Here is a 55,093-nt window from a genome sequence, read left to right as displayed (position 1 = left end):
CCCTGTCCCCTTCGATTTGGGGGAGCCTCTGGGACAATCACAAGTCCCTACTGAAATCCCCCTTTTCACTGGGGATCTTGCAGTCTCCCCTTCCATCCCCCCTGGACATAAAGGCTTCGGGGTTTGAATCTCCCTGAATACTGGGAGAGGCTGCCCATGTCTAGGGGACCTGCATGCCCCCCCTCTGCCCCCAGAGGTAGGGGCCTGGAGCCAGGTGGCTGCAATGCGGTGGGTGTATCGCTAGGACCCAGGAGGAGCTGGGGATGGAGCCATGGCTGGGGTCATGCAGCTCTGGCAGCAGGAAGTGAATTGCACTGGCTGTGTGAATGAATTTCAGGTTCCTGGCACTGTCCCTATTGCAAGATCCCCGAGCTTTGGGGGGGCTGCAGCTGGGGACCCCAGAGCCCTGGCTGCACCTGGAAGAGGGGAGTAACATTCCTGCTGCTCCCCCAGGAGACTCTCCCCGTGCAGAGACCCCAGCCTGGCCAGGCCACCCTATAAAGGGAAGACAGACCTTCCACCTCAAAACAAAGAGCAGGCGACCCCAAACCTGGGCGGGAAGACCACCCCCAATGAGCAGCCTCTGCTCTCAGTGAGGGCACCGCTTGGAGGGCAGGTAAGGGGGTGAGCGCTCCAGTTATACTATCTCAGCCCCAGGGTCGGTGCAACCATTTAGGCGAACTAGGCGGTTGCCTAGGGCGCCGAGATTTGGGGGCGCCAAAAAGCACTCCCAAATTTTTTTTAAATGGTTGAGCGGCCACTGCTACTAGGGAGCCTGCAGCCCAGGGTGTCCCCTGGGTCAGGGCGCCGCCGTGGCAGCCGGCAGCCCAGGGTGTCCTCTGGGTCAGGGCACTGCCGGAGGGGGCGGCAGGCAGCTCCCGTGGAGCTGCTGCAATGGTGCCTGCGGGTGGTCCGCCGGTCCGCGGCTTGGATGCAGCAGCCACATCCGTGCCTGCAGACAGTCAGCTGCTTGCGCGGCTCCAGTGAACCACCCGCAGGCACCACTGTGGCAGCTCCATGGAGCTGCGGGACCAGCGCGCTGGGGCAGCAAAATTGCCATCTGCCTAGGGCGCTGAAAACCCTAGCGCCAGTCCTGCTCAGCCCCATGTTCTGTTCCCTGAGGAGTTTAGTGGAAGTGATCATCCCAGCCTGTTGGGGTGTTGTTGGTCTGGTTTTTTGGTCTTTTCTGCTGGTGATGTCAGTTTGCACAACTGAATTTTCCCATCTGTACTGACAGCTGGGACATCCGGGAGCAATGCGTGTGACACACACAATCAGAGGCTCAGCTGGTGTAAATGAAGCCAGTGGAGCTATGGCTGGATTCCTATCCGCTGCGGATCTGGCCGCGTCGACTCTAGCGTGGAGCGATGGCCTATGTCTGCCAGTGGAGGATCTGACTTGACAAATTTGTATTTACAGTCAGCGATGATTCGAGTACCAATCCGCACTCCTTCGGAGTCAGCAATCGCCAGACAAAGTGGCATACAAACAAACCGCCAAGGGGAAAGTCCCACCAGCTCAAATAAAAAAAGTCAGGTAAGGGTTAGCTCAGTATTACTCATGAAAGGTTGTAAAGTCCAGCACTCACAGGCCGCGTTAATTCCATCCCCTTATGTGTGGGTGTCAGGATCCAATCTCCAAGAACAGATTCACATGCTGCATCCTTCATGAACACAGGACTGCATGTCATTCAGGCCTCATTCTGTGCTTTTAGCCCTCTCATCTATAACATGTCCCCGTCAGCACATTGATACTAAGGAAATCTCCCTATCTCTGTGGAATTCCAGAGGACCCACGGTTTGTCTCAGGGACACTAAAGGGGTGAGGTTTTTCTAAATGATTAACTATTCCCCACCAAACTAGGGTGACCAAACAGCAAATGTGAAAAATCGGGACAGGGGGTGGAGGGTAATAAGAGCCTATACAAGAGAGAGACCCAAAAATCAGGACTGTCCCTATAAAATTGGGACATCTGGTCACCCTACACCAAACACACTCTTCCCTGCCCTCCCTGTTACTCTCGCCTTCCGTTTCCCTCTAACTACCCACTGGTGATGTAAAACCCCCTCAGCTTTTGCCTTTTCCTGGCTAACTCGCCAGGTGATACTAGTCTTTTAAGAGTTTCCTGTCTCATTTATTGAACACTGATATGGAAGCCATTCCACACCCTTGATCATCTTCATTGCCCTTATCATAGGACTAGAAGGGACCTCGAGAGGTCATCAAGTCCAGTCCCCTGCACACATGGGAGGACTAAGTATTATCTAGACCATCCTGACAGGTGTTTGTCTAACCTGCTCTTAAAAATCTCCAGTGTTGGAGATTCTACAACCTCCCTGGGCAATTTATTCCAGTGCTTAACCACCCTGGCAGTTAGGAAGCTTTTCCTAATGTCCAACCTAAACCTCCCTTGCTGCAGTTTAAGCCCATTGCTTCTTTTCCTATTCTCAGAAGTTAAGAAGAACAATTTTTCTCCCTTCTCCTTGTAACAACCTTTTATGTACTTGAAAACTGGTATCATGTCCCCTCTCAGTCTTCTATTCTTCAGACTAAACAAACCCAATTTTTTCAATCTTCCCTCATAGGTCATGTTTTCTAGACCTTTCATCATTTTTGTTGCTCTTCTTTGGACTTTCTCCAGTTTGTCCACATCTTTCCTGAAATGTGGCACCTAGAACTGGACACAACACTCCAGCTGAGGCCTTATCAGTGCAGAGTAGAGCAGAAGAATGACTTCTCGTGTCTTGCTTACAACGTTCCTGCTAATACATCCCAGAATGACGTTTGCTTTTTTTGCAACAGTGTTACACTGTTGACTCATATTTAGCTTGTGATCCACTATGACCCCCAGATCCCTTTCCGCAGTTCTCCTTCCTAGGCAGCCATTTCCCAGTTTGTACGTGTGCAACTGATTGTTCCTTCCTAAATGGAGCACTTTGCATTTGTCCTTATTGAATTTCATCCTGTTTACTTCAGACCATTTTTCCAGTTTGTCCAGATCTTTTTGAATTTTAATCCGATCCTCCAAAGCACTTGCAACCCCTCCCAGCTTGGTATCATCCGCAAACTTTTTAAGGGTGCTGTCTACACCATTATCTAAATCTTTGATGAAGATATTGAACAGAACTGGACCCAGAACTGATCCTTGCAGGACCCCACTGTTATGCCCTTCCCGCGTGACTGTGAACCACTGATAACTACTCTCTGGGAATGGTTTTCCAACCAGTTTTGCACCCACCTTATAGTATCCATCTAGACTTTATTTCCCTAGTTTGTTTAGGACAAGGTTATGTGAGACAGTATCAAAAGCCTTACTGAAGTCAAGATATCCCACATCTACCGCTTCCCCCCATCCACAAGGCTTGTTACTGTGTCAGGAAAGCTATTAGGTTGGTTTGACATGATTTGTTCTAGACAAATTTGTGCTGACTGTTACTTATCACCTTATTATCTTCTAGATGTTTGCAAATTGACTGCTTAATTATTTGCTCCATTATCTTTCTGAGTATACAAGCTAAGCTGGCTGGTCTGTATTTCCCTGGATTGTCTTCATTCCGCTTTTTATAGAAGGGCGTAATATTGCCCTTTTTCCAGTTTTCTGGAATCTTTCCCGTACTCCATGACTTTTCAAAGATAATCGCAAATGGCTCGGATATCTTCTGAGCCAGCTCCTTGAGGATTCTAGGATGCATTTCATCAGGCCCTGGTGACTTGAAGACAAACAACTTGTCTGGCTCATTTTAAACTTGTTCTTTCCCTATTTTAGCCTCTGATCCTACCCCATTTTCACTGCCATTCACTATGTTAGATGTCCAAGCGTCACCAACCTTCTTGGTGAAAACTGAAACAAAGGTTCTGTGAACCTTTTCCAGTTCCCCCAGTGAAGGATGGCCACTCCTTTGATTTTCCTCTTTCCTAGAGTTTGGCTCAGAGACTCTGTTACTGAAAGCGTTTTAAACTGTCTTGGGGGTGGGGTGGGGGTGGGGGTTAGTGCTGGTGGGAGGGGCTGGAATAAAATGAACCGGTGTTTTCCCAGCATCACCGATTCTAGAAAGTCTGTCTTTTGGGAAACAGCCTGGAGTGAATCGGAGTGTGAAATGGACAAAAGCCCCCTGGTGAAATGTCCCCAAACACCTTTCTTGCCCTGACAGGGCTGCAGAAGATCCACACAGGAAGGGAAATGACAGCAGCAGATGCGATGCAGCTCGGGGATTTTCAGCAAGGTTTTGCTAGAGAAGAAGGGGTGGAAAATACACACATCCAGGTGGGAACCAAGTGTGATTCCCTTGCTGGAACTGTTCAGTCAGGGCCTTGATTTTTAGAACAGGGGCCATTGGGAGAGGGTAGAAATCCCCCCGTTCCTAGAACAGGGAACAACCTCACCTGCACGAGGCTGGAGAAATTTACCAGATTCCCAGTGCTGCAGCCTGAACCTAATAGCCAGAGGCAGCCAACGAGGTACAGGGAGAAATGCCTTGTCCCTCATATCTAGCTCCTAGGAAAGAGGAGGGGTTGTTGGGGTTTCTCTTCCCGGACCCTTTTTGGGGGGTCTGTCTCCCGTATCAGCCTCTGGCTAGTAGGTATGTGATGGACATGAAGCTCCTGCCTTCTTTCATTGGTCCTTCCCCTCTCTCTTTCTCCCCACTCTGAACCCTCCTGGCTGCTCTGAGCAGGGTGAGGGTGGGATCCTGCTACTCTGTCTCCACCCCCCTACGCCTCTCCGAGTGTCTGTTTAATCAGCCTTCCTCCCCCGTGACTAGCGGGATTGTGGCTGGAGCAGCAGGCACTGAGTGAGGGACTTTTGTTGTTCCAGGGGCCAGTGACCTTCGAGGAGGTGGCTGTGTATTTCACCCAGGGGCAGGGGGCTCTGCTGGACCCCGCTCAGAGAGCCCTCTACAGGGACGTCATGCAGGAGAACTACGAGACGGTGACCTCGCTGGGTAAGGGATTCCCGTCCCCTCAGCTATTAGAAACCGTGGGATCTGTGATGTTCCCATTTCTGGTCTTTCTCAATCAATTAGATTTCAGGGCTATGAGCCCCATGGTCACCAGACCCCCTGGGAGAGAGACGTCCCTCTCCACCCCGCTCCCATGGAACAGGGGACTCAGGAAGATAGAGGAGATGATAATTTGTTCCCATCTCCACAGCTTTCAAAGGGGCGGAAGTAGCATGGTGACCTGCCCGTATTAATTCTCACTCACACACAGAATCCCTCTCCCCCTCCCTTCCTGGGACTAGGTCTATCCCTGGGCAGGTTGCCAGGCTCTGCAGGTTGAGTAATAGGCAGCGCCTGACAAGCTAAGCTGTGTGTTCACCAGCAAATCCCCCAGGGTGCACAGATCCTGGAAGCTCGTACTGAGAGGAGCACATCCCCTGCTTGGGGGCTCAGTGAGCATATTCCCATCCACTCAGATTCCGTGTCTCCCCCCCGCAGCCCAACGCGGGGTCAGATTAAGATCAGGGAATGTTCTTTGTGACAAATCCTCTCCCAGTGCCTGACACACCCTGATCTCACCTGATTTCACCCCCTGAGCACGATTCCCCCTTCCCAAACCTGAAATGATCGCCCGGCTGGAGCGCGGGGAAGAGCCGTGGGTCCCGGATCTCCAGGCCTGCGAGGGAAGGGAGAGCCCAAGAGGCACCCGCACAGGTGAGGAATCAATGAAACGAGCACAAACCACCCGGGGAGTGAAGGAAACAGCTGGGACTCCCATAAATGTACTGTGAGCGAGAGCCCTCAGTTCTGCTTCATCTCACCCAGGTCAGGGCTATAGCCAGAAAGGGCCATGTCCCCCTAGCAGGTGTCACTCACAGCTTCACACCCACCCTGGCTGCCAGTTGGCAGGAGTTCCCTCCATGACTTTACTTCCCTCTTGCTGTTTGGCTGGGATGTGGGGACAGCATTGAATTTCTCAGTATTTCATCTAGTTATTGTGTTGTTAAACCTCTTCTCTATTCTCCTGTTGTTTCTCTCTGGCACTGGAATGACTCCTGTCTGGATCCTCTCTCTCTCTCTGTCCCAGCAGGTGATGGGATGGTGAGTGAAAACACAGACGAGAATCTGCAGCAGGAAGGTCCTGAGCAAGTGGAACCATGTGGGATGTTATTGGAAAGATCTGAAGGGAGTTTTTCCCAGAGGCATGAGCGGCGAAATGCCTGGGGAAATGGGCACAAGCCAGAGAGGCAGCTGGGAACCCATCAAGGGCAGAAAGTGGGTAAATCCACTGATCATGGGGGAGTTTGCAAAGACCCCAAGGAAACCAGAGCCCAGCAGAGAATCCCATCAGGAGTGAGAGACAACACATGCGCCGAGTGCGGGAAAAGCTTCAATCGGCGCTCAAACCTTATTTCACATCAGAGACTCCACACTGGAGACAGGCCTTTTAAATGCCTTGAGTGTGGGAGAAGTTTTAATCAGCGAGAGCACCTCGTTAGGCATCAGAGGCTCCACACGGGAGAAAAGCCCTATATATGCCTGCAGTGTGGGAAAAGCTTCATTCAGAGCTCCCAGCTTATTACACACCAAAGAGTCCACACGGGCGAGCGACCCTACGAGTGCCCAGAATGTGGAAAAATGTTTAGTGATGGCTCCGCCTTTATTAACCATCAGCGAATCCACACGGGGGTTAAACCCCACAAATGCCTCGACTGTGGGAAAAGCTTCAATCGGAGCTCAGCCCTGGTTAGACACCAGAGAACCCACACGGGAGAGAGACTCTTTATATGCCTGGAGTGCGGGAAAACATTTAGTGACAGTTCAGCCCTCATTGGGCATCAGAGACTCCACTCTGGGGATAAACCCTTTAAATGCTCTGACTGTGGGAAAAGTTTCTTTCAACTCTCACGGCTCCTTGCACATCAGAGAATCCACACGGGCGAGAACCCCTATAAATGCCTCGAGTGTGGGAAAAGGTTTAATGACAACTTAAACCTTATTACACACCAGGTTATCCACACCGGAGAGAGACCCTACAAATGCTTGGACTGTGGGAAAAGCTTCAGTCGCAGCTCGCATCTTATTACGCATCACAGAACCCACACTGGAGAGAGACCCTATAAATGCCTGGACTGTGGGAAAAGCTTCAGTCAGAGCTCAAACCTAATTACACATCAAAGACTCCATACAAGAAAGAAACCTTGACTGTGGTAGAACTTTCACTTGGGGCTCTGGTCACATGAGACATCAGCAGACCCATACAGGGAGACACCTCTGAAATGTCCTTGGAGTGGAAAATGCTTCAAGCAGACTTGCACCATAGTGGACCACGGAGACTCCATGAAGGATCCATTTCCTAGTTCCCACACACATTAGCAGCTTTTGGTTCTCAGGGATAACTGCCTGAAACAGGAGCATCTTTTCCTGTGGAAAAGTTTGTGGATTTGAAAATATTTTCATTCTGAATGTGGACAAAAAGTAAAAAAAAACCCACAATTTTTTTTTACACAAAGGAGTCTCCAAAAAACAAACAAACAAACAGTTTCAGGGGTAAAATGGAATTTTTCAGCTTCCTGGCTGTCCATCTCATAGGCGCTTGTCAATGTCACTTTCTCCTTGCAGTCAGGAAGTTAAATTGAGTCGGTTGCTCAGGTAGGCCATTGTCTGTACGCTAGCCAACTTTTTAAATGCCAAATGGCTTTTCAGGTTTAATGACCATCTGAGGACGTATCCAGGGAATAGAATCTCATGCTTGGTCTACACTACATACTTACTTTGGCATAACTACATCACTCGGTGGTATGAAAAATCCACACCCCAGGAAAAAAAATAGTGGGTGCCACCTGCAGATCAGCTCCCTCCTCGTCCCCGCCCCTCACTGCCGGTGAGCAGCTGGGGGGTGGAGGGAGAGGAACAGGGACAGGAAAAGGCAAAGCGAGGATGGGGCATGCTCAGAGGCGGAGGCGGGAAGAGGTGGAGTGGGGGTGGGAAGAGGTGGGTGGGGCAGGGTCTTAGGGGAAGGGGCGGAGTGGGGCCAGGGTCTGGGCTGGAGTGGGGCTTGAGACCCCTGGGGAACATAAGAACGGCCCTGCTGGGTGTCAAGAAACTTTATCTCTGCATCCCGTCCTGAGGTGACATGTACTCAGTCAATATGGGGATAATTGAAATCCCCTATTATTATTATTGGGAAATTAGAAAGTTGGCAGCTCTGTACAGCTTCACTCACCAGACGGACATTGAAGCACACTCTGGTCCCTGGCTCGAATGCAGGTTTCAGCCTGGGCTCTCTGCTGGTTCGTCGCAGTGGCTGCACCAACCTTGACCCGGCTTCTCCAAAGGAAGCGGCTATGGGCAGGACTCTCCCAGTTGTCAGTGGAAATGCTTGAATTTCCTCAGGCCTTGCTTGACTTTGTTGCTGTATCTGAGCTTTGGCCTTCCTCTGCCTTGTGGGTGGTTCTTAAGTTGGCCATACAGCCAAGATTTTGTTGCTTCTCCTGTCATCAGTCAAAATGTTGGGTGGCCACCACATTGGATCATGTGCCTGGACTAATTTAGCTAAGTTACTGTCTTACAGACCTTGAGGCTTGTAGCCTCATTGCACTTCTATCTTAACGTACCAAGAGGCCGCACAAGTCATTCATTCCGTAGTTGCTTAGGTGTCTAATTCGGGCTTTGAGTGTGACAGTGATTTTACCAGATGCTTAAAAGTGAGGCGTTGTGATAGTGCCCAACACAATGCGTCATTCTTTTTTTGTGTATTCTGCTTGGGGCACAGGACTGGCCCAAGAGGCAGGCTTGGAGATTGGGAGCCAGGAAACCACCTGCTGCTGTTTGTTCCTGTTGTGTCCTGGGAAACGCTCCTGTGTGTGCGCTCTTTGTAAATAAACAGGACTAAATAATCCGTTTATCCTGCTAATGGAAACAGCCCATGAACACTCACAATACTGGCTAGCAAAAGGGGCAATGCTGGTGTCAGAATGCCAAGGGTTGTGCATACCCCATTGCCTCGTTCCTCCTCCCCCCCCCACCAGGCTCTCCTGTTCTCCCCCTCTGGCCAGGGGCTCTGTGTACCCCCTATTTCTCCATCCTCCATACCAGGGTTCCCCATTCTGCCCTTTAGGCCAGGGACTCTGTGTGTCTCCACTGTTGCTTGCTGTCCCCATGACAGGGGGGCTGTGTCTTATTCCTCCTACAGACCTATGTTTCTTTTTTTTTTCTCCTCACCCTCCAAAGTACCTTTCTTTTCCAGCATCAACACTGCTGTGCTCAGCCCTGTAGAACAGAGCCGTGCCAGTCTGGGCCAGTCATTCTGGGCTCAGAGACTGGCTGCAGTGGGTTTTTTTCATTGCAGTGAAGACATATTCTAATTTCTCTTTGTGGATCTAGCCCCATGTCCCACCCCAGAGGCAGCCGCATCTCTGTGCTCGCTCCTGAGTCCCACCCGCGTCCCCTGCACTATCCTCTCCTCTATCCCATCCGGGGAATGACTCAGGACAATAATTTCCCTCCAAAACAAGATGTTGGTGCAGTTAAAAAAGCAGGGAGGGGGAATCCCCTCAGATCCGAGGTGGGTTTTATATCAATATTTCAGAAATACAGGGGGAAATGACGAAATCTGAGAGAATTCAATAATGAGGGAAAGGGCAAAATCTGAGGGGATTTTGTGTCCTCTCTGATAATCAGAGGAGAATGTGGAGGTGGGGGTACCTGTGGGCTGTGTGCAGGTCTGAGGCTGGGGAAGGGCCCCCAGACCCATGGGCTGTGTGTGCACTTTTGGGGCCCCAACTTTTCCTGTCATGCCCACCCTTACCAGTAATGGAATCTGTCTGTGTCCTCCCCCCCGGCTCCATTCCTGCACTGTTGACTCAGCAGGAGAGCTTGGGCTGAAGGCGGAGATGTGGGTACAACTGGGGACGAGGAATAAGGGCAGGTGGAGCTGGGGCTGGAGCTGGGCTGAGGCCAGGGGCCAGAGGTGGGGCCTGGATCAGGACCGGGGCAAGAGTGGCATCGTGGCCAGGGCCAGGAGTGGATCCCGGGGTGGGAGCTGAGCCGGAGCTGGGGCGGGGAGTGGAGCTGGGCTGGAGCCGGGGGCCAAGGGCAGGAGACAAACCGGAGCAGAGCCGAAGGCAGAGCAGGGCTGGGTGGCGCTCTCTCCCTGCTCCCCTTGGGGGTGGCACGGGCCCCACTGCGCTCCCTTCGAATGTTCCTCCAGGCCCCTTTAGGACCACTGGGAACCACTGTTCTAGCTAGTACCTTGAGGCACCAGTACCGGGAGTGTGGTCAATGTACCCAGCCCTGCCCAGAAGGCTTGTTTTCCATTACAGAAATGGGGAAGTCATGCCCCAGAATGGACTGACCACCTCCCAGGAAGTCTGTCGGCTCCTGTCTTCCCTCCCTTCCTTCCTCACCCTGCATGTTTCCTCCCCCTCCCTCTCTCTCTCGTACAAAACCACCAGCAGCTCCCTGGAAATCCCCGACCTGAGCCAACTTCACCACAGCCGCTTCTGTCCCTCAATCAGGAGGAGGCGCTAATCGGGTGTGAAAAGTGGTGGTTATTCTTCAGCCTGTTGGGGTGACCGAGAATGGTGATGGGGAAAGTTTCAGAAGGGGTGAGAGTCCGTTTCACACCCCGACACCCCCTGCGGTGTTTTTTGGTTTTGTTTTTTTCTGCAGACAGATGTCCTACGCTTTGCACGAGGGAACATTTTAGGTCACTTTTATTACACGGCCGATGCAGCCCCTCCTACCAGGGTTCAATCCACTGAGATGCTTTTAAAGCCTCCCACTGACAGAGCATCCATTGGTCAGGAACCATGGCCAATCAGAGCTGCAGGGCAGGGCCTGCGGACAGGGTAGTGCTGAGAGCCGCCTGGCCACGAAGCTGCTTTAATAAGCGCGGCCTGAAGCCTGCACCCCTGACCCATTCCCATGCCTCAACCCCCTGCCCCAGCCCTAATCCCCCTCCCATCCTCTGAACCCCTCGCTCCCAGCCCGGAGCACGCTCCTGTAGCCCAAATCCCTCATCCCCAGCCCTACCCCAGAGCCTGCACCCCAAGCTGGAGCCCTCACCCCTTCCCACACCCCAGCCCCCCAATTTCGTGAGCATTCATGGCCCGCCATACAATTTCCGTACCCAGCTGTGCCCCTGGGGCCAAAAAGTTTGCCTGCCCCTACTGTTGTTTAAGGAGACCCACCGCTTGTCTCAGGAGGCAGAAATGGGGTTAGATTTTTCTAACAACACCCCCACCCGCAAACATACTCCCCTCTAGGGTGACCAGACAGCAAGTGTGAAAATTTGGGACGGGGTGGGGGATGCGGGGGGTAATAGGTGCCTGTATAAGAAAAAGACCCACAAATCAGGACTGTCCTTATAAAATCGGGACATCCGGTCACCCTACTCCCCTCTGGGTCACCCGCTCTCCAGCCCCCGCTAATCCACCCTAGGCCGCTCAATGCAAAGCTGGGAGCTGCTGCCTGCACCCCAGAGGCAGGTGGCTGCAGAGCAATCGGGGTCTCGCTAGGACCCAGGAGGCGCTGGGGGGGCGGAGGGGGGAGCGGTGCCGGGAGGTCATACATAGCCCCAGCAGCAGGAAGCGGATTTCACTCGCTACAGGGTAACTCCTGGGCGCTGCTGTGTCCCTGCCCGATCCTCCAGCCCCGGCCGCCCGCAGCGGGGAGAGGTTACTACCGAGGGAGTCTCAGCCCTACGGCTTGCCAGGAGGCTCTTCCATCCCAGGGCAGAGACCTCGGCCTGCCCAGGACTTTCCCTATAGGGGAGACAGATCTTCCGCCCTCCCCCCCGCCCAACAAAAGAGCTGGGACCCCAGATCCAGGAGGAAGACACCATCCACTGAGCAGCCTCTGCCCCCAAGAGCTGCTCCCCTTGGAGCGAAGGTAAGAGACTTTCCCACCCCATGCCTGCCAGTGACCCCTGCCCTGCAGCTGATCCTGCTAGCTAAATGCTTTGCAGACCCTGGTTAAACAATCCCAGCCCCCTGGGCCGTTGACTGGGGTGAGGGGGTGGGTAATTTGGAAGATCAGCTCTGCTTGCTTTATTTTCTTTTTTTAATTGGTACTTCTTTGTTATGGGTGAATGTTCATCTCGTTGCACGGACTAGGGGAATCCGTGCAAAATGTGTGTTTGTGTGCTGCAAAACCACAGGGGCCAAATCCTCAGCTGGTGTAAAATCAGTGTCGCTCCATGAAGTCAACAGTGCTGTGATCCACTGACACCAGCTGAGGATCTGGCCCCATTTATCCCGGTGGAGCTGTGATCCATTGACACCAGCTGGGGATCTGGCCCCATTTATCCCGGTGGAGCTGTGATCCATTGACACCAGCTGGGGATCTGGCCCTGTTTATGCCATGGAGCTTTGATCCATTGACACCAGCTGAGGATCTGGCCCCGTTTATCCTGGTGGAGCTGTGATCCACTGACACCAGCTGGGGATCTGGCCCCATTTATCCCAGTGGAGCTGTGATCCACTGACACCAGCTGGGGATCTGGCCCCGTTTATTCCTGTGGAGCTGTGATCCACTGACACAGGCAGGGTCTGATCAGAAACAGTCAAATAAAAAAGAGTCCCATTCAATTACATCGTGTAATGGCAGACAGCTAGAAGGAGATAAGTTTTTAAAGTGCTTATATACCAATGCTAGAAGTCTAAAGAATAAAATGGGTGAACTAGAGTGCCTCGTATTAAATGAGGATATTGATATAAGAGGCATCACAGAAACTTGGTGAAATTTTAATCAATGGGATACAGTAATACCAGGGTACAAAATATATCAGAAGGACAGAACAGGTTGTGCTGGTGGGGGAGTGGCACTATATGTGAAAGAAAGTGTAGAATCAAATGAAGTAAAAATCGTAAATGAGTCAAACTGTACCATAGAATCTCTATGGATGGAAATTCAATGCTCTAACAATAACAATATAGGGGTAGGAATATATTACCGACCACCTGACCAGGATGGTGATTGTGACTGTGAAATGCTCAGGGAGATTAGAGATGCTATTAATATAACAATTAATTAATATAAAAAACTCAATAATAATAATGAGGGATTTCAATTATCCCCATATTGACTGGGTACATATCCACCTCAGGATGGGATGCAGAGATATAGGTTCTTGACACCTTAAACGACTGCTTCTTGGAGCAGCTGGTCCTGGAACCCACCAGAGGAGAGGCAATTCTTGATTTAGTCCTAAGTGAAGCACAGGATCTGGTCCAAGAGGTGAATATAGCTGGACCACTTGGTAATAGTGACCATAATATAGTTACGTTTCATATCCCTGTGGCTGGAAAAACACCACAGTGGCCCAACGCTGTAGCATTTAATTTCAGAACGGGGAACTATGTAAAAACGAGGAGGTTAGTTAAACAGAAATTAAAGGGTACAGAGCCAAAAGTGAAATCTCTGCAAGCTGCGTGGAAACTTTTTAAAGACAACATAAATGCATACCCCAAATTAAAAACATAGTAAAAGAACCGAAAAAGAGCCACCGTGGCTAAACAACAAAGTAAAAGAAGCAATGAGAGGCAAAAAGGCATCGTTAAAAAAGTAGAAGTTAAATCCTAGTGAGGAAGATAGGAGCATAAACACTGGCAAAAGAAGTGTAAAAATACATTTAGGAAGGCCAAAAAAAGAACTCGAGGAGCAGTTAGCCAAAGACTCAAAAAGTATTAGCAAATTTTTTTAAAGTTCATTAGAAGCAGGAGGCCTGCAAAACTGCTAGTGGGGCCACTGAATGACCAAGGTGCTAAAGGAGCACTTGAGGACGGTAAGGTCATTGCGGAGAAACTAAACGAAATCTTTGCAGCTGAGGATGTGAGGAGATTCCCAAACCTGAGCCATTCTTTTTAGGTGACAGATCTGAGGAACTGTCCCAGATTGAGGTATGGTTAGAGATGATTTTGGAACAAACTGATAAATTAAACAGCAATAAGTCACCAGGACCAGATGGGATTCACCCAATAGTTCTGAAGGAACTCAGATGTGAAATTGCAGAACTACTAACTGTGATATGTAACCTATCATTTAAATCAGCTTCCGTACTAGGTGACTGGAGGATAGCTAATGTGACTCCAATTTTTAAAAAGGGCTCCGGAGATGATCCCAGCATGTACAGGCCTGTAATCCTGACTTCAGTACTGGGCAAACTGGTTGAAACTATAATAAAGAACAATATTGTCAGACATAGATGAGTCAACATGGTTTTTGTAAAGGGAAATCATGCCTCACCAATCTACTAGAATTCTTTGAAGGGATCAAAAAGCATGTGGGTCAAGGGGATCCAGTGGATATAGTGTATTTAGATTTTCAGAAAGCCTTTGCAGGGTGCCTCTCCAAAGGCTCTTAAGCAAAGTAAGTTGCCACGGGATAAGAGGGAAGGTACTTTCATGGATTGGTAACTGGTTAAAAGAGGAAACAAAGGGTAGGTATAAATGGTCAGTTTTCAGAATGGGGAGGGGTAAATAGTGGTATCCCCCAGGGGTCTGTTCTGGGACCAGTCCTATTCAATATATTTATAAATGATCTGGAAAAAGGAGTAAATAGTGAGATGGCAAAATTTGCAGATGATACAAAATTATTAAAGATAGTTAAGACCCAGGCAGATTGCGAAGAGCTACAGAAGGATCTCTCAAAACTGGGTGACTGGGCAACAGAATAGCAGATGAAAGTTAATGTTGATAAATGTAAATTAATGCACATTGAAAAGAATAATCCCAACTATACGTATAAAATGTTGGGGTCTAAATGAGCTGTTCCCACTCAAGAAAGATCTTGGAGTCATTGTGGATAGTTCTGTGCAAACATCCACTCAATGTGCAGCGGCAGTCAAAAAAGCGAACAGAATGCTGGGAATAATTAAGAAAGGGTTGGATAATAGGACAGAAAATATCATGTTCCCTCTATATAAATCCATGGTACACCCACATCTGGAATACTGGGTGTAGATGTGGTCGCTCCATCTCAAAAAAGATATATTGGAATTGGAAAAGGTTCAGAAAAGGGCAACAAAAATTATTAAGGGTATTGAACGGCTTCTGTGTGAGGAGAGATTAATAAGCCTGGGACTATTTAGCTTGGAAAAGAGACGGCTAAGGGGAGATATGGTTGAGGCCAATAAAATCATGACTGGCTTTGAGAAAATAAATAAGGAAGTGTTGTTTACTACTTCTCATAACACAAAAACTAGGTGTCACCAAATGAAATTAATAGGCAGCAGGTTTAAAACAAGTATAAAGGAAGTATTTCTTCCCAGTCAACCTGTGGAACTCCTTGCCAGAGGATATTGGGAAAGCCAAGACCATAACAGAGTTCAAAAAAGAACTAGATAATTTCATGGAGGATAGGTCCATCAATGTTTATTAGCCAGGATGGGCAGGGATGGTGTCCCTAGCCTCTGTTTGCCAAAAGCTGGGAATGAGCGACAGGGGATGGATCACTGGTTGATTCCCTGTTCTGTTCATTCCCTCTGGGGCACCAGACACTGGCCACTGTCAGAGGACAGGAGACTGGGCTAGATGAACCTATTTGTCTGACCCAGTAGGGCCGTTCATATGACACCAGCTGGGGATCTGGCCCCATTTATGCTGATGGAGTTGTGATCCATTGACAGCAGCTGGGGATCTGGCTTGAACAATTTGTAGTAACATACAATACGTTTTTGGGTAACTGTTTGTACGAACTGGCTTTGAGTTCCTTCAGAAACAGCAAACGCCAGACAAAGTGGAATATAAACAAACTGTAGAGGGAAAATGCCTGTTAGATCAAGATTTTAAAAAAAAAGAAGAAAGAAAAGAAAAGAAAAAAGAATTAAGACCTTGTCTATGCTCATATTTTAGGGGGGGAGATTTTCAAAGATGCAAATGGCCAATTTTGAGTCATAAAACCACCATTGAAATAAATACATAAATCAATGGAATGAATCCACATTGGCAGTGGATCACCACTGAGACAATCAGAAGAGCAGATAAGACAGATTTGCAAGGGATCCATGAGGCTCTGTGCAGGCGGGTGACGCCTGCGTAAACGAACGAGGAATTCTTTTCACACCAAAGACATGAACAAGAATTCCAGAATAAGTTTGGGGAGGTGGATGTGTATACCCCTTCACCGAATCCAGCCTCCTTTGGCAGCGTGAGCCCTCATTTCAGATAGAGAAGAGCTGTTGTATCTAGGTGGTGGGCCGCATTGTGACTTCAACACCACAGCCATGGGGGCCGGGGCTCAGAGGTGCTCCCTAAAGAGAAAGAAAAGCCCATCCACCACCCTCACCCTATTTCGCCTCTTTGTGATAACTTTCATCCCCTTCTGCAACCCCTCCTATTCTAGGGTTTTTCCCCTCCCCCTATCTCAGCCCCTGCTCCTGCACCATGTAGTGTCTGTCTGTTTTACGACCCCCGGGTCAAATTCTACCCATCGCTCCCCTGCGAGCCAGCCCTTCTGTTCCTCTTTAAAGCAGTGAGCAGATGCACCTTCAGCGCATGTTACTGCGCGCATTCAGATTGCTGGAGCGTGTTCCATAACTGCAAAGTAGCCAATTCTGGTCGGAAACCGTTCGTGGCATGGCGTTAACTCTAGTTTTACAAACTGTTTGCTGTTGCTACCAGGAGCAGTTGCTGACACCTAGCTATTCTTTTTGGTTGCCCCATCATAGTTTGCTAACCCTCGCCTTTCCCCATCCACTGATTCTTAAGCGGAGAATGTCACCCGTGGGTTTACTTGTCAGTAATACAATAAGAGTTTGTTAGACAATTTCTGTCTCTATGGATAGAAATTCCATGCTTGAATAAGAAAACTATAGCAACAGGAATATACTAGCAACCACCAGCCCAGGATGGTGATGGTGATTGCGAAATGCTCACAGAGATTAGAGAGGCTACAAAAATAGAAGATTCACTAATAATGGGGAATTTTAACTATCCCTGTACAGATTGGGTATGTGTCATCTCTGAACAGAGATAAAATTTCCAGACTCCATTAACAACGGCTTCTTGGGAGTGGCTAGTCCTAGAACCCACAAGAGGAGAGACGATTCTTCATTTAGTCCTAAGTGACGCAGAGGATCTGGTCCAAGAGGTGAATATAGCTCAACTGCTTGGCAACAGCGACCGTAATGTAATTAAATTTAAACATCCTTGGGAGGGAAATACCAAAGAAGCCCACTACAGTAGCATTTAACTTAAAAAAAGAGGAACTGCCCAAAAATGAGGAAGCTAGCTCAACGGAAAATAAAAGGAACAGTCACAAGAGTGAATTGCCTGCATGCTGTATGGAAACTTTTTAAAACCACGATAACAGAGGCTCAAATTGAATGTATGCCCAAATTTAATTTAAAAAAACAGTAAGAGGACCCAAAAAAAAAAAAAAAGCCACTGCAGCTAAACAACAAAAAAGAGGCAAAAAGGCATCCTTTAAAAATTGGAAGTCAAATCTGACTGAGGAAAACAGAAAGGAAACATGAACTGTGGCTGGTTAGATGTAAAAGTTTATTTAGGCAGGCTGAAAAGCATTTGAAGAGCCACTAGCAAAAGGCACAAAAAGCTTTTTGAGTACATCAGAAGCAGGAAGCCTGCCAAACAGTCAGTGAGGCCACAGGGTGATGGAGGTGCTAAAGGAGGACCAGGCTGTGGGGAGAAGCTAAGTAAATTCTTTGCATCGGTCTTCATGACTGAGAGGATGTGAGGGAGATTCCCAAACCTGAGCCATTCTTTTTAGGTGACAAATCTGAGGAACTGTGCCAGACTGAGGTGTCATTAGAGGAGGTTTGGGAACAAATTGATAAACTAAACAGTAATAAGTCACCAGGACGAGATGGGGTTCACCCAAGAGTTCTGAAGGAACTCAAATGTGAAACTGCAGAACTACTAACTGTGGTATGTAACCTATCATTTAAATCAGCGTCTGTACCAGATGACTGGAGGATAGCTAATATAACACCCATTTTTTTAAAATGGCTCCAGAGGCGATCCTGGCAGTTACAGGCCAGTAAGCCTAACTTCAGAACCGGACAAATTGGTTGAAACTATAGTAAAGAACAGAATTATCAGACACATAGATGAACATGGTTAGTTGGGAAGGCATCAACGTGGTTTTTGTAAACAGAAATCATGTCTCACCAATCTATTAGAATTCTCTGAGGGGATCAACAATCATGTGGACAAGGGTGACCCAGTGGATAGAGTACTTGGACTTTCAGAAAGCCTTTTCCAGGTGCCTCACCAAAGGCTCTTAAGCAAAGTAAGCTGTCAAGGGATAAGAGGGAAAGTCCTCTCACGGATCAGTAACTGGTTAAAGATAGGAAACAAAGAGTAGGAATAAATGGTCAGTTTTCAGAATGGAGAGCGGTAAATAGTGGTGTCCCCCAGGGATCTGTGCTAGGATGAGTCCTATTCAACATATTCATAAATGATCTAGAAAAAGAGGTAAACTGTGAGGTGATAGTTTGAAGATGATACAGAATTACTCAAGATCGTTAACTCCAAGGCTGGTTACAAAGAGTTACAAAGGGATCTCTCAGAACTGGCTGACTGGGCAACAAAATGGCAGATGAAATTCATTGTTGAGTAATGCAAAGTAATGCACGTTGGAAACATAATCCCGGCTATACTTACAAAATGATGGGGTCTAAATGAGCTGTTACCACTCAAGAGAGAGATCTTGGAGTCATTGTGGTTAGTTCTCTGGAAACATCTGCTTAATGTGCAGCGTCAGTCAAAAAAGCAAACAGAATGTTAGGAACCATTAGAAAATGAATAGGTAACAAGACCGAAAATATCGTATTGCCTCTATATAAATCCAGAGTTTTACTACAGTGTGTGGTTCTGGTCACCCCATCTCAAAAAAGATATATTAGAATTGGAAAGGCTACAGAGAAGTGCAACAAAGACAATTCAGGGACGGAACAGCTTCCTTATGAGGAGAGATTAAAAAAACGGTGACTGCTCAGCTTGGAAAAAGAGACAGCTAAAGGAGGGATATGATGGAAATCTATAAAATCATGGCTGCTGTGGAGAAAGTGAATATGGAAGTGTTAGTTACCCCTTCACAAACACAAGAATCGGGGTCACCCAATGAAATTATTAGGCAGCAGGTTTAAATCAAACAAAAGGAAGTGTTTCTTAATGATTCCCACCATTCTGTTCGCTTTGACTGCCACTACACGTTGAGTGGATGTTTTCAGAGAACTATCCACAATGACTCCAAGATCTCTTTCTTCCTGTGCTGTTGAGGAGGATGAAAGTCCCAGGGAAGGAGAGCATCCAACTGGAACAGAAGGAAAAATCCCATAGTTGGGACCCTCCTTCCAGATGATGTTTTGGTATCCTCTAGCACTGAGGATACCTCTCTGGGGGAGGGAACCAGCTATTAGGAAGACACAGGTATTAGTAATGAGCCATTTGATCATTAGAAACATAGATAGCTGGGTTCACGATGACCAGGAGAACCGCATGGTGATTTGCCTGCCTTGTGCAAAGGTTGCAGATCTCGAGACATCTAGATAGACTTATGTGTAGTGCTGAGGAGGAGCTGGTGGTCGTGGTAGATGGAGGTACCAATGACATAGGGAAGGATAGGAGAGACATCCTGGAGGCCAAATTTACACTGCTGGGTAAGAGATGGAAGTTCAGGACCTCTATGGTAGCATTCGCTGAGATTCTCCCAGTTCCACATGTAGGGGCAGTTAGACAGAACTGCAGAGTCTCAATGCGTGGATGAGACGATGGTGCAGGGAGGAGGAGTTTAGAATTATTAGGAACTGGGGAAACTTTTGGGAAAGGGGGAGCCTATACAGGAAGGATGGTCTCCACCTAAACCAAAATGGAACCAGATTGTTGGCAATTAACATTAAAAAGGTCATAGAACAGTTTTTAAACTAAGGGCTAGGGGAAAGCTGAGAGGTGCGGAGGAACACGTGGTTCGGACATCCCTTAGGGGAGGATCTATTAATAGAGTATCTCTATGTCCTAGTGGGGACAAGAGGATGGAAAATGATAAAATATAGGCAGGGTCTGATCAGAAACAGTCAAATAAAAAAGAGTCCCATTCAATTACATCGTGTAATGGCAGACAGCTAGAAGGAAACAAGTTTTTAAAGCGCTTATATACCAGTGCTAAAAGTCTAAATGATAAAATGGGTGAACTAGAGTGCCTCGTATTAAATGAGGATATTGATATAATAGGATCGCAGAAACCTGGTGAAATGAGGATAATCAATGGGATACAGTAATACCAGTGTACAAAAATATATCAGAAGGACAGAACAGGTGGTGCTGGTGGGGGAGTGGCACTATATGTGAAAGAAAGCGTAGAATCAAATGAAGTAAAAATCGTAAATGAATCAAATTGGACCATCGAATCTCTATGGATGGAAATTCAATGCTCTAACAATAACAATATAGTGGTAGGGATATATTACTGACCACCTGACCAGGATGGTGATAGTTACAGTGAAATGCTCAGGGAGATTAGAGAGGCTATTAAAATTAAAAACTCTATATAATAATGGGGGATTTCAATTATCCCCATACTGACTGGGTACATGTCCCCTCAGGATTGAATGCAGAGAGATAGTTTCTTGGCACCTTAAACGACTGCGTCTTGGAGCAGCTGGTCCTGGAATCCACCAGAGGAGAGGCAATTCTTGATTTAGTCCTAAGTGGAGCACAGGACCTGGTCCAAGAGGTGAATATAACTGGACTGCTTGGTAATAGTGACCATAATATAGTTACATTTCATATCCCTGTGGCAGGAAAAACACCACAGCAGCCCTACACTGTAGCATTTAATTTCAGAAAGGGGAACTACACAAAAATTAGAAGGTTAGTTAAACAGAAATTAAAGGGTACAGCGCCAAAAGTGAAATCTCTGCAAGCTGCGTGGAAACTTTTTAAAGACACCATAATAGAGACTCAACGTAAATATATACCTCACATTAAAAACATAGTAAGAGAACCAAAAAAGAGCTACCGTGGCTAAACAACAAAGTAAAACAAGCAGGGAGAGGTAAAAAGGCATCCTTCCCGCATAGGCTCCCCCTTTCCCAAAAGTTTCCACAGTTCCTAATAAATCAAACCCCTCCTCTCTACACCATTGTCTCATCCACGCATTGAGACTCTGCAGTTCTGTCACTGCTGCATTCAAATCTGGGTGGCTGGAGAATGGTGGTTGTTAGCTGGGCACCCAGCTCTGAAGGCATCACCCTGCCAACAGCAGTGCAGAAGTAAGGGTGGCCGTACCATATCATGCCACCCTTACTTCTGTGCTGCTGGCTTCAGAGCTGGGTTGTCCGAGAGTGGCGGCTGCTGACTGACAGCCCAGGTCTGAAGGCAGCAGTGCGGAAGTAAGGGTGGCAATACCATACCATGCCGTTCGTACTGCTGCTGCTGGCGGTGGCTCTGCCTTCAAAGGTGGGATCCCCGCCAGCAGCTGCCGCTCTCCAGCTGCCCAGACCGCACTACCGCCAGCAGCAGCACAGAAGTAAGGGCAGCAGTGCCGCAACCCAACCGTAATCTTGTAACCCCCCTACAACTCCTTTTTGGGTCAGGACCCCTACAATTACAGCCCCGTGAAATTCCAGATTGAAATAGCTGACAACATGAAATTTACCATTTTAAAAATCCTATGACTGTGAAATTGACCAAAATGGACTGTGAATTAGGTAGGGTCCTACCCCTGACCCATGTCACTCATAGTGCCTCACTCATCCTGACAGACAGCTGGCAGGATCTCCCTCCCCAAATTTACTTCCCCCTGAGCATGTGCATGGCAGAATCCAATTTCTCCTTTGTGGGCACCTGCTGTTCTGTGATCCATTACCACTGGGTTATTCCACTTCCTCTTCCAAGCATGCAGGCTTCCCTTATCATTGCTGTGTTATTCATCTGTCTCTCTAGCTTCACACTGCAGTGTCATCAGGCAGCGCTGTTCAGAGACCTGACTGCTTCTCTAGCTCCCCAGTGCTTCACCGCTGCTGGAAGGAATCATAGAAATGTAGGGCTGGAGGGGACCTCGAGAAGTCATCAAGTCCAACCCCCTGGGCTGAGGCAGGACCAAGTAAAATTAGACCATCTCTGATAGGTGGGATAAGCCTTCATTTCTATTACACACACACGTGGCTCCACCTGCAGACTCTATATTGTGAAGCTAGAGAGAGGAAATATGGGGTGGATTTGTGGGGAGGGGACAGAGGACACTCCGTGTTTGAAAGATGAGGAGGAATAACCTGGCTGTAATGGATCAGAGCGCTCCACGTGCCCCCTTCGCACTTCAGAGAAGGAAAATTTGCACAGAGGTCAGGTTTTTTTTTACCTTTCTCAGGTCTAGTCTACGCTGGAGGGGGGATTGATCTAAGTTTCACAACTTCAGCTACATGAATAACATAGCTGAAGTCAAGGTACTTAGATCTACCCACCGCAGTGTCTTCGCTGCGGTGAGTCGACAGCAGACGCTCCTCTGTCGACTCCACCTGCACCTCTCGCTCCAGTGGAGCACCGGAGTCAATGGGAGAGCGCTCGGCGGTCGATTTATCACATCTAGACTAGACGCGATAAATTGACCCCCACTGGATCGAATGTAGACAAGCCCTCATTCTCCCCAGCCATTATTGTGCTGTGTCTCTCTTCTTTGCTATGCCCCTTTCTTTCCTCTCACCCTGCCAGAGGGAATGACTCCTGTCTGGGTTCTCTCTCTTTACTCCAGCGGGCGACAGGATGGTGAGAGAGGATGAGGAAGAGAATCCACAGCAAGTAGGCTGTAAGGAGCCAAAACCCCATGGGGCATCATCCAGATGCTCCAAAGAAGACATTGCATCAAGCCTCCAGCACGAAAAAGCCTCTGAGAGTCAGCACAGGGCAGAAAGGCAGCAGGGAAAGCAGCCAGGGAAGAAAGGGTGTCAAGCCATTAGTTCTAGTAGAGGTGGAAAGGACATCCGGGAAACCTCAATGCAGCAGAGAACCCATACAAGAGGGAACAAAAACCCACCTACCGAATGTGAGAAAAGATTCAACATGAGCAAACAGCTTGGCAGATCTCAGACCCTGCACTCGGGAGAGAAGCCGTATAAATGCCAGGAGTGCGGGAAGAGTTTCAATCAGAGCTCCAACCTTATTCTGCACCAACGAACGCACACGGGGGAGAGGCCCTACAAATGCCTCGACTGCGGGAAAAGTTTCAATCGGAGTTCGAGCCTCGTCGTGCATCAGAGAATCCACACGGGAGACAAACCCCACAAATGCACCAAGTGCGGGAAGAGTTTCATTCAGAGCTCCAACCTGACGACGCACCAAAAAATCCACACGGGAGAAAAAAACTGTCAGTGCCCAGAGTGTGGGAAAATGTTCAGTGACAACTCAGCCCTGATTAAGCACCGAAGAATCCATTCGGGACAGAAACCCTATAAATGCCCGGAATGTGGGAAAGGGTTTAGTGACAGCTCAACCTGTATTCGACACCAGAGAACCCACACGGGAGAGAGACCCTACAAGTGCCTGGACTGTGGGAAAAGCTTCAATCTGAGCTCCAACCTAGTTACGCACCGGAGAATCCACACGGGGGAAAGACCCTATAAATGCCTCGACTGTGGGAGAAGCTTTAGTCAGAACTCGCATCTGATTAAACATCAGAAAGTCCACACGAGGTTGAAATCTTGAATGTGGGAGCGGTTGCAGTCGGGGCTTTGGTTGGGTTTGGAATCAGCAAATCCATACAGGGAAGAAACTTTCTCAATGTCCTGAGAAGGGAAAATGTCATGGGGGTGGGGGAATGCAATCAATGGTTTTTTTGGGGGGGGGCGGGGGGAAACTGGACATATGAATGCTTGCTGGGAGGGGAGGAGAATTTTTGAGTGGGGAGGGATGGGGAAGACAGGCATAAAGTGGCTTGACTTGGTGCGAAATGGGACAATCCCGCAGCGATCTGGCCTTCCATCTGCCATTCGTTTTATCGAAAAGCAGCGCGGCTGTGATGGCTGTCTCACCACCATGGAGAAAATAGCTCCAGCAGGGTGTGTGCCCTGACCCTCCCCAGTGCCACCCCTGGGGCCACCCCGGACATTGGTGGCTTCGCAGGATTGAGCCAGATCTGAGAACTGCACTACACGACATCTGGGACGACACCATTGACTGAGATCCCAGGCTGATGCAGTGGTCCCCGGTGGACTGGGTGTGTTTGATGAAGATGTTTGATGGCTCAGAGCTGCAGCATGGGAAGGGGGGGATTATGGGAGAGGAGAAATGAGCATGAGTGATAGGGATGGGGAGAAGAGCCATGGAGAGGTGCGGGGGGGCAGGAGGAGGGGGATATGGGGCGAAAATGACAGAAGGTTGAGGGAACTAGCCAGGGATGTCTGTCAGCATCAAATTCTCTCTTCCCATGTGTGTCGTGATCTATAGGGGCTGCCTTTCTTGGGGAAGTAGGGAGTCTGAGCTGCTCTCCCTACCTTTGAATGGGGGCAGGGGTGTGGGGTCCCTGTCCCCCTGGGGGTTGAGTCTGATTTCCCCCTCCCTCTTCCCCCTCATGTGACCCTTGTGCCTCTGGGGATGTCTCTTCCCTCATCCCTGCCCCACTTATATAAGATGGGATATGGGGACAGGGCTGTCTCTTGGGGGGTGTCTGAGCCCCTCTCCCTGCCCCCACTCATGGGATTAGGGGCGTTGTCCATGGGAGGGGGGGTCAGACCTCCTTCCCCACCATGTAAGCCAAGATGGGGGGGGGTCTCCTCTTAGACTGAAGGGCTCTGCCCCTCACCATGTGAGCTGGGTTGAGGGAGACTGGGCCCTGGTGATGGGAAGATAAGAGACGTGCTTGGCTCATGCCCTGAGAACACGCTGTGGACACGGGGCAGTGAGGAGAGCTCATTGGGGCTCAGGTTCAGGGAACTAGCTCCTTGTCCCGCCTCTTCTGCCCAAGTTACTGTCAGAGGCATGTCATAAAGCTGCCAAGATTTTGGGACCTAGCCCATGTCTGTGATTTCTCTCCCCCACCCTATTTGTAGCGACACACTTCAGATATTTCAGAGCATGACTATTCTCCCTGTTCCACGATCGCAAAATGCACAGGGTGCGGGTGGAGCGCTTAGGCTACGCGGTTGTTATGTGATTCCTAGTGGAGAAACCACTATTCTAGGACTATTCCTGGGTCTGCCCCTGGCCCGCTGGGTGACCGTGGGCAAGGCCCATCAGCTGCCCGTGCCTCAGCTTCCCATCTGTAAAATGGGGGTCATTGGGGGGGGGGTTTACTGATGTAAAGCTCTGTTTAAAAACTGGGTCTTTTTATGCTTCTCTAGCTCCAGCAACGTATCAGCTGTTAATATTGGTGCAAACATCAACAGACTAATTGACCCCTCCTCCAACATTTTTCTGTTAAAAAAGCTAGGAAATGCACTGCCAAAAAACTTTGTTAACACAGGCTAAGGCTGCCTTAGGGTGACCAGATGTCCCGATTTTATAGGGACAGTCCTGATTTTTGGGTCTTTTTCTTATATAGGCTCCTATTACCCTCCACCCCCGTCCCGATTTTTCCCATTTGCTGTCTGGTTACCCTAGGCTGCCTGGTGATAACTCGTGCCCTTGCAGAAGGCAGAGTTCAGGGGAAAAAATCCTTCTGAAAACCAGGCAATACAGAGTTAAGGTACATGCCCATGCAACCTTAGCTCCGCCCCCTTGGAGCTGGCAGCGTTCGGGGGAAGCTGTACTGAAAGGTGGGAGATCCCTGTTCAAATCCCTTTTCCCCACCCAGGCTGCGTGGGGAATTGGCCTGGGGTGTCCCACGTCCTGGGTAACTGCTCTAGGCTAAAAGTTATAAGAGAGTCGTGCCCCTCCCAACAGCTGTTTTGGGTGCAGTTAGGAGAGATCTGATCATGAGTACGGCTGTTGTGACAATTGGCCTATAACTCTTGCCTACTTAGGAGTTCACCGTGGAAAGTAGGTCAAGTTATTTTCAATAGAATATGTTCTAAACAGATCATAGAATATCAGGGTTGGAAGGGACCTCAGGAGGTCATCTAGTCCAACTCCCTGCTCAAAGCAGGACCTATCCCCAGAGAGATTTTCGCCCCGATCCCTAAGTGGTCCCCTCAAGGATTGAACTCACAACCCTGGGTTTAGTAGGCCAGTGCTCAAACCAGTGAGCAGATGCAAGAGAAGCAGCCAGCGAGCCTAAGTCCAAACAACACAGGGCAAGTTGATGCGATATAAGGCTGGTGTTGAAATTATGTAAGGTGAAAACAGGAGAAGTGAAGATGGACATTAATAAGCCAAAATTGGTGAGACAAATATTAGGCCTAATTGATGGACAAAATAAGGAGGGAGATGAACTCTGCCTCCCACTTTTTTTCCCTTCGGGGGTATCTTAAAAAGAGACTGGAAATGAGATCAGTTCTCCTCTCCCGTCCCAGCTTACTTCGCCTCATCTCATCTCCCCCCAGCTCATCCCCCCCAACCTACCAGCACTTCATCTCATCTCGACTCATCTAAAGGACTTGCTCCTCTTTAGAGAACTGCGTTTTCACCTGTGAGTGCTGAAAGTCATCTCATTACCGTGACGTCCCGATCTCAGCCCACCAGTGGGGAGATAGAATTACCAGCACCAGGAAGGTGCATGAGATCCTGTATTGTATTCCCTTCCTTTGTTGTTTTATTTTCTGCCCCACTGTTTCTTTCCTCTCATCTTACCTTGCTCTCTTGGCTTCTTGTCAAATCCTGAAGTCAAGTATATTGCAATCATCCAAACCTGCCTTGTGGAAGGAGAAAGGATGCCATCAAATGACAGCCCTGACCAATTCATAACTAACCGGATCACGCAGCTGGTATTGTGGTTCACTTGCCAGACAAAGCATCCACTTGTAACTAACCAGTAGTCCAAAAACATCCACAAAAGCCATATTTCACCCATCTTCTCTGTCCCAGCTCTCCTCCACCCTGTCTGTCCCTGTTCAGAACAGGATACGTGAATGCCATTCTAATCAGGACTGAGACTAAAGTTAACCATCTCCCTTTCAGCAAAGAAAGGTTGCCCTGAAAACAGGAGACTCTGAAGCAGAGAGGTTTCGATAAGCTCTACATTTGTTTTGTATAATCACTCAACTGCAGTTTCCAGATCAAGGCCATACATAAAAAGAACAGCCATACTGGGTCAGACCAAAGGTTGATCTAGCCCAGTGGCCAATGCCAGGTGCCCCAGAGAGAATGAACAGAACAGGTGATCAAGTGATCCATCCCCTGTCGCCCATTCCCAGCTTCTGGCCAACAGGCGAAGGACACCATCCCTGTCCATCCTGGCTAATAGCCATTGATTTTGATTTTGGCCTGTTTTGATTTCTTGTTCTTTTCTTGTGTTTAATCAATAAACTTTCAATTTGAATGGAGACACTTTGGGGTGTTGGCCAACTCACCGAGTGAAATGAAGGGCTCTGTTTAAAACTATCCCCAAACCCATCTATTGCTGTTTAATGCTGGACACACAGAGTTGATAAACACCTTGAACTCTTTGGGGCTTTAGAGATCAGAATCTATACAACTGGGCCGGGACGGCCCCACCTAGCTTTGGCTAGTTGGGAGATAATATTGAGGCTTAGGTATGAGATGGGCACCTGGTGCTTGCCTGAGGCAGCAGAGTGCATACCCAGTGCACTTTTACAGCAAAAATTTCGGTGCCTAGTGAGTTTCGGTGCATGTTAATTGGCAGCCAGGCGGAGGGTTGGTAGATCACAGTGGTGCCGAAAATTGCGATTTGGGTGCCTAAATCTGGAGTGCTCCAGATACCTAGGAACCCTCTGTGATCTGGGTATGGTCTCCAGGTATCCTTTATGGCCTCCAGGCATCCCTCACAACCCCTCCACACTTAAAAAGGACACAGGGTGACAAGAAGAAGGTTAGAGCTGGTGATTGAGAGCTGTGGATATGAGGGGCTTAGGCAGTGCTTAAATTTGTAATGAAAGAGGTGTTGGGGCTCAAGGACATGTTTTTACTTTAATAATTGACACAACAAGCCCAGAGGTGCTGGGGCTCTGAACCACCAGGCCCAGAGGTGCTGGGGCTCTGAACTGCCAGGCTCGGTGCCAGGGCTCAGCCCTGGCTCAAATTACACCCTGGATTTGGGTAGTGGGGTTGATAGATTCCAAGTCCAGGAGAGACCATTGTAATCATCTTGTCTGACCACCTGTATTGCACCAGCCAGAGAACTTCCCCCAGAGAATTCCTGGAGCAGAATCTTTTTAGCAAAAACCTCCAATCTTGATTTCAAAATTCTCAGTGACAGAGAATCCGCCATGGCCTTTGGTAAATTCCGCCAGTGGTTAGTTAGTCTTGTAGGCCTTTCTTGAACACGAGTCATTAGGGAGGCCTTTAATTTTTGGCAGACAGGATTAGGGAGGTAACTAGATCAGTAGACTGAAAACTGAATGTTTGGGCCAAGATAAGTACACCTCTACTTCAATATAACACTGTCCTTGGGAGCCAAAAAATCTTACCACGTTATAGGTAAAACCGTGTTGTATTGAACTTGCTTTGATCCACCGGAGTGCGCAGCCCTGCCCCCCGGAGCACTCCTTTACTGTGTTATATCCAAATTCGTATTATATCGGGTGGCGTTATATCAAGGTAGTGGTGTATATAGTGTGACAGACCCAGGCCAGTGGGGTACAGGAGTCTGGTAGAGGGCAAATATACTGGTCACTGGATGAGTAGTTTTCTGTTCCCTGAGTGACCAGAGCAGGGGCTGCACTAGAGTAATCAGGAACCTGACGCCTAATCACCACTGTAGGACAGTGCTTGTATTGGCGGGAGAGCTTCTGCCACACATCCGCTACCGCCTCTCCACGGAGATGGATTAACTAAAGCTGACGAGCTTTCAGAGCTCTCTTCCCTCAGCATAGAGCGTATCTTCATTAAAGCACTCCGCGAGTGCGCCACAGTAGTTTTTAAGAGGTAGACCTGCTTACTTAGCTTAAAAGGACAGAATGTCTGAGCTATTTAAGAGAGAAGAGAGAACACCCAGGGAAAAACATTATAAAAAACAAGGATAACAATGGAAAAGAAAAAGTCATGAGCTTAAAGAGAGGAAAGCTGACTGCAGGACAGAGCATGCTTGCCCACAGGGTTGGCCTTTGCCAAGTAACCAACGCCATTGATACAGCATGTAATGCAACGCTATAAGGGAATTGATACATATAATGCTTGTAAAATGTATGAAAGAGGGGAGGGGACTTGTTTGTAATTCAGATGGTGGTACTGCCCAGTACCCACATTTGAGTTTGATTAACTTGGCGTCAAGCTTTATGCCAAAATAAGAAACCCGAGTTATTTAGAGTGGATGTTATGAACATGAGTCTCTTGGTGGATCAAGCTGGAGGGAGGCTTCAAAGGCTTTCTCCCTTGTAAGTGACTGGCAGTGGCTTCGGATCGGATCCATTTCAACCTGGGCAGGTATAATGGATCATAGCATCGATTCAATTTACTTACCTGTAAACGGCAAAGCAAGGTCCTGTGGCCCTTAATATGACTAACAGACGGTATTGGAGCATAAGCTTTCGTGGGTGAATACCCACTTTGTCAGATGCATGTGGGTATTCACCCACGAAAGCTCACGCTCCAAAACATCTGTTAGTCTATAAGGTGCCACAGGATTCTTTGCTGCTTTTACAGATCCAGACTAACACGGCTACCCCTCTGATATTTATTACCTGTCTAGCTTTACTGTCAAGGATCACAGCCCAGCACTTTAGCAATGGCATTGGCAGGGCTTAAATTTGAAGCGATTTCCAGGTCATTGGGGAACTAAGTTAAATCCAAAGGTGGACCCTATAGACTCCCAGATAGGTATTAGGGAGAAATTGGGTCTGGGGGTGGAAAAGGAATGTCACTGAATAGTGCTAAATAACAAACGCAACCAAAAAAGAAAAGGCAAAAAACTTGTTATTGCAGAGAGTTATCCTAAAAATAAAAGCCCAGGGTAGACAAGTAAAAAAAATTAACCCTTATGTAAAAAATGTTGAGGAAGAAAAGAATGGGCTGAAAGAGCAAAGAAGGGATCTGTAAAGCGCGTGCCATGCAGCCTGGCCGAGCAGTTTTAAAATAAAGTAAAAGTTGTAACAATATTTGAAAGGTACTTTCCAGATGTATGTAAAAGAAGGCTGGGCAAAGCACAGCAGAAGTCTGTTGAGTGCCAATAAAATGTTAAAAGCTAGGACCCATCTGCAGCCATAAAAAATAGGATCTTCTTCTTGTTTTTCTCATAAAGCAAAAACAACGAAAAAAGCCCAAATCAAGGCTGCAGTTTCACAAGGATTATTTCTAGTGGCTAAAACATCACAAACACAAGGTGCCACCTTACCAAATAAATGTAAAAAGCATAACAGGCAAATCAAAGTTGTAGGGAGGAAAAACAAACTAAATTAAAAACATTCTCAAATAACAATAATAACCCCCCCCACACACACACACAAGTTTGTTAACTGTTACCTTAAATCCAAGGTAGAAAGCAGCTGTCCTTCAGCAACTGTATTTAGTAAGTACAGCTTTGCAGGCAAAGTGTATGAAGCTAAACAAATAAGTGCAACCAAAAAAAAAAAAAAAAGCAAGCTTAAAGTTGCCAAAAGAAAATTGGCTACAAAATGTGTCACTTTAAAAACATAAGTAATTAAATAAAAACAGTCACGTTTTTGCACAAATTAACACCGCAGAGTTAAAAAACTTAAAACAGTTACAAATTGTAAAAATGTTTGAAAGTCTTTTAAAAAGTAATACACTAAAGTGTTAAATGTGCTTGATTCAATAATAAAACCCAGTTATGGCAGGGAAACTCGGTGCAGTCATGCTGAATAAAATCAAACCAACCATGCAAAGTAACAGCGACCGCCCCTGTGCATTTTTCCCCACAAAGCCTTTAGAGCCGCTTCTGTTGCTCTTGGTTCCTCAAGAACTTCGTTCCACTCCCGTCTGGTCGCTCTGGTTCCTGTATATGGCACACAGCAAAGCTCTACTGAGTTGATCAGACTCAAGCATAGAGGGCAGGTGGAGGACGTACCCCTCGCCCATCCTTAAACAGCAAACCTCTTCCCTTGTAGACATTTACCCATTAACCGGCGTTCGCTACACATTGCATCGCCCGTTTTGGGATTGGCTGATCACTTTGTAGGAACCAATCCCTGTACAGCATGCTCAATCCATGCACTGTTATTGGATGATTTACTTTTTACCTCATCTTACAATCCAGGCATCTCTTACCCATTGTTTTTATGTCCATTGTAGATGGTTCCCTAGGGGTTCCCGCTTACGTTGGCTCATACAAACATTCTGCTTCCAGCCCGCTGATTTATTTACCTCCCTAATCCTGTCACCTGAGAAATTAGGCCTGACCCATGTTCAATTACTCATGTTAAGTCAGGCCTATGTTCCACTGGTTTTGGTTTTCTTTTTTATATTAGTATTTACATAAGAGCGGCCACAGTGGGTCAGACCAAAGATCCATCTAGCCCAGTCTCCTGTCTTCCAACAGCGGCCAATGCCAGGTGCCACAGAGGGGAATGAACAGAACAGGGAATCATCAAGTGATCCATCCCGTCGCTCACTCCCAGCTTCTGGCGAACAGAGGCTAGAGACACCATCCCTGCCCATCCTGGCTGATAGCCATTGATGGACCTACCCTCTGTAAACGTATCTAGTTCTTTGTTTTAGTTGCATTATATTTTGGGATTTTTGTCTTTGTTTTTTGCAGTGGACTACTTAGCAACACAATTTTAAGGCTGAATTATTTGAACCACCATTAATACGAGGCTTAAAGTACTAACTCGGAGGTGGAAGTTTACCTCTTTGGTACAGCCCACCAGGGTGTAAATCCACATTAGAAACTTGCTTTGCCTTTAAAGCATATATAGGTTTTCCGTTACTAACATTTCAGCGTTTTAACCCTGCTGTGCAATTTGGAGCCTCTTTTCCCAAAGCAAACACTTGTGCCGGCAACTTTGTCTGTAAGATGCTACACCTGCCTGTGTAAGTTTCCCAGATGCAAATAGCAGAACACATCTGGGAGTTTTTAGACTTTGTGTTGTTTTCTAACAGTATTTGGTTAGGGAAATTAAACATTTTTTATACCATGCCAGTTGCAGTGGTTTTACATTTATCTTCCTGCTATCAGACCCTTGTTGATTCTTTTATTATTATTATCATTTTGCACCAACTATTGTCATTTTTATTGTATTAAATTTTTAACATTTTTGGTGACCAAAGAGGCCAAGGTTTTTTTTGCTTCATTTTACTTAAGGCCAGGGCCGGTGCAAGGAAGTTTCGCACTCCAGGCGAAACTTCCACCTTGCACCCCACCCTCCAGCCCTGTGACAGCTCTCCCCCCCTGCCCTGAGGACACCCTCCCCCATGGAAGTTCCCCCCCAGGGAGCCATGCGGCACCTCCCCACCCCAGCTCACCTCTGCTCCGCATCCTCCCCTAGCACACTGCCCCCACTCTAATTCTCCTCCCCTCCCAGACTTGCAGTGCCAAACAACTGATTGGCGCTGCAAGCCTGGGAGGGGAGAGAAGTGGAGCAGCGACCGCACGCTTCAGGATAAACCTCTGTAAAAAAAAAATTTGGGGCACCACTTTTTGGCATCCCCAAATCTTGGTGCCCTAGGCAACCACCTAGTTCGCCTTAATGGTAGCACCGGCCCTGCTTAAGGCTGCTTTTACTTTGTACAGCATGTCTTTGGCACATGTTATTAGAACACATTGACTTAATTTTATAACTTTTTAAAAGCAATGACAACATTATGTATATTATAACAAAGCTTTATTAAGCAGGTTTTTTTCCTATTTAATGGCTCCAGTACTTTGCTTACAGTATTTTCTGTTGAAATGCTTGGTTATTGGTGTCAGTCTGGTTTTAGAGTATCATACTAATTTTGAACAGTTTGGGGGGGAAGGGTGCTTGCCTGCCATCCCCTCCCAGCCTAGGCAGTTTTATGTTTTGGCAGTATATTTTAAAATTTTAAAGTATACATTTTTGTTTAGAAAGTTCTTTTATCTGTTTGTTAATGATACTTCACCAAATTTTAGTGGGCATAATTTTTTATGCAGATTGGTAAAATTTAGTAACAAATAAACTCTATATTTTTGTGTAATATTTTTAATAGGCTTTAACCCTAAACTATTTGGACTTGTTTTTAGTGTCAGGCATTTCCGTGTGCTTTTATTTTTTTTATGTAGTTTTCAAACCTTTACTACGTAGTTTTTGTTTTTACTTCCTTAGTAACATTTATTTTACAGTACAGTTAAGCAGAACTTTTGGATAGGATTTGGCAGTTTTGACATGTTTTTGAATGCCCACTAAAGTAGCTTCATTATTTATAATTCATAAACTGTTAAAAAAAAAAACAGAATGTGGATGGCACTTTTAAATGGAATTTTGGTGATTGGGCTTCGCTCCTTATGTTTACTGATTGATTTTATTTTATTGATGCTGGGTTGCTTTGAAAGCACACGTATGCAGTGGATAGTGGGATGCAATGTATGCTGAATGTAATGCAATATGTAAATGTATCTAAAGGAAGACAGTTTCGGTGTAATTTTGGATGTGTGGTATACCCTGTACCCACCCCCAGGGCCGTCCAGATGGGGGGGCAAGTGGGGCAATTGGCCCTGGGCCCCACAGGGGCCCCCATGAGAGTTTTTCGGCGCCCTTGGAGCAGGGTTCTTCACTTGCTCCAGGGGCCCAGGAAAACTGTCGCAGGGCCCGGGCCCCTGGAGCTTCTTCCGCTCCGGGTCTTCGGCGGCACTTTGGTGGCGGGGGGGGGGGGGGGGGCCTTCCGCTCCGGGACCCGCCGCTGAAGTGCCCTGAAGAACCACGGTGGGGGGTCCTTCCGCCCCCGGGACCCACCGCCGAAGACCCCAGGCTCCCTGAATCCTCTGGGCGGCCCTGCCCACCCCCAATGTTGGAGTCTGATCAACTCAGTATAGCTTTGCTGTATGCCAAATAAAGGACTTTAAGTGACAAAACTGGAGTCAAACTGAGTTCTTGGGGAACATCTTGAAGGCTATCCCAAAAACACTTGCTGTTAAAAACGTACACCGTATTTCCAGTCTGAATGTGTCTAGCTTCAACTTCCAGCCATTGGATCATGTTAGACCTTTCTCTGCTAGACTGAAGAGCCCGTTATCAAATATTTGGTCTCCAGGTAGGTACTTATAGACTGTGATCAAACCACCCCTCAGCCTTCTCTTTGTTATGCTAAATAGATTGAGCTCCTGGAGTCAATAAAGCAGGTTTTCTAATCCTTTAATCATTCTTTTGGCTCTTCTCTGAACCCTCTCAAGATTATCAACATCCTTGAATTGTGGGCACCAGAACTGGACAGAGGATTCCAGCGGCAGTCGCACCAGTGCCAAACACAGAGGTAAAAATAACCTCTCTGCTCCTACTTGAGATTCCTCTGTTTATACATCCCAGGATGGCATTAGCTCTTTTGGCCAGAGTCACACTAGGAGCTCATGTTCCGCTGATTATCTGCCACAACCCCCAAATCTTTTTCAGAGTCACTGCTTCCCAGGATAGAGTTTCCCATCCTCTAAGTGTGGCCTATATTCTTTGTTTCTAGATGTGTATATTTACATTTAGCCATATTAAAATGCAGATTGTTTGCTTGTACTCAGTTCAGATTGCTCTGTACAAGTGGCATTAATTCATTAATTAATGACTTCATTAATTACCACTCCCCCAGATGTTGTGTCATCGGCAAATTTTATGAGTGATCATTTTCTGTTCTGATAAAAATGTTGAATAGGGTAGGGCCAAGAACCAATCTCTTGCGAGCAGTTCTTCTTTATCTGGTAAGCAGGGCTGGCACAACACATTAGGTGACCTTCAGTCACCTAGGGCACTAACATTTGGGAGGCAGTGACCCCAGCAGCTGGATCTTCCCCCGCCCCAGTCATTGTCGGTATTTTGGGGGTGAGACCTTCCACCGCCTCTGTTGGGGGCGCCATTTCAGGGATGGGACCTTCTGCCACCCAGGGCGCCAAAAAAGCTGGCGGCGCTCCTGCTAGTAAGACAGAATCTAGCAAAGGGTTCCCCGGCTGTGGTGTTTTTTAGTTAGGTGTGGTGAAAGAGCAATGGGTGTGATGCAGGCCAGCGCTGGCGCTGTAGTGTCGACAAGCCTAGAGTCTCCGAGCTAAATGCGGGAAAACAGCTGAACCAAAGGACCTGCTTTGGGGAATCGCCCCTGAAATTGTCCCCCCAGGGTAGCACAGTGCCCCGACTTAGCAGAGGCAGGAACTGGCTTTTCCAGTCTCTGCTGCTCAGCTTGTTCCCAGGACAGTTAATCTGCCCATGGATGCTGTAGCGGGAACTGGGAACCTCTGACCCTACTTATGTGTCCTTCTGCCCCTTTCATCTCAGCTCTCTATTTCAGCCTGCTGTCTCTGGCTTCTTCCTTCCCCTCTGCCCGGGGCATTACTATTCCCATAAGGTTGTGCATCTCAGTACAAGCAGAAGCTCTGGGATTTGGAGACACAGGGGGAGCAAAGAAGAGGGTGAGCAGGGGCTCTTTGTGCAGAGTCACTGTCCTGCCAGGTGTAGTGTGAAAAACTGCTCTCTGTTTTAATGTGCTACTTGGGGGTGTATTGAGCATGCTCGGTAACACCTGCTGAAGCCACTGCCCTTCATTCTGCCCTTACTTGGCATAAGATTCTGTGGACTGCTTTTTACTGGGGTTAAAAAGGTGCAAAGGGGGCAGATCAGAGGAGAGGGGTGGCCAGGGCCCCGGGGGTGGAAATTGGCTGGGAAGGGAGGTCAAGCAGCTGGAAGCAGGGATGAGGGAGTGAGGATTAAGCTCAGGGGAGAGACACTGCCAGAGGGTGACAGAGGGTAAAACCCCAGTACAGGGAGAGGCAGAAGGGGAACCGTTACCCTGGTGGACTGAGACACCAGTGTTTGCAAAAATGGGGGAAGGAGAAGGTTTCCCCCTCCTCCCCACAGACAGCACATCTCAGCATGGGCTTCCCAGGGCTGGGTTCTTAAAGGCACAGGCACAGGGCTGGGTTCTTAAAGGCACAGGCATCGCAATGCCTAGTCACTGCCACTCCTCTCTGTCTGATGTAACCTACTGCAGGAAACTTGATGCAGTGAAACATTTTACATACAGTCCCTCAGAAACAACGAATCCATTATCACTGTACCTGACTGCATAGAGTCTCCAAGCAGTTCACCAACTTGTCTTATCTGCTGCTGGATTCCCTGAATTACTCTTCACGCTTCATCATTTAGCTTTCTTATTGTGCTGATGTGCTGTTGAATTTAGATGTGTATAATCGTCATTGAAAATATGCACGCGTATTTGCTAGTGGTTTTAGCAATGACATCTGTCTCTCTAGTTTTGTCAACACAGGAAACGAAGCTGCGAAAAGAAATGATGTTTAAATGACCTCACTCTTTTCAGAGGCATCAGTACATCTGTACACCAGGCAGGGGCATTTGGAAGCCAATGACTTTATGGTTCCATCCCACACCACTGTCAAATTTGAGCAAATTAGGACACGTCAGCAAATAAGAACAATCTTCCTATCAGAAACTGCTACTGGTTACAATTTGCTACCCCCATACCAGTAGCAGATTAGGGTCAATAGCAGTTTAATATCAGTAATGGCTATTGGTAGCAAATTACATCAGATAGCAGTTTTTCACTGGCCCCAGCCCTTTCCCCAAGTCTCTCTCCATCACCTGTGGGCTCCAGCTCAGGGGCTGGTGTCGGCAGAACCAGGGGATGGTTTCAGCCATCGGAGAAAGTCCCCACTGGACTAGGCACAGAAGGGGCTTAATCCCATTCTGTACACGGGCCTCCAAAGCAGAACCCCTGGGGAATCCTGGGGGAATCCTGTGAATCACCCCCAGACTCTGAGTCGTGGACTAAGGTCCCTGGCAGGAGGCTGGGGATTTGCTGGGAGAGGCTGCCTGTGTCCGGGTGTGTGTGTGTGCACCCCCAAAAAGGCAGGGGGGCTTGGGGCTGGGTGGGGGAGCTGCAGCAGGGGTACTGGAACAACTTGTATGGTGGGGGCTGAGAGTCATTGAACCAAACTGCAAACCCTGGATATGATGGAAACCACTTCAAGCGGGGGGGTGGGGAGGTGGTAAGGTGACCAGACAGCAAATGTGAAAAATCAGGACAGAGGGTGGGGGGTAATAGGAGCCTATATAAGAAAAAGACCCAACCATTGGGACGGTCCCTATCAAATCAGGACATCTGGTCACCCTACTGGGGGGTGCAGCACCCCTCTAGTTCCAGCGCCTCTGGGCTGCAGTGTGAGGCAGTTTATCGCTAGGACCCAGATGCGAGCTGGGCTGGGGTCACGCTGGCCCGGCAGCAGGAAGTGATGTGACTTGCACTCCCCAGTCGCTACAGTAACTCTTTGTTGTTGCTGTCTGGGTGAGTGAATCCCAAATCCCCTTCCCCCCCCTCCCCCTCCCCGACAGAGCTGGGACCAGAGCCAGGAGGATCCCAGCCGAGCAGCCTCTGCCAGCAGGGACAACACCCAGTAAGTCTTGGCATCAAGGGAAAATAAACCTTCCCACCCACCCACTACGCATCTATGTGCAAGGAAGGGGAAGAGGGAGGTATTTTTCACGAGTGAATTTTCACATCCCTGTGCAATGTAGGGGTGCAAAGCACCTGTGCCTTGCAAACTCCACAGGCTGGTGAGTATCCGTAACTGGGGAAGTCAAAGGAGCTGCAGCTGATGGAGAGCGGCTGGGGATCTGGCTTGGGAACCCCCCACTGTATTAACAGTGTTTATTAGAGTAACAATTAGTACAAAGCTGCTTTAGTCTTCTCCAGAGTCAGCTAATACCAGACCAAGTGGCATATGATTTTGGTTTTGCATCCCTGCCCATCCTGGCTAATAGCCACTGATCACAGAATATCAGGGTTGGAAGGGATCTCAGAAGGTCATCTAGTCCAACCCCCCTGCTCAAAGCAAGACCAATCCCCCGACAGATTTTTGCCCCGGATCCCTAAATGGCCCCCTCAAGAACTGAACTTACAACCCTGAGTTTAGTAGACCAATGCTCAAACCATTGAGCTATTCTCCAGGAATTTAGCGAGTTCTTTTATTAACCCTGTTTAGTGTCTTGGCCTTCACAACATCCTCTGGCAAAGAGTTCCACAGGTTGATTGTGTGTCGTGGAAAGAAATATTTACGTTTGTTTGTTTAAAACCTGCTGCCTATTAATTTCATTTGGTGACCCCTAGTTCTTGTGGTGTAAGAAGTAGTAAATAACACTTCCTTATTTACTTTCTCCAACTCACACATGACTTTATACACCTCTATCCTATCCCCCCTTATTCACCTCTTTTCTAAACTGGAAAGTCCCCGTTTTACTAATCTTTCCTCATACGGAAGCCATTCCATACCCCTCATCATTTTTTTGCCCTTTTCTGAACCTTTTCCAGTTCCAATATACACCTCCAACCTGATATAACGCTGTCCTCGGGAGCCAAAAAATCTTACCGCGTTATAGGTGAAACCACGTTATACTGAACTTGCTTTGATCCCCCAGAGTGCTGCTTTACTGCGTTATATCCAAATACGTGTTATATAGGGTCATGTTATCTCGAGGTAGAGGTGTATCTTTTTTGAGATGGGGCAACCGCATCTGTACACAGTATTCAAGATGTGGGCCTACCATGAATTTATACAGAGGCAATATGATATTTTCTGTCCTATTATCTATCCCTTTCTTAATGATTCCCAACATTCTGTTAGCTTTTTTGACTGCCGCTGCACATTGAGCGGATGTTTTCAGGGAAGTATCCACGACTCCAAGATCTCTTTCTTTCTATAAGCAAGCTACAAAGGGACAAAGCTTGCTAACTCACAATTTTGTTATGTTATTTGAATCTGTCATATTTTTAAAGGCCTTGTCTACACTGAGATTTTAGGGGGTGATTTTGAAAGGCACAAAGGGCAGAGGTCTGTTCTGTGTTTGTGTAGGGTCTAGCTCAGTAAGTCCAGGTGGGTGAGGATATCTTTTTTTGGGCCAGCTTCTGTTGATGACAGAGACAAGCTTTCGAGCTTATGCAGAGTGCTTCAACGTAAGTCTGGGCCTGAGCTGACGAAGAGCTCTGTCTCTTTCACCAACAGAAATTTATCCAATAAGAGATATTACCTACCCATCCTGGCTCCTAGATTTTGCCCAAGCCCGCCCACTTGGAGCTGAAATGTGTAACTTAGCTTTGTGGGGGCCTGGGCGATTGCCCTGCTTGCCACTGCTAATGCCAGCCCTGCACTTGCAACCCCCCTAAATCCATCCTGCAATCCCCCTGGGGGGTCAGAACCCTCAGGTTGAGAAACATTGATCTAGATGCGTTGATGTACCATCTGGAAGACCTCTGTGTCCCCCCTGGGGTATGTGTATCCCTGGTTGAGAACCACTGGTGTAGGCCACACCTATAGAATGGGGTCTGTTTCCTGGAAAGCAGTAACTCTGGAATGGATTTAGGGGTCGTAGTGGACAAGGAACTCAACGTGAGCTCCCAGTGTGATGCTGTGGCACACAGGGCTAATGCAATCCTTGGATGTTTAAATAGCAGTGAGTAGGAATAGGAAAGTGATTTTACCTTTCTGCAACATTGGTGAGACTGGTACCGAAATACAGCCTGCCATTCTGGTGTCCACATATTAAAAAGGATGTTGGCAAAATTGGAAAGGCGTGCAGAAAAGATTCAGGGGCCAGAGAACATGCTTTATAGCAAGAGTCTTAGGTCTGATCTACACTACACACCTCTGTCGGTATAATGCACAGTCAACCTGTGGAACTCCTTGCCATAGGGTGTTGTGAAGGCCAAGACTCAACAGGGTTCAAAAGAGAGCTAGATCAGTTCATGGAGGATAGGTCCATCAATGGCTGTTAGCCAGGATGGGCAGGTGTCCCTAGCCTCTGTTTGCCAGAGCGATAGGGGATGGATCACTTAATGATTCCCTGTTCTGTTCATTCCCTCTGGGGCACCTGGCACTGGCCACTGTCGGAAGACAGGACACTGGGCTAGATGGACCATCAGTCTGATCCAGTACAGCCGTTCTTATGTTCTTAACTCCGTCACTCAGAGGCTGAAAAATCCATCCCCCCCGATCAACGTGGTTATACCAACCTCGCCCCCGTGTACACAGCACCATGTCGGTGGGAGAGCTTCTTAGTTTCCACCTCTTGCAGAAGTGGGTTAACGAAGGCAAAGGGAGAGCTCTCCTCTGTCCACTTAGAGCGTCTTCATTAAAGTGCTGCAACGCTGCCTATGCAGCGCTCTTAGTGTAGACCTGCCTTTGAGGAGCTTAACCTGTTAGCTTACCGAAAAGAAAATTGAGAGGTGACTTTGAGTTGATTAAGGTGTAAATGGTGTTATGGGTTGGGCTAAACCTTGTTATGGGGCAGGCCTGGCCCCTGCCTTCCATTCAGAATAATGCCGAAGAAAGCATTGTAATTGAGTGGCTGCAACAATGGAATCAGCACCCAAGTCTACAGGCACATATGGGAAAGCTGAGTAGAAGCTGAAGCCCAGAGGGTTTCAAACACATGGGCTAGGCCAATGGTTCTCAAACGAGGGTACATCTACCCCTGGGGGTACGCAGACGCCTTCCATTGGAGAATTCAACTCATCTAGATATTTGCCTAATGTTACAACAGGTTCCATAGAAAGCACTAGCGAAGTCGGGACAAACTAAACTCTGAAACAGACTGTGACTTACCTGCTCTATAGACGATACACTGAAATGGAACTACAAGATTTCTATTCCAAGTCATTTATTTTACAATTATATAGTAAAGATGAGAACGGCAGCAATTTCTCAGGCTTAGTGGCTGGGCCCCTTTTGTATTTTCATGTCTGATTTTGTGATCAAGTCGTTTTTAAGTGAGGGGAAACTTGGAGGTAGGCCAGACAAATCAGCCTCCTGCAAGGGGGACAGTCGTCGGGAAAGGTTGCGAGCCGCTGGGGTAGGTATTTAATTGGTAGAAATGTTAGGAGGCTGAAATTGGTTCCTTATTCCCTTATTAGTGGCTCCCAGTTGCTTCCTCAAAGGCCAAAAAAATATTTAAAAATACGTCGGTGTCAGATTATTATTTTTTTTACATAAATTTCATGAAATGAACATGACTGAATGTGCTACACATTGAAGTTACTTAACTGTTTATTAATTCAATAATCCAATAAGGAGCTGGCTGCACCAGACAATGTTAAGTCTCCGGTCACCCCAAGTGACTCAGCCCCGTGACGGTTACAGCTGTTCTGAAGAAGCTGGGACAAGCCCGTGTGCATGCGCCGTGTGAGCGGTTAGGTAGGTGCCTATTAGACAGTCTTTGGTGAATACAGTTTTTGATGTTGCTGACCCAAAGGGGTAGTGGACATCATGCGCTTGCTGAAGTAGCTCTCAAGTGAAGGACACCTTTGTGCCAGAGCAGAGGCCTGGTTTGACCCCTAGGCTGTGCAAAAAAAAATATTGGTAGAATCCCTGAACCTTAAGAAAAACTTTTATTGATGGTGGGGGAGATGTATCTCAGGAACCACATAATCAAACAACCGTAAATGTAGGTCACTAAGCCGCCCCCACGTTTCCATGCTGCACAGCAAATTTCAAGACAATCCAAATACCTATGCAGATTTTAGAGTGATTAGAAGAGATCCACCTTTAAGCAGAAAGCAGGACCTAACCTGAACTCCCCAGCACTGTAACAAACAGCCGTCACCCACCTTCCACGTGGAGACCCTGTTAGGTTTCAAAGTCCTTCAAGTCCTTCCCCCTTTTTACAATTTTCAGTTCTTTGCTTGCTGGGTTTCCTTAACCCCGGGTATGCAGTTTTCACCAGAAAGGGTGGTATTTTTACAGACTCATTTAGGAAATTTGGAATTTGCATTAATTATCCCCCAGTGGTTTTAGCTCCTGATAGTTCATTGATGCCTATCTGGCTTCTCTCCACAAATCACCACATTGCATGTCCTATTTCAAGAAGGATGCAAATTCCTTTCCCCTCCCTGAGTGGTAACAATGCAAGGGTGAGGGGGGAACATAAGAATGGCCATACTGGGTGAGACCAAAGGTCCGTCTAGCCCAGTGTCCTGTCTTCCGACAATGGCCAGTGCCAGGTGCTTCAGAGGAAATGAACAGAACAGGGAATCAAGTGATCCATCTCCTGTTGCCCATTCTCAGCTTCTGGTTAACAACCATTGATGGACCTACCCTCCCTGAAATTATCTAGTATCAAACTATCCCATTTGAACCCTGTTATAGTCTTGGCCTTCACAATATCCTCTGGCAAGGAGTTCCATGGGTTGACTATGCGTTGTGTGAAAAAATACTTCCTCTTGGTTGTTTTAATCCTGCTGCCTATTAATTTCATTTGGTGACCCCTCGTTCTTGTGTTATGCGAAGGAGTAAATAATGCTTCCTTATGTATCTTCTCCACACCAGTCATGACTTTATAGACCTCTATCATATCCCCCCTTTAGTCGTCTCTTTTCCAAGCTGAAAAGTCCCAGTCTTATTAATCTCTCCTGATACGGAAGCTGTTCCATACCCCTGATCATTTTTGTTGCCCTTTTCGGAACCTTTTCCCATTCCAATATATCTTTTCGAGGATGGGGCGACCACAGCTGCATGCAGTATTCCAGATGTGGGCATACCATGGATTTATACAGAGGCGATATGATACTGAGTCACACCCATGCATCCGCACTAGCAGTCACAGCACAGACTATGGACAGCGGAGGCTGTACGGTTCTGACAGCCTCTCTTTCAGTGGTAGGGTCACCGAACTCCTGGGTTCCAGGTGAACCGATAGAACAACTATGAGGGGTTTAAACTAACCAGGAAGTGGGAGGAGGATAACAGGGCAATCACAATACCAATACCAAAGCTTGTAAATCAGCCTCAAGTGATCATAGGTCTGACAAATCCAAGTGCAAAGAGACATATAAGCAACAGTTAGACAATCTTTTTTTTTTTTTTTTATATTCTAATGCGAGGAGCCTAGGTGATAAATAAGAGGACGTGGAGATGCTCATGTATGAGAAGAAATATGGTATGATTGGAATTCCCAGTTCTCCGCGGGCTCCACTTCCTGTATCAGCCTGTGGCTAGTAGGTGTGTGATAAACAGGAAGGCCCTCCACCATCTGCTGCGGGGGACAAGGGACTCTCTCTTTCTCCCCACCCCGATGCCTCCTGGCTGCTCTGAGCAGGGTGGGCGTGGGATTCTGCTACTGTGCCCCCTCCTCCCCCAGAGCTTCCATTTTATAGGCCTTCTCTCCTGTGACTAGTGAGATTGTGGCTGGGGCAGCAGGTGCTGAGTGGGGGACTCTTGTTGTTTCAGGGGCTGGTGACCTTCGAGGAGGTGGCTGTGTATTTCACCCAGGGACAGGGGGCTCTGCTGGACCCCACTCAGAGATCCCTCCACAGGGACGTCATGCAGGAGAACTACGAGACGGTGGCCTTGCCGGGTAAGGGGTTCCTGTAACTTTGGTTATTGGAAGCTGAGGGGTTTGGGACGTGGCCAGATCAGCTTCTTCTCCTGGTCTTCCCTGGCCACTTCAATTTCAGGGGCATGGGCCTGGTAATCCTCAGATCCAGAGTGAGAGAGACAGATCTCCACACCCCGTCCCATAGGACGGAGGAGTCCGAAACCCAGTGGGGATGCTCATTTATCCCCATCCCCTCCAGATCTCAAGGTGTCGGAGGAACTGGCCTGACCTGCCTGTCTGAATTCTCATTCATAGACAGAATCCTTCTTCCCCTCCCTTCCTGGGACTAGCTCCATCCCTGATCAGGGCTCTGGGCTCTTGAGGGTTAGAAATAGGCCCGCGGTTCTTCCCTTCAGGAACTGGTGAGCAGCAGCGAATACTGTGACTGCAAACAGCCTTGTAGTCTTGTAGCCACCACCCTTACAATGGTCAGAAAAAGAGAACATATAGTATTCTTAACTTATTACAGAGCAGCTCTAAATCTGTCAAAGGCATGTCTCCCCCCTTCCCATCCCAAGGGGGCTCTGTGACCATGGTTGGGGCACCAGAACAGAGGTGGCCAGGAGGCTATGCCCTCCCACTTTTTACCGGCCATAAGGGTGAGAAATGGGGGCGGGCAGAGAGGAGCAAGCGGGAGGCGGGGTCTTGGGGGAAGAGGCAGCATGGGGGCTCTGGCAGAAGGAGGTGATACAAGGGCAGGAGTTCAGGGGAATGGGTGGTGCGAGGATGGGGCTTGAAGAGAAGGCGTGGGGTGGGGCAGGGCCTCAAGGGAAGGGGTGGGGCCTCAGGGGGAAAGGACATCTCGGTGCAGGGCAATGGGTCAGGTATTGGTGCCCCCCACACACACTTTTAGGAACGTTGCGCCGCTCTGTTCAGATTCCATATCCCACCAGCCCAGAGCAGGGCCAGGTTAAGATCGAGGAATGTTCTTTGTGACAAATACTCTCTCAATGCTTGACACACCCTGATCTTGTCTGATTTCACCCCCTGAGCAGGATTCTCCATGCTCCCAACCTGGCCTGATCGCCCAGCTGGAACGAAGGGAAGAGTCGTGGGTCCCAGATCTCCAGGGCTTTAAGGAAAGGGAAATCACGAGAGGTGCCCAAACAGATGAGGAATCAATCAAACTGACACAGAAGCCATCAGAGAGTGAAGCAAAAAGCGGGGACTCCCACAAACATGTTGTGAATGAGTTTCCTCCAGTTTTGCCTCATCTCACCCATGTCAGGGCTGTGCCCAGCAGGTGTCATAGGACGCAAAGGGACCTGCACTCACAGCAGGACTAAATATCCCTGACAAGTGTTTGTCTAACTTGCTCTTAAAAATCTCCAGTGATGGAGATTCCACAACCTCCCTGGGCAATTTACTCCAGTGCTTAACCTCCCTGACAGGAAGTTTTTCCTAATGTCCAACCTAATCCGCTCTTGCTGAAATTTAAGTCCATTGCTTCTTGTCCTGTCCTCAGAGGTTAAGGAGAAAATTTTTTCTCCTTCCTCCTTGTAACAACCTTTTATGTACTTGAAAACTGGTATCATGTCCCCTCTCAGTCTGCTCTTCTCCAAACTAAACAAACCCAATTTTTTCAATCTTCCCTCATAGATCATGTTTTCTAGACCTTTCATCATTTCTGTTACTCTTCTCTGGACTTTCTCCAATTTGTCCACATCTTTCCTGAAATGTAGTGCCCAGAACTGGACACACTACTCCAGTTGAGGCTGTATCAGCATGGAGTAGAGCAGAAATAATTCTCATGTCTTGCTTACAGCATTCCTCCTAATACATCCCAGAATGATGTTTGCTTTTTTTGCAACAGGGTTACACTGTTAACTCATAATTAGCTTGTGATCCGCAGTTCTCCTTTCTAAGCAGTCATCAGCGTGGCCTAATCAATTGTATCATCATGGTGGATGTCATGTTTGGCTTCCGCTTCCCACCCACCCACCCTTGCTGACGGGATGTTAGGATCATATACATATTCCCCTGCTCTGGGATCGACCACAACAGGGTTATTCTTCCTCATCTTTCAAGAGTGATGGCTCTTCTTCTACCACTACTACTTTCTCTCTGTCTTTCACACATATCATCCCCTCTATGCTTGGATGATGTGGAGATGTAACCCAGTTGTAATGGATCATGGAGCCCCTGGTGCCCACTTCAGAGATGGGACATTTACAGATGGTTCAATAAATTATACCTTTCTCAATTTCCCCAACACTTGTTGTGTTTCCCCTCTTCACTCTTCCTCGTTCTTTCCTTTCACTCAAGCACGGGGAATGATTCACGTCTGAATTCTTTCTCTTTATTCCAGTCGGTAATGGGATGGAGAATGACAAAAAGGAGGAGAATTTACAGCGGGAAGGTCCTGAGCAAGTGGCATCTGAGGGGACCTTGTCGGAAAGATCGAAAGGGAATTTTCCCCAGAGTTGCGAGCAGGGAAAAATCTGGGGAAAACAGCACAAGTCAAAGAAGCGGCTGGGCAACCAACCGAGGAAAAGAGTGGCTAAGACTCTTAATTGCGAGGAAGGATATAAAAGCCTCAAGGAAACCTCAGCCCAGAAGAGAATCCATGCGGAAGAGAGAAAAAGCACATGCACTGAGTGTGGGAGAACCTTCAATCGGACCTCAAATCTGATTTCTCATCGGAGAACCCACACGGGAGAGAAACCCTATAAATGTACAGAGTGTGGGAAGAGCTTCAGTCAAACCTCCAATCTGATTTCTCATCGGAGAATCCACACTGGAGAGAGACCCTATAAGTGTATCGAGTGCGGGAAAAGCTTCAATCAGAGCTCCAACCTTATTACGCATCAAAGACTCCACACGGGAGACCGGCCCTACAAATGCCCCGACTGTGGGGAAAACTTCAATCAGAGCTCAGATCTCATGACGCACCAGAGACTGCACACGGGGGAGAGGCCCTACACATGCACGGACTGTGGGAAAAGTTTCATTTGCCGCTCAAACCTCATTTCGCATCAGAGAATCCACACGAGAGAGAGACCCTATAAATGCTTAGACTGCGGGGAAAGTTTTGACTGGAGCTCACAGCTTATTAAACATCAGATCTTCCATACGGGAGAGAAGCCGTATAAATGTTTGGACTGTGGGAAAAGTTTCAGCGACAGCTCCACCCTTATTTCGCACCGGAGAATCCACACGGGGGAGAGACCCTATAAATGCCTTGACTGTGGGAAAAGCTTCCATCAGAACTCAACCCTTATTAGGCACAGAAGAACCCACACTGGAGAGAAGCCCTATAAATGCCTCGACTGTGGGAAATGTTTCAATCAGAGTTCAAACCTTACCACGCATCAGAGACTTCACATGGCCCAGAAACCTTGAATGTGGGAGCAGCTTAGGGTGACCCAGATGTCCTAATTTTATAGGCACAGTCAGGATATTTGGGTCTTTGTCTTATATAAATGCCTATTAACCCCGCTACCTGTGTCCCAATTTTTCACATTTGCTATCTGGTCACTCTAGAGCAGCTATAACTTGGGATCTGATTGTGCCAGCCATCAGCAAATCCATACAGGGAAAATGCCTCTTAAATGTCCTTAGCATGGAAAATCCTTCAGAGTTAACGGGCTTGTCTACACTGCAGAGCCTTGGCCGGTATATCTCCGCTGGCAGAGTGTCCTAGTGGAGACGCAGCTTAAGCCAACAGAAGGAGATCTGCTGAAATGGCTAAACCACCTCCTGGAAGGACATTTGCTAAGCCCACAGAAGCACTAGCTGTGCTTACACTGGGATTTTTTGCCAAGATAACTAGGTTGTCTAGGGGTGTATGATTTTTTCACACTGCTCGCCAACACAGATCCATCCATGGCTATTAGCCAGGACGGGCAGGGATGATGTCCCTAGCCTCTGTTTGCCAGAAGCTGGGAATGGGCGACCGGGGATGGATCACTTGATGATTCCCTGTTCTGTTCATTCCCTCTGGGGCCACTGTCAGCAGACAGGACACTGGGCTAGATGGACCTTTGATCTGACCCAGTCTGGCCATGCTTATGTTCTTATGTTCATAACTCTGCTGGCAAAATATTTGTAGCACAAATTAAACTGATATCAGACCTCAGAGACTTCACACAGGAGATTCTACAAGTGCCAGATCAGTGTCCTAATTCCCACATGTATCAGGGGCATTTGGTTCCCAAGCATCCAGCTGCTCATCGCTGGGGTGAGGACAGAGCAGCGGCCAAACCTGAGCTGATCAGTGACCCTCTGGCTCTGCCTGGTCTAAGCAAACCCCAGGCAGAGGAGGAGAAGCCCCGATCAGCCCCTGCTCCCTGCTGCAGCCCTGGCTGCTGAGCTGATGGGCCACAGCTGGGGGAGGGGAGAGAGAGAGAAACTCTCCAGACACTCCCTCTGCCTGGCTGAAGTCCCCCCTCTCCCTTCCCCTCCCAGCCGGGATCCCCCTGCCATGGAGATGAAGAGAAGGACAGTTGGGCCAGGCCCCACCTTCACTCTACACACCTCTCCACCCCCCCATCTTCTCCCAGCCCCTGGGCTGGGCTCCCCACTTACCTATATAACAACAGCCAGACTGGGTCAGACCAAAGATCCATCTAGCCCAGTATCCTGTCTTCCAACAGTGACCAATGCCAGGTGTCCCCGAGGGAATGAACAGAACAGGTAATCATCAAGTGATTCATCCCCTGCCGCTCACTACCTGGAGCTGTTCCCTGCAAGGGACGTGGACCTGACAGCTGACAATGTGTCCACTCCCCTCTACCAGGCCCCCAGGGCGCTGGGTTCTGGGGAATTAAATATTTGGAAACCCGGAAACTGGGAGACTGAAGGTTTGGGGCTTGTGTAGATGGGAACCAGGCAGGGCTCTAGGCTGGCACTAGCTAGTGTTTGGGGATGTTGGAGTAATAGGGGAGGGAAGGGATGGGCTTAGAGAGATTCTGCTCCCTGTTGTTCACCCCTTCTGCCCCGCCTCCCTCCATGCTCAGGCATTGAAAGGGACTGATTTCCATACAGCCCTTGAAAGAGGGCTAAAAAAGGCTAGAGGCCTAGGAATCCCACCTCAGCCCTGGCAGCATCAGTCTCTGGGGCTAGGAAATGTGGTCTGGGTTCAACTGGGGTTAGCAAGCATGTTTCCCTCTGATCCAGGTCAAACTTCAGCCAGTGTTCCTGACTGAGCCTGAACATCTGAGGGTTACGGTGGACGAGAAGCTGGATATGAGTCAGCAGTGTGCCCTTGTTGCTAAGAAGGCTAATGGCATATTGGGCTGCATTAGTAGGAGTGTTGCCAGCAGATCCAGGAAAGTGATTATTCCCCTCTATTCGGCACTGGTGAAGCCACATCTGGAGTATGGCACCCAGTTTTGGACCCTCAATACAGAAAGGATGTGGACAAATTGGAGAGTGTCCAGCGGAGGGCAACAAAAATGATTAGGGGGCTGGAGCACATGACTTATGAGGAGAGGCTGAGGGAACCGGGTCTTATTTAGTCTGCAAAAGAGAAGAGTGAGGGGGGATTTGATAGCAGCCTTCAACTACCTGAAGGGGCGTTCCAAAGAGGATGGAGCTCGGCTGTTCTCAGTGGTGGCAGATGACAGAACAAGGAGCAATGATCTCAAGTTGCAGTGGGGGAGGTCTAGGTTGGATATTAGGAAACACTATTTCACTAGGAGGGTGGTAAAGCACTTGACTGGGTTACTTAGGAAGGTGGTGGAATCTCCATCCTTAGAGATTTTTAAGGCCCAGCTTGACAAAGACCTGGCTTGGATGATTTAGTTGGGATTGGTCCTGCTTTGAGCAGGTGGTTGGACTAGATGACCTTCTGAGGTCTCTTCCAACCCTAACCTTCTATGATTCTGTGATCTCATTTATAGCAGCACCTCCTTTAGAGACGTGATGGTTACAGGCACCGAGTTCCCCCTTGTCAGGACAGATTGTGTCATTTAAGATGATTCTCACCTCTCTCTGGCTTGTGCTGAGGAGCATTTATGTTTCTATCTTTTGTATTTTATGAAGCAGAATTGAACAGATTCTAAAATAGCTGGAGCGGGGACAGAAAAATGCATTGACTCAGCCTGTGGGTTACTGGAGGGTGATGGGATGAGTCAAAGAAATTTCCTCCCTCACCATGTTGATTCCCCATCTCCTATTAGTTCACAGATTGTTTATCCTCCCCACATTCCACCCTTCCACCTCCCAAAGTGTTGGCTCTCCATGCACTTTGATCCTAAATCAGGCTCACGGCTGGAGATGGAAGTGTCACAGATCTGGAAGAGGAATGCAGTTGAATCCCAGACACGGGTGTGATCCTTCCGAATTGAAATCCCAGTTTCCATCTGTTGATAAAATGGCTTCTGCTTCTGGGCTTTTTTCCTTGCAAAGTTCAAATTGTTTGCAGACAGGAAGTTTGGGGGATTTTTTGTTTTCCTTTCATTATGATGGTGCTAAAATGTTGTAAATTCTACAACTAATGAGGCACAAAGCGAAGGAGGTGTAGCCAGTTTAAAAAGGAACACAGGCCAAATTGGTCTCCTGTATTTGAGTCAGATGCGACATACTCTTGGATTTCAGCTAATGTGAACTTGAAATTGGATTTTCATTGCTTGTACTTTTGGGTTTCTCTCTTTCCTGAAGACGTTTGGATCACATACTTGGATATTAGTTTGGCTTGGTAGGATGTACAACGGATTTATTGGATACCTGCCTCTGCCAACTGAGCATTTGCCAGAATAGTCCTTTCTCATTTGTTTTTTTATTGCTTCCGACCCTTCGCCATGTGCCCTTAGGGTTGTTTGAACAATGACCATTATAAATAAGGATCGACATACACACTGATGGGTGACTGTGAAGGTTGCAGTTCAAGAGGCAGCAAGTGATATGGAGAAGGAAGCTGTTGATCGATCCCTGCAGTGCCATGGGATCCAGTCAGGGTGGGAGGCGGGAGGCAGAGGGAACAGTAAGATTTGCCCCTGGAGAGCCAGAGAGCTGAGGCTGAGAACTCTTAACTCACTGCATCTGGGCCAGAGAGAGCCAGGAAATGCCAGCTGAGCAGCGGGTGAAGCCATCCCTGACTCCTAAAGGGCAACGAAGGATGCTTCAAGTTGAGTGATGTGGAGGGGGGATCATCTGATTCCTCAGAGAACGAGGCTGTGCAGAGCTGAGGAGGAAGCAGTAGGTTTGACTAGCCTTGAAGACAGGTCTGCCTCCACCTTCGAGGCCAGAGCAACAAGCCACCCGACAGCCCACCTGGTCACCCCTTCCTGTCTAGCACTGCATCCTGTGCGGGGAGACTGTCTCCGCCCCACTCAAAGCCTCGGCTGGGACTGGAGATTCCGACGCTGCTGTCAGTTTACCCTACTCTCTGGCTCCCATGAAACCCCTTTCCCTGGGTTTCCTGTTCTTGGAGCATTTGTGTCTAGATCCCGGCATCTCTCCCAGAGATTCTGCACTTTTCTGCCTGCTGTAAAACGTTGGCTCTGTTGCTGAGGCCAGCGGGAGCTGGGAGCAGCACTGTCCTGGGCTGCTGAAATGCTCCGCGCTGAGCTGGGCGTTGGGCAGGAGGGAGCTTTTTATTGCTTGCTTTGAAATTGTAAAGTAGAATTTAGTTTCTCAAACTCCCAGTGTCCTTAGTCTTGAATTATGAGTAGAAATGGCCTTGAACAGATTCAGAGGCTGTCAAGGAAGCGTCTTGGAGGTGTGCTTTTCTAAGCTGGTGTATTTGTGTGAGTGTCCTAAGCTTTTGTGTGTGTGTGTGTGTGCACGCATGCACATTTTATTAGGCCTGATCCTCATGCCACAATTTGTTCCCCGTTGGTTTTTTACAGACAATGAAATACAGGTACAGGGGGCATGTGAACCACCTGTTCCAGGAGGCTAGCCCCCAGCCCTGCCCCGTCTGCCTGAGACTCCGCCCCTTCCACCACTCTTCCCCACCAGGGCCGCAGGCCCCAGAGGTGGCTCCAGGCACCAGTGCTCCAAGTGCGTGCCTGGGGCGGCAAGCCACGGGGGGCGCTCTGCCGGTCGCCGCGAGAGTGGCAGGCAGGCTCCCTTCGGCGACTTGCCTGCAGAGGGTCCGCTGGTCCCGTGGCTTCGGTGGATCTCCCGCAGGCACGCCTGTGGAGGGTCCACTGAAGCCGCGGGACCAGCGGACCCTCCGTGTTTGGGGCGGCAAAATGTCTAGAGCCGCCCCTGGCAGGCCCTTCACTGTGGCTGGAGGAGCCGTCCCGAGTCCCAGCCTGCTGGCTGGCTGGCCCCATGGGGGAAGAGCAGGAGGGGGCCTCAGGGTGGAGCATGGGCAGGGCCATGCCTGGCTGTTTGGGGAGTCTTAGCCTCCCCTGACCTGTGATACCTGCAGCCACCCATGAATATGTGTCACATTTCATTTAAGAACATGATGATTTGTCTAAGAGCTGCACCTCCAGGTCCCGCCCAAGACCAGTGCCTTATTGTGCTAGACGCTGTACATATATGTCATGAAAGACATGAAGGAGCGGCCCATCAGAATAGAAAAAAACCCAGAAAGGTGATGGCCCTACCCTCTGATCACCAGAAGCTGGGAATGGGCGACGGGGTGGATCACTGGATCACGTGTTCTGTTCATTCCCTCTGGGGCACCTGGCATTGGCCACTGTCAGAAGACAGGACACAGGTCTGACCCAGTGTGGCGCCTCTTGTGAGACACTGGCAACTTCAGAGGCTGTTAACTTTTGCACTTGAAATAGGGATTCAACTTCTCGATGTGTGAAAAACACAGTGGATCCTACTAAGAACATGTATGTTTTTACCATGGGGTAACTAACATGCTTTAGCCGTCCCACTGCAAAAACAAAGTCCAGACAAGGCAACTTAGGCCAGAAGTAAGTTACAGGGTTAGTGAGACGCAAGCTGCGTTGAGCCAACCTAGCTGGGGAAGTGTCCTCACTTCAATTTGGCTCTAGGGTTACCAACTTTCTAATCACGCAAAACTGAACACCCTAGTCCCACCCCTTCCCTGAGGCCCTGCCCCCTGCTCACTACTTTCCCCCTCCCTCAGTGGCTCGCTCTCCCCCACCCTCACTCGCTTTCACTGGGCTGGGGTAGAGGGTTGGAGTGCGGGAGGGGGTGAGGGTTCTGGGATGGGGCCAGGGATGAGTGGTTTGGGGTGCAGGAGGGGGCTCTGGGTTTGGGGGGGCTCAGGGTTGGGGCACGGGCTTATCTCAGGTGCCTCCTAGTCAGCAGTGCAGCGGCCTGTCCTGACTCTGTGCTATGCCCCAGAAGCACCCAGCAGGTCCGGCTCCTAGGCGGAGGTGCGCAGGCGGTTCTGCACGCTGCTCTAGCCTGCAGGCACCGCCCCCGCCGCTCCCATTAGCCTTGGTACCCATGTCTCCCCACCACCACAGGAGCCGGGCCTACTGGCCGCTTCTGGGGCACAGCATGGTGGCAAGACAGTTAGGGACTAGCCTGCCTTAGTCCCACAGCACCACCGACTGGACTTTTAACGGCCTGATCGGCAATGCTGACCGGAGCCACCAGGGTCCCTTTTCCACCAGGTGTTCTGGTTGAAAACCGGACACCTGGTGACCCTATTTGGCTCCCACTGAGGTGCCACTCTACACCGATTTAGCAACACCACCTTCCTAAGCTGTCCAGTCATGGTCGATGTAGCTGTAGACGCTACGTTGCTTACTTCGACTGTCACGGCCTGTCAGGAGCTGTCCCACACCGACTGTGCATTCGATACAAGTGCTCTGGGTGAGGAAACACACCACCGACACAAGCGATAGAATTACCACAGTGGCTATCTGCCGACGTAAGTTCAGTCGACTTAATTTTGTAGTGCAGAAGTGGCCTTAGTTTCACCAATAGGTGAACAAGGCATAGACGAGGGGTTCTCAACTTTTTTCTTTCTGAGGCTCCCCTCGGAGAAGGGGGCAGAGCAAGGGCTGAGCGGGAAGTTGGGGGTCCCCAAAATTTTTTAAATCATAATGGGGGTCCTTGGGTGGCTAAAGTTTGAACACCACTAGTCTAGTGAATATCTGGGAGCCAAGTTCTACACACATGTGGTGACGTGAAAAAGCGCTAGGGTGCTGGATGGAGAAGCAAGTATCAGTTGACAAAGACTATCCCTTTTGGTGGATCAAAAGAAACTGAAGAAATTTTGACACCAACACAGGACATCAGCCAGCCTTGAAGTCATATGATCCCAAAGAAAGAAAGAACATTTAGAATTAAAAACTAGTGTCAGAATATAAACAGGAAGCATTAGACCAGAAACTCTGTGATTTGTGATGGCTGAAGCTACTAGCAACTATTAATATTTTCAATGATTTACTATTAAAAGTACAAATTAAATAGCACAAGGCCATCCATCTGCACAATGTTAATGAAGGTAAATGACAAAGTGCGAAGAGTAATAAGAACCGCCATACAGGAACGGCGGCAGGGTTTTTGGCACCCTAGGCGGGGATCCTTCTGCGTTCCCGGTCTTCGGAGCACTTCAGCGGCGGGTCCCAGAGCGAGTGAAAGACCCGCCGCAGAATTGGTGCCAAAGACCCGGAGCGCGGAAGGACCCCCCACCACCAAATTGCCGCCCCCCCAAAATCCTGGTGCCCTAGGCAACTGCCTAGGTTGCCTAAACGGAAGTGCCGGCCCTGCCCAATGGCCCATCTGACCCAGTAGCCTGTCTTCTGACAGTGGCTAAGCATAGTATTTTTAAAAAGTGAATAATTTAAAGGAGCAAAATCCCATTTGCAGTGGGTTACAGGAAAAAGGCTGTTCAATCCAGGCCATCAGAACAACAGCAAAGACAAAGTGCGAGTTGCTCTGGGGCTTTACTAGGGTGACCAGAGAGCAAGTGTGAAAAATCGGGACAGGGGATGGGGCGTAACAGGCGCCTATAAAAGACAAAGCCCCAGATATCAGGACTGTCCCTATAAAATTGGGACATCTGGTCACCTTAGGCTTTACACAGAAATACAAACTGGTGATGGAATCTTTTAAATGCTAAAACCACAGGAGACCGTTATTATTATTTGGGGAACTATTTCATTGAATCGAGTCTCCTTTAACAGCTCAATGCATCGTGTAGGGAAGAGCAGCCTTGTCTGGAGAACCGGGATGTCCTGAACCTTCAGGAAAACAGCCCTGGGAAGCAGGGGCGAAGGACATGATCCCCATACCCTATTTTTGCAACCATTGCAGCTGGCTGGCCCCATTTGGGGGTAACTTTGACCCCTCTGCCCTGCCCCATCCGGGGCTCCTCCCCCCCCATCTGCCACTGCCTGGCAGTGCCTCAGCCCTGCCTCCTGCCCCCTGCCTCCAGCTGTCAGTTCTTCCTGTGCAGTCAGTTTAGCTCCGGCCCAGATTTTGCCCACATCTGACCTGACCCCTTTACTGTTATTTGCCATCCCAAGAGAGGGGAGCAGCCTCTGCAGATGCCAAGGCCAGGGCTTAATTTGTAATGAAAGAGGAGCCCGGGCTCAAGCAATTTCTTTTTAACATTCATAACTGACGCTGCAAGCCCAGAGGTGCTGGGGCTACGAACTGCCAAGCCCAGAGGTGCCAGGGCCCAAATGAAGCACTGGTCACCAAAGATCCTCCCTTTGCAGGAGCCTGTTCGGGCCCAGACAAGCAGCAAACGGAGACCTGCAGCAGCTTGCAACATTTGCAACGGGGGGGAGACAATTGGGGCAATTTGCCCCAGGCCCCG

The 55,093-nt window shown here is 48.5% G+C and overlaps 1 protein-coding gene across 1 annotated transcript; it reads left to right on the top strand.

Annotated features, from left to right (window-relative positions):
- The first annotated feature begins 334 nt into the window (after positions 1 to 334).
- On the top strand, positions 335 to 51,020 carry LOC116836537 (uncharacterized). The gene is made up of 6 exons (XM_075071703.1): positions 335 to 616; positions 4,152 to 4,940; positions 5,535 to 5,651; positions 6,025 to 7,118; positions 22,991 to 23,589; positions 46,083 to 51,020. The coding sequence occupies exons 2-6, from the start codon at positions 4,907 to 4,909 to the stop codon at positions 46,777 to 46,779; spliced, it is 2,541 nt and encodes an 846-aa protein (XP_074927804.1). The 5' UTR covers positions 335 to 616; positions 4,152 to 4,906; the 3' UTR covers positions 46,780 to 51,020.
- The last annotated feature ends 4,073 nt before the right edge of the window (positions 51,021 to 55,093 follow it).

The sequence above is a fragment of the Chelonoidis abingdonii genome, chromosome 12, assembly GCF_003597395.2.
Source record: "Chelonoidis abingdonii isolate Lonesome George chromosome 12, CheloAbing_2.0, whole genome shotgun sequence".
NCBI lineage: Eukaryota > Metazoa > Chordata > Testudines > Testudinidae > Chelonoidis > Chelonoidis abingdonii.
The sequence above is the reverse complement of the archived record's forward strand: the minus strand, read 5'-3'. Positions and strand labels throughout refer to the sequence as shown.

What these genes read in the sequence shown, in the direction of transcription:
- LOC116836537 (XM_075071703.1), top strand. Translation starts at nt 4,907, where the DNA reads ATGCAGGAGAACTACGAGACGGTGACCTCGCTGG. An exon ending in CGAGACGGTGACCTCGCTGG is followed by an intron (nt 4,941 to 5,534) that starts GTAAGGGATTCC and finishes TCACCCCCTGAG; the next exon opens with CACGATTCCCCCTTCCCAAA. An exon ending in CCCAAGAGGCACCCGCACAG is followed by an intron (nt 5,652 to 6,024) that starts GTGAGGAATCAA and finishes TCTCTGTCCCAG; the next exon opens with CAGGTGATGGGATGGTGAGT.